We start from the raw sequence: 51,064 nt of genomic DNA, 5'->3' as shown, positions 1-51,064 counted from the left end.
GCAGTCTGAGAGCTGCAATCAATTATAAACCTGAAATTTCTCCATTGGGAGAAACAAAAATCTGGGTATTTTGGTCATTAGGGCTTTTCTTTACAATGACTATAAAGCTGCTGCTCTCCTTCTTTATGTGCCACAGTCTGACTGACCACTCTGCCGAAAAGGTAATAAAAATCCATCATCATCTCTTTCGGGGTTTTTTTGGTTTGTTTTTGGTCAAACATCTCTTTCGGTTCATTCACTCAAATTGAACTCTCCATTTAGTGCTCCTGGGAAACGCTTTGGTGAAACAATTTAATGATCACATGGCCAATAATATATATGTTACGATTCACATTCTAATTATTTTGTGTGAAATATGAATAATCTTATTTTGCTATCTCGACCGGTAACAGAACAAATGATAACATATATCATACCTCGATTGTTTAGAAATAACAAAATAAGGCTATTTTGATTTCACACGATTTGTTTCTCATGAATGACACAAATCATTATAATAATGAATCTGCATCCACCCATCTCAGCATCTCAGCATCTCAGCATCTCAGCATCTCAGCATCTCAGTTGGTTGCTGGAATTGGATTTGAAACTTGACTTTTTGACAAATGGAAGCACACACACTTGTCTATTGGTTGAAATGTCAATATTTATATTAGTTAATCTTGATCATTACATATGGAAGGATCAACTAATAATGAAAATGGGCTGGCAAGGCTGAAGGTTGGCTGGAGGCTGGACTTTTTATTTAGAAGCCGCAGGAGGAGCAGCAGACACGGGTGAATTTCAGATCATCAGCTGGCATTATATTCTCATAACTTCAAAAGGTGTTTTGACCAATTTAAACTTTAGTCGGCAAGCCCTGCCCATTTGTATTTGTGTGCCTCAGTCACATCAAACCTTATTATATATTCCCATTTTTATATATTATTTCCACGTGTGGGTCACGGGGTTCATCCCTAGTATGGCCCCCTCCCTCTGTTGCAGCATATATACCCACTGACAATTTGATTTTACTCAAACCCAATATATATTTTTTTAATTTTATCCAAGCCGATTAATAATTGAAATTTCAATTTAGTTTGTTGCATTAACCATGGGTCTCGCTCACAAAAAATAAAAGTGCATATTAAAATACTATTAGCTCTAAAATTTGACTCATTCAATGGATTAAGATGGTAAATAATTTTGCTCCAAACATTTGAATCATCTCTACCTAAATATTGTAGAATAATCATGAGAAAAGCAACCATAGGACAATATGGCTTAACGACGTTGAGTTTGAATTCTCTATTAAATTAAGAATGAAGTGGTACGAAAGATCCTCGCATATATAGATAAGAACAATGTTAACTAGTGGCTTAGTACACCATTTATTTGTCAAGAAATTAGACAAGATAAGCCTTGTTTTGATGAACTTGGGTTGGGTTGGGTTGGGTTGGGTCAGGTGGAGTGGAGGGGTCCTCCCCGACAATTTCTTCATATATTTGCCCTCCCACTCGAATACATGAACCGGTTGATCCGGATCAGGCGCCGGGTCCCCTACCTCTCTACCCTCAAATTCATGGTTGGGGCCTTTTTGGGGTGGTCCTTTCTGTAATGCCCCATGCAATTCAAGAGTCAAACAATTTATTGTCAACTCCTATTTATATTATATTATTTTAATTTTGGTTTTCTCAGAGGTACCTTCCAATTGCAATTTTCGAACTTCTCAATAATTCTTTGATTATGCAAATCCCAATGAATAATGGAAATAAAATCTCTTTTCATGGCGTTATTTGACCACTTTTTCCCATGATTAGAGTGCCGTCATTCTTGAAATGGATCTTAAGTTTTGTCACTAAGATCTTTGGACGACATATTTAAAATAAGAGATTTAGATTTTAATAACAACATTTAACAATAAACCGTGTTATGAGAGTAAGAGGCTTATATTTTAATAACAAGATTAACAATAAACCATGTTGATTGCTAGCCGACAACACAAAAGGCTTCCCATAACAATATAAATTAAATCTGTGCCGATTTGGAAATCCTACTCCTAAACATATTTATTATGGAAATTGAAAGCAACTTAAAAAGTAATCACAAAAGTCTCTTTAAATTGTGCAATGCATATATTCTCAATACAATTTTTCTTTTTCTGGGGTTGATCCTGTGGGTTGAGAGCTCGAAGCGGGCACGACACGACAGTCGTGAAAATTTACACTCTCATTCTTGCATTTTTTACCGGTTACCAGCCAACCCAATTGATGCTTTTTTCTCTCTTTGGCCAATCACCCAAATAATTTAAAAAAAAAGAAGAAGAAGAAATGGTAAAACCCGCTATAGTGACTGAAGGTTCATCAAATAGTATTAGGGTGTGATGGCCGGACTGTTGCCCTGAACAATTCTAAAACCTAGACGAATGCATGCGTACGTACGTACGTCAATTGATTGTGACTGGACGTACGTATTGGAGGAGGAGGAGGAGGTACCTACAGTTGACAGGTGTCACTGAGAGACGAGGTAGGGGTTAGTTAAGTCATTATGTGACATGCAATATCTTATCTTTAGTTTCTTTCTTTTGCCAATCACCCTCGAAATCCAAGTTTGGCAAAAAAAGGCGACCCATCTATCACCTTGCTTTGCTTGTATGTGTTTTTCCTCTGCAAAGACTAGACATAGACATATTGTGGCAGCCCCTCTTTCATGCCCTCTTTTGCGCTTCCCATGTTGTTTCAACTTTCAACTTTCAACTTTTCATTTCACTTGTCTTCTTCTTGTTGGCTCATACTATGAAGCTCACACCTAACTTTACATACTTGGTTTTGCGTTGTATACTCCAAATTCTATCACGCAATCTTCAAAGTTATACAAATTTGAGTTGAATTCTATCATACACTTGAGTACGTATGAACTTAAACTTGTATAACTTTGAAGATTTAAGGTTTAGAGAAGTATAAGATTTGACCCATTTGGGTGTCATTTCTCACCCCAAGTAAACTTTTTTGGTTGAATTTAAGGTTAAGACTGTGCTTCCTGTGATGGGCAAATTTTTAAGGTTTGAAGTGGAGGGCCAACAGGTAGGTATGCTGCATAATTTGATTTGATAAGAGAAATCCAGGACCACCAAATATACAGTGGATTCTTGATTCCTCCTCACCACATATATATAATATGAGCTATCCAGAGACTATAGTGAACATTTTTTACCTCTCACATCTGCAGCTTTATAATGCTTGTGATTAGATTGGGTAGTGGGTACTTGCATTAGGGTTTTGATCCCCAAGATAATAACGTGACATTCTCACTATTCATTGAAGATATGTGAATCTTTCATTGGTTGGATTTTTCACTTTGAGATGGGATATGTCGGGGGTTGCATCCATTGAATGGATTATGTCTTGTTCCCCACTCAGTTCTAGTGCCAACTTTTTTTATTTATTTTATATATCAGCGATATTGAAGAAGGGAAGATTCAAACACATGATCTCATATGCAAAGATAAGATAATTGTTCTTAACAGCTTGAGCTACAAACCCCTTTGCAATGCCACAATGTCTCTTACGAGTAGTGTCTGGATGCATGTGATGTGAGTAGTGTCTGAGCATGTTGGTCATTTTAAATGGGCTTCTTTTTTGGGTCTGGATTTTAATAGCAAAGCTGAGGATGAAAGAACCTGGTCTGGAAGGACCATTGGCATAGCTTCAATGGACAGCCCATCTTCATGTCCTTACAGTGGTTGCTAGTTGGGTTAAGTCTGGAACACTCTATTGGGCCTAAACCAACTCAACAATTTAAAATTCTACCTGTATCTTCATGTCCTTACAGTGGTTGATAGTATCTAGTGCTTCAGACAGAAAAAAGAAAAAGAAAAAAGAAGACAAAGCACAAGTTGAAAAGAAAAAGCAGAATTTAGAAGAAGAAGATATACCAAATACTTGGCTGAGAGAAAAGGAAAATGGGCTTTTCTTATTTATGCCCATTAAAACCAAATGAGAAAAAAAAGTTATAGCTAGCAAGCAATATGAATGGCCACTGACTCACTGAGTCATTGACATTCCCAAGCAATGGCTTCGCTCTGTCTGAACTCGTTGCCTCTGCCTCCACCTTCCCAACCCCCCAAACTCTCAGAGGCTCCTTCACCTTCTTCTAATTCTCTCAACATTAATAGTTATTATGGCAGCAAAGGAGAAACCTCAAAGCCCATAGTTGTCAGTGGAAACCCACCCACCTATGTTTCTGCTCCTGGTCGCCGAATTGTCGCTGGTTCGTATTCTTTGTATTTCCTTTTCTATGTTTTTTGTATAAACATTTATTAGTTTGTGGAAGAAAAAAAACCATATTTTTGCGTTTTCTCTTCTTCTTTGTTGTTTATTTAACTGTTGCTGTTGCATTTGAATTTAGATTTTAGCAGTTGGGTTGTCACTATTTGTTTAAACTGTTGCATTGAAGTTGAATTCATGTTCAGTTTTGTTATTGGATTTGCAAATTCGAAGTGTAGAATGCATTGAAATTTCCATGATCATTCAGTTTCCATATAAATTTCATGCCATGAGGGAGGTTTTGTCATTCACATATGGTCAATCCTAGCTAATTAAAGTACCAGTTCCTGCCAACGACTCGTAGAAAAGGGCCTTGACTTGCAGACTAGAGGTCTCATGTTTGAATCCCTATGGCATCTTATTTGTGTGTGTGGGAGAAATCCCCTTCCCTGTAGTTTAGACCATGGCTTGTACTTAAAATATATATATATATACCAGTTCCTTGTTCCTGCTGAAAACTTCTCTGTAATGACTGTAATTTTGGTGCATTTCCTTATGAGGTTGTAGGCTTACCAGTATAGCTTTTTTTATTTATCTATAAATGTTTATGCCTTTGTGTGGCATAAATTATACAGTTGGGGATCTGCATGGAGACCTTGACCAAACAAGATGTGCACTTGAGATGGCTGCTGTGCTGAGTCCTGATGGTCAGGACTTATGGACTGGTGGAGAAACGGTATACCTTTAATTGGCTTAGTTCAGAGTAGTTAAGGTTCTTGCAGTTGTCTTCACTAGGCACAAAGTTGGTCTTTCTGTTTGTGAAACTACCAACTTTTGAAGAACATGAGGATAAATCTGTTTCCTTTGTGACATAGGTATTGATTCAGCTTGGAGATATACTTGATCGAGGTGAAGATGAAATAGCTATTTTGTCCTTGCTCCGATCCTTGGATATACAGGCAAAAGATGAAGGTGGAGCAGTTTTTCAGGTTTGCGTGGCAATTGGAAAATCTGCATTGTTGGAAAAAGTTATCAGATGCTTTAATTACTAGATTTTTTGTAGGTGATTTGATGTTTGAGGAATGTGTTTAGGCAATTGTGAGATACTGGTTTCATATAGACTGGTTTGCAAGATGACAATGCACCAAACCGTGCATTAATTATTAGATTATTTTGGTGCAAATTTGAGAATCGTATACGTAGATTGTTTCTGAATCAAGTTTTGTTGATCCTGCTCTTTGTAATGTTGTAGGTCAATGGGAATCATGAGACTATGAATGTGGAAGGGGATTTTAGATACGTGGAAACTGGAGGATTTGATGAGTGTATTGATTTCCTGGAATACTTGGATGACAATAGAGATGACTGGGAAGAAGCTTTTGTTGGCTGGACTGGTGTCTCTAAACAGCTGAAGGAAGACAGGAAAATGCCCCTAAATCATTGGGATCCATGGAATCTAGTGAGGGTACTGAAATCCTCTGTTTCACTTTTTATTCTTCTCCATTTACTATTTTAATGTTGCGTCTGATAAAGTTTTCCAAATATTAGGACAGAGGCAAAAGGGTGTGATTGCCAGATCAATCCTTCTAAGACCAGGTGGTCCATTGGCATGCGAGTTAGCACGGCATGCTGTTGTTCTTAAGGTTAATGACTGGGTCTTCTGTCATGGTGGTCTTATTCCTAACCATGGTAAAAAGAGTGCCTACAATCTGAACAAATTTGGTTTTCTTGTGTCATTGGCTGTTGAAAGTTTTAGAGAAGAAGCTTTATATATTTCTTGTTTGCATCACCTGATAGGAGTCTTGGTCCTTCCGCAGTTGCATATGGCGTAGAGAGGATGAACAGGGAAGTATCTCACTGGATGAGAGGCCTCAGTGACAGTGATGAGTCTGACAACCCTCATTTCCCTTTCATAGCCACCAGGGGCTATGACAGTGTAGTCTGGAACCGCTTATACTCGAGAGATACTTCAGAATTAGATGACTATCAGAACAACCAGGCAAGTAGATAGCAATGGTTTGGATTCCCTTTTTCTTATTCTGTTTCTTTGATACTCGGAGTGAAATAATTTGATTAGAATTCAAAAGAACCGCCAGCAGATTTCATTGCTGTGTTGAATATTTGTTTCCCTTAATATTGGATCCAATTGGACATTGTATTGAAAATGGGACAGTCTAGTTTCAGAATTTATTATTCACTTTCATATAAATCCATCCTCTTCTTCTAATGAGATTGAGAGTCAAGATTGAGCTTTTGAAATTTAAATCATCTGTCAGATACATTCTATTCTTGAAGAGACGCTACACGCCGTTGGTGCTAAGGCAATGGTGGTGGGGCATACTCCTCAAACTACAGGAGCAAATTGGTATGATCCCAAACCTTCTTTTAGGTAAAATGAAAGGGTTATCGTAGTCCTCATCTTTTGTAGATTCAGCTCTGAAGTTGTGGATTCTTCCCTGCAGTAAATACAATTGCAGCATATGGAGGATCGATGTAGGGATGTCCAGTGGAGTTCTTAATTCAAGACCAGAGGTAAACTAAAATTTAGTGGCTAAATCTATTTATACTCTCTTAAAAATCTTAAGTTCAATTGCTTCCATGCGTTAATATCAGATGCCGGTTTCTTGAATGCTTAACAGCAACGAAGGTAATCGAATATGTAATTTGACTATGTTTTGCAGGTTCTTGAAATCAAAGACAATAAAGCAAGAGTTATAAGAAGCAAAAGGGAGACGTCCAGTGAATCTCAGGTTGTCGATTTTATATAGAGACAAGCAAACTTCTTGTTTCAATGGCTCACATTGTTTATACAAAAGAAGATAACTTCAACGACGATAAAGGAGTAACACCATTTTTGACCATCTTAAAAGCAGAAGCAAACAGAGCAGAAAAATAGAGGGAAAAGCAGCCTTTGTATATGATACCCCCACACCAACTTTTTATTCTTGCTTCAAGCGAATTCCTTTTGGTTTTACTGTAAGATTAAAAATGAACGATAGCTGCATATATTGTTACTTTAACCAGAGATTTGGAGATGTAATTTAGTTATTTCCATTGTTGACTTTATATTGTTAATCACAAGAAGATTTAATTTTTTTTTTAGTACAGAAAATTTTGGATTGTAATGAAATAGGAAGAAACTCATGTGCCTGATACTCCCACAATGAGAGAAATTTTTCTGTGCGACCGTGACATTGCCTCGTGGGTTATTAATTCCGGTTTCATACATAATATGAAGGAAAAAGTTTGGCTTTTTAAAATTGAGGAGGAGCTCATCTTTACAATCAATGTGATTTTGACATGTGTAATTTTCTTTTAATATATATTTTTTCTTTTAAAGAAGGAGCTCATCCTTAATTTTAAAGAGTCAATCCAAAAAATGTAAATTTAATATTTATTTATGACCAAAACAAGACGGAAAATCTAAAAAGCAGTTGGCCGGTGTCTCTTTGATTTTGATGTCCAACGTCCACCTTCGTAAACTCCGCTAACCTCAACACACCCCCTGCGCACTATATCACTCAATCTGCCTGCACTTCATTTATATGCACGCCTTCCTCAGGCTTAACCTTCACCACCCTCTTATCCTGCTCAGCTCCCTCCCCACCATGACCGCCTCTCTCGCCCTCCCCTCCATCTCTCTCAACTCCTCCTCCGTTTCGGGGCTCCGAAATGGAAAAGGAGCCCCGCTCGGTATCCGGAGCCTCGGGCGATCTAGGGTTTCCATGACCGCCTCCGTTGGATCGCAGACTCTGCAAAGCGATGCCTTGTTCGCTGATTACAAGCCCAACTTCGCTTTCCTCTTCCCTGGTCAAGTGAGTTCGTTGCTCCCGCCATTTCCTTTCTTTAACTTGAACAATGTCGTTACTTTACTGCTCAGATAGTCATTCTAATTTTGAAATTGCTGTCAAAATTTCATTCTCAGTTTGTTACGAAAAATTTGCAATTTGGGCTGTAATTGGATAGTTGAATTTTGTCTTTTCCTATGCGTTTCTTGTTTGAAATTTCTAAAGATAGAGACTTCTTAGTTCTGAATTGAGCTGAATTTTGTTAATGCTCTGCTGTTTTTTGCAACACAGGGTGCGCAAGCAGTTGGAATGGGAAGGGAAGCTCAAAGCGTGCCTGCTGCTGCGGAGTTATACAAGAAAGCAAACGATATTTTAGGGTAGCATTCATACAGTTATTTCATTATTTTTTTTTTGTTCAGCTCAGATATAATCACTTTCTTTCGGTATATGGAAGATGGTTTTCATGAGTGATTTAATGTGTCTGTTGTGTGCAGGTTTGATCTTTTGGATGTTTGTATCAATGGACCAAAAGAGAAGCTAGATTCAACTGTTATAAGCCAGGTATGAGTATCACCTGAATTAACTGTTTTTAACTTTATAAGCAATGCTACACAGATAGGGTTTTTAACTCCATGATGCGTTTCAGATTTTCACTTGATAGTCATTGATTTTCTGGGTTGGCATGGAGCAATTATGTTTTTCTATGTCAAATGTTCAAGGATGAGATTTTCTTGTGATAGTCATTGATTAGTATCCACTACTACTTTGCAGCCAGCTATTTATGTCACAAGTCTAGCTGCTGTTGAGTTACTTCGTGCACGTGATGGAGGCCAGCAGATCATTGATTCTGTTGATGTCACATGTGGCCTAAGTTTGGGAGAATATACTGCTCTAGCATTTGCTGGGTCATTCAGGTGAGCCATCCAACTGAGCAAGATATGCTATCTTTCCTACTGTATTTTAGGTTTCATATTGAATTAAGGATGTGCCGATGAAATTATGCACAAGTAAAATTTCTCCTTTGATCTGTTAGCTTAGTGATCTCATTTAAGTTTACTGGGCCACAAGGAATTCAACTGTTCAGATGCTGCCCTTCCATGTTTATAATATAGGGGAGATGAACCGCCATTTTCATTGTTTACTTGGTTTAGGATAGCAGATTAATGTATTAGTAGAAGACAGCAGAATTATTGCATTTGTGTGATCTTCTGTAGTGGCTATCTTCTTGTGCTAATCTTCCCTATTTGTTGACTTGATTCAATATGTAAGCTTTGAGGATGGGCTCAACCTGGTCAAACTGAGGGGAGAAGCCATGCAGGTAACTTTATAGTTGTGCACGGTTTTCTATGATTCATGTTCCTGTGGGGAATAAGTGCATAATCTATGACACTTACATGCTTCCTTTTTATGACTTCCTTCAGGAAGCTGCCGATGCTGCCAAAAGTGCCATGGTCAGTGTCATAGGGTTGGACTCAGACAAGGTTCAACAGTTGTGTGATGCAGCCAATCAAGAGGTCGATGATGCTAACAAAGTTCAGATTGCAAATTATCTATGTACTGTAAGGACTTCAAATCCAACTTAGTAAGCCTAACTAGATGATTGGTTCTTAATTCATCTTAACAAAATGTTTGACCATGGCATGGAATGATTCTGTTGTTGTAGGGTAATTACGCTGTATCTGGTGGTGTGAAAGGAGTGGAAGCAGTAGAGGCCAAAGCAAAGTCATTCAAGGCCCGAATGACGGTACCACTCTTCATTTCCTACTTAGATGCAATTCCATTCTTCTTCAATTAATTTTTGATGCAATTCCATTCTTCTTCAATTAATTTTTGATGACGAACCCCCTCCTCCCCCATTCACTTCATGCTCAGGTTCGACTAGCTGTTGCTGGCGCTTTCCACACTAGTTTTATGGAACCTGCTGTATCAAGATTGGAAGCTAAATTGGCAGTAACGCAGATCAGAACACCAAGAATACCAGTTATCTCCAATGTTGACGCACAACCACACTCAGATCCCGAGACGATTAAGAAAATATTGGCTCGTCAGGTAAGCTAGCCAGAATTTTGTCCTCCCCATCACATCTCACGAGCAAGAATATTGATTTGGACCTTAAACTCAAAACCACAGGTGACTTCCCCTGTTCAATGGGAAACGACTGTCAAGACTCTCCTTAGCAAGGGGCTGAAGAAGAGCTACGAATTGGGACCTGGAAAGGTATAAATCATTGTACCAAACGCCTCGATGTACACACACATATCACTTGGCTCTGTAGCCTTTCTTGGATTCTGAGTTTGTTTGAATCATGTATCAGGTTATAGCTGGCATTGTGAAGAGAATGGAGAGAAGTGCAGAGATTGAGAACATTGCCTCGTGAAAAGGCAACCGGAGATGTGGCTTCAATGATATCCAGTTACCATGTGGTGGTACATTTGCCCATGGCGGCAGTTGAGGGAGGACCATGGGAAGAAGCAGCTTTTTCGGCCAAATATTTTCAACAGTTTACTACTCTTTAGAGTTTTTTTAGGTGATTAGAAATCCTATTTTCAGTATAATAAAGTTTGGTTTCTTCTCAATGTAAGCTTCTATCAATCAATGTAGCAGTGCATAAGCTGAAAATTTCGATTTTTGTAGATTGCCTCAGAATTATGTGAATTGCTGAATACTAAGTTGTTGTTGTCACATAGAAATGTGATGAAATGAACATGATTGATAAATTATTTATATTTCATAGATTGTTCTACATTTCATGGACTGGTAACATGCAAATCCAGTGATTTGATAATTTCCAATCCAATTCAAACCGGGCGCCGGAGTTGGCGAATGCGATCTATCAAGTTGCCCTCGGGGACCCGATCAGCCCAAGGGGGAGGCATTCCGGCGAAGGAAATTCCCCGCATCGCCTCCCTAACCCTCGTCGCGTTCTCCGGCGGCAACGGCGCATTTCTGCGATTCTCGTCTTCTCTGAACGCCCTCATTATCGCCGAATCAGAAGCCTCCTCCTCCTCTTCGTCTTCTTCGTCTTCGCTGCTCATGCTCATGCTCATGTTATTAGAACCCTCGACGTTGTCGTTTAGGCGGAGAGACGAAATCCCTCTCTGTACCTGATTCACAGTCACGCCGTTGGAGATCACCTGCTGCTGCTGCGGGTGGATCGAGACGGTGTCGTTTCTGCTCTGATCTTCATCTTCGGAATCGACGGCGGAGACTGGCTGGTAGTACTCGCCGGCCACTTCGTCCTCATCGATGTTCGTGTCCGAATCGCTTCCGTTGAGGTAGTCCGTAACTGAAAACCACAAAACGCATAATTAATTAACAATTAATCACAATGGTTGGAGAGAAAACAAATAAAAAAAGAAACATAAAACTGAAACCTTCGATGAAATCAGGATCAGCTGGAGCTGTAGCGTTCATGCTTTCAGTCTTCTAGAGAACCCAAGAATCTAAGAAGTGAGTGAGAGCGCTTTGGTGAAACCACGAATATAAATAAAACCAGAAATCAGAAAAAATTAAAACACAAAATGTAAAGAAAAAAAATGCACCAGCCGGGAATCGAACCCGGGTCTGTACCGTGGCAGGGTACTATTCTACCACTAGACCACTGGTGCTTGTTGACTTTCTTATGCAAAAGAAGATATATAGTCGTTAATGGATGTTTTCTTGTGGAAGCGCAAACGGAGAAGCTTTGTGGCTGAAGTTTCAACTTGGAACCACACATTTGAGCTCTGCTGAGCTGCTTTGGCTGGGCATTGAGGGAGGGAGTGGAAGCGGGAAAATGAAAGTTCCCATATTCAGGGCCTCAGTTCCTAAGTCTCATCCATTGCTCATTCATTCCCTTTCCTCTGCTCTACCACTCACAGATGAAGCTTCAAAGAAGAAGAGGTTGCTCTCTTGTTGTGCTTCATCAGAACTCAATCCAGTTCGGTGAGCCAATCTTAATTTCTCAGCCCAAGTTCTGGCATCATTCTTTTTTTCTTTTTTGTGTGAGAGTCTTAAGTTTAACTATTGGAGCTTGCAATGAATTTCTCTAGGATTAATATGTGTATAATTTAAACATGTTGGTTGATTGATGTATCTTGGCTTGGTTAATGTAGGCCAGAGCTGACTTTCTGTGTTGGCACTCATCTTATTCCACACCCCAACAAGGTATTTCATACTTGCAAGTTGCAAACCCATGTTTGTCTTCTTCAAGCATGTTCGTTATTTGTGTTGGGCATGATGTTTTTCTAAGAAAGTTCTAGTCTTTATTATCAAACTTCTAACAATTTGAAGTCTTGGTGGTGTTTTGAAAGGTTGAAAAAGGTGGGGAAGATGCTTTCTTTGTGAGCAGCTACAATGGGGGAATTATTGCTGTTGCTGATGGTGTCTCTGGGTATGGAAACTAAGTTGGGTTTCTTTTTTATTAGATTATGAACTTTAAAGCTTTCAACAGCTGCTTTGCGATTTGAAAAAGAAAGAATATAAAGATAGGTTGGATTTTGGTTGATGAATCACAAGAAATCCATTGTCGAGTTGGGTTAATAAACTTATGATTCAATCTATGCTGCAAAGTCATTTTGATTTCAGAATTTGTGATCTTCTCATTTTTGGCTTGCCAGTTGGGCTGAGCAGGATGTGGATCCTTCATTGTTCCCTAAAGAATTGATGGCCAATGTTTCATGTCTTCTGGGAGACGAGGAGGTAGTCTTCTTGAGTAAATATTACCAATGATGTCTTGTTTCTCTCAAAACAATTTATCATTTTCATTATGTTTTCAGAGCCATTATTGTTAAGTAGCTTTTCGAGTTTCTGCATATGTTGTGTGGCTAACAAATCCGATGCATGTTACCTATATAGCAGGGGAACAACAATCCTCAGATTCTGATAGGAAAAGCTCATGCTGCTACCTCTTCTACAGGTTCTGCTACGGTGTAAGTTCATCATTTTGTTCAAGAGATCCTCGCTATAGTTGTCATTTTCGTTAAGAACATCCTCACACACACATCTATTTACTTTTAACTTTCCTTTGTCTGACTCTGAGTAGAATTGTTGCCATGCTGGAGAGGAATGGGATTCTGAAAATTGCCAATGTTGGGGATTGTGGACTAAAGGTTATTCGTGAAGGTAATATATTATTCCCAACGCCATACTTGTGAACAAGTTCTGAGCTCTCCATTGCTCCATTTGGAAATGACATGTCATTGTGACAACTTGCAGGTAAAATTAATTTTTCCACATCTCCACAAGAACACTATTTTGATTGTCCATACCAACTCAGTTCGGAGGCTGTTAGCCAAACATACCTTGATGCGATGGTATTTACACCTATCTAACACTACGTGATTGCTGTCTATATTCTAGTCTCTCTAAACTAACAGTTCAGTGTCCTAATTTGGATCAACGACAGCGCATGCACAAATGTCTTACATGGGTTTCATATCTCCTTTTGGCTGCTTAACCACTGGGAACTGAAAACAAAGCAAAAAAAACTGAATATGACAGGATTTTCTAAGAATTTATAATGGCTGGTTTGACAAAAAAAATTTGTACCATATATTCATGTAGAGCCTGCAACTAGTAAACAGATACCAACCTTTGTGGAATTGCCATTTTTTTAGTGCAAATCAGATTATGATGATTGCCGATGATTATGATTGTGGGATAATCAGTCTCCAATTTCAGGTCAGCAGTATTGAGTTGATGGAAGGAGACACCATAGTAACGGGCTCAGATGGACTTTTTGATAATGTTTTCGACCATGAAATTGTTTCAGCATTGGCCGGATACAGAGATGTTGCCGAGGCTGGTATGTGTTTCCAATATCAACAAATTCTATGGGGATTAGTAATTCAGCACATAATTTATTTTCTTTCTAACTGAAATTGATTTTAATGCTAGCAAAGGCATTAGCTAATTTGGCAAGCAATCATTCATTGGATTCAAACTTTGATTCTCCCTACTCCATGGAGGCTAGATCAAGGGTAATATTAATTATCTGACTTAACCAAATTCTAAATCATGACGCTTTCTCGCAATGAAGACATAATAATTTGTTGCCTTGCTTTTTCTCACCTCTCAGGGTTTTGAGGCTCCTTTATGGAAGAAAATTCTTGGAATGAAGCTAACAGGCATGGTCTTTCTGGTTTAATGGATGACAATTCATATTCTTTGGTTTAATGGCTGACCTGAGTTTTCTGTTTGTGCAGGTGGAAAGCCCGATGATATCACTGTGATTGTTGGTCAGGTTGTAAGCTTATGAACCATTTTGATCTTTTTCCAAGAGATTCAAACTTCAAACACAAACCTTCCCTTTGCAGGGCAGCTGTGCAATAATTTTACTTTGATTTTTTCATCCTTTTTAACAGTCTTATAACTTTCATAGATCCACAAAAGATTACGGCAGCAACTGATTGAAAAATATCCATTCATATTTTGTCTACGAATGTACTGCTTTGGAAAATGTAGGGGTACCTCTCTTGTGCATTAAGCAAGACATTGCTATAAAATTCTGGTTACTGTCTGAATTTCCTATTTCTGGTCACGTCTTCATTCAAATAAAGTCAACAGTCCGCATGAAACTTTTGCACGTTTATTTTGTGCAAGCATCATCGACAAAAGTGAAGTTTCATGATTATTGAAACACCCTTTATAATGAAGATTGTGGGATAGTCGGATTGTTATGTATTTTCCCTTTTAATGATTATAACCAACTTCACAAGCCAATTGGTACACATTTCATTGACAAATGGAATGACGATAAGAGGATGGAAACATAATAACCATACAAATGCCTTGTCGTCAAAATACCCTAAGCAAAATAAATGAATCCAATCAGATTAAAACTACCGAGGAGATCCCAGAAAATTCATGGAGCAATATGGTGACCGATAACTGATGAAGCAGAAATCAATAATATCTACCAACATTAACATTTGTGAGAGCTAAAATATTATTCAAAATTTTATTATTGATAGATTGATCCATACATCATCAAGAAACCCAAACAGATGAAAAATTCTCAAACGGGGTTTCATGTAACGGAGATTCTAATGGAAAAACAACAAGAACACTTATTTCTATGATATCTAGAACAAACACTGGGGGTCAAAAAAGATTGATTGAAACAGACAACAATGTGTACAATACAAAAAATTAACCTACACCAATGAATCTGACTCGCTGACTACGATGCTGCCTATAAAAATAGACTCCAGTCAGGTCTGAAAAATTTGCTCACTCATCCGTCGTGTGAAGCAAACTCTGATTTCTCAATTATACAAAGGTATACCTAATAATCTCCTTTGTCTTTAAAGGCTCTTCAGGTTATAGTGCCACTATTACTACTACTACCATTGAGTTCTTGGAAGAAGGTTTTTGAGGCTTCATATGTGGACCAGCAGATAGCAGCAGCTGGGGCATGGAAGAGCATTCTTGGAGCCCATCCCCTCACAAGACCTTTGTATCCATCCTTTCTCACTATTGTCTGAAAAACATCTCTAATCGAACCACTTTTAAATCTGTCACAACCGCAAATACCCTGTACAACCAATCAATGACAAAAAAAAACCATAAGTATTTCAGACACAGGTTGCAGTTATATAGCCGTCACATATCTTTACTTAAATCATCCAGGGCTTAGTAATTCCACTAAAACTTTAGGTATAGTTGGCAGCATGCAGCAATGCCTACAATTTATCCATCATTTGTTTCAAATCTTAACAAATTCTTTTGATAGGAAAATTGTATTAAAGAAATGAAGATGATTTAGTTCTCCGAATCCAATTGCCACACATAAATGCAGCACCAGATAGCGAGGAGAACAACTTTCTCGGCTTCCACTCGAAATACACACACAAAACTGAATTAAGTGCATGTTAAATAGAAAATGTGAAGTCCTATTCTTAATATGATATCCAAAACATACTGATGAAAATTGAGTAGGACATGGGAGATAATGTTTTTGCTTTTAGTAGAAAACGCTTTTCAAAATATTTCCATTTGAATAAAAGATAACTTCTTTTCTGCTCTCATTACCTTAAACAGTCAAGTACTTGGAAACTAACGGTTATCAATTGCACTAGTATCTATTAATTATCTTCTTTAGCTCTTCAATTTGGTCCAAAATTTTGCGATGCTTAACAGTCAAGTGCCAAATTGAACTAACAAAAAGATTTACCTGACACTGTAATTGAGTTTTGACCACATCCAGCGGCGTAGTGACCACCGAGGCCAAGCCACCAGCTGCAGCACCAGCAGTAGCATGAACAATCAAACGCTCGTCGTTCGCATGCTCGGGTGAAATCTCCATCAAGCCTCTCTTCACCGCCTCATACGTCGCAAAATGCACCGCCGTAAACGGGGCATTCATCAGCACCGTCGTCCTGTACGACGCATAAAACGCCCTCACCCCATCTTCCCTGAACACCTTCCGCATACAATCCCACACTCCCTTGTACGGACTGTGAAGATTGTTCCCCAACTGCAGCCTCTGCTTCACCATGTCCATGGGGGTAAAAACGGCGTCGCTCGCTACCGTAGCAAAAACGCCCGAAATCGCATGGGCACCCGGGTTGTTCGGGTTCCCGCCCGAGAAAAATTTCTTGCTCATCTCATAGACGGAGAAGTAGACGGCGTGTGCCGGGCCGGCTCCGAGCCCCATGGCTCCAATGCCACGGTAGAGGCCGGCGGCCCCCTCGGACTTTAAAATGGATCCGAGGGCCTGCCGGACTCCGACCGACTTAATCGGGCAGGACCCGAGAGCTTGCATATGGGTTTTTATGGTGTCCACTGGGAACATGGCCATGTGTTCGACCATGCCGGCGATGGAGCCGGCGATCATGAACTGCCAGAAGTGGAGGCCGTCGTGGGCCGAAACGGTGGCGTCCTGCCGGTAGTCTTGGGGCTGAGAAATCGGGCGAAAGTCCGGGTTTTTGAACTTGGGCGTGGCGTCGGTGGCCATGGGAAGAGCAAAATCGGTGCTTGGCGAGATGGGTTTGGGAGAAGTCGGGTTTTTTAGATGGGTTTGGGTCCGATTCGTCTGATTTGAGTTTGGGGAGTTGGGTTTTACTGGATTGGGATTTCTCCATAAACAGCTATATCAAAGAAGAGAGCTTGGCTTGCATCATCTTTTGGATTATTGATAAATATGTCTGAGACTTGAGTGAGAGAGAGAGAAGGGGTTTAAGTTTAACGAGTCAACAAGGCAGGCAAATTGGGATAGGAGTTTGGAGAAGATTGATTTTGGCATTAGGGTTCCAAAGATTTCGGATTTAGGGTTTTCCTTTATTTTTTTTATTTTTTATTTTCCTCCCGAATTCAAGGAGATTGATTGATAAATTTTTTTGTTTTTGTTGAAAGATTAATTGAGAATTTATACTTTGGTTTTGACTTTAAAGCCCACACCACAGGAATAGGCAAATGGGCTGCTTTTGTGACAAAAGTTTTGTCATTGTTTCTGTTTTTGGGCCACTCTCAACTACCGGCTGGCTGCCTCTTCCCTTGTCCAAGGATCTTGGAGTTAAAAGGAAGTAAATTTCAGACATGAATGTATCTCCACCATAATCTAAGGAAATTTTCTCTTTCAAGTTTTTACATGTTTTTCCTTCAAACTCCGAGCTTAGGGTTTTTAATTTTTTTTTTTATATTATATATTTATATATTTTTGATATATTTTAAATATTTATTTTATACAAAAGGAAAATACACATTGGAGATTTAGCTCCACCAAACTCAATGTGAATTTTAGGTCTACCAATTTACCAAACACAATGTGAACACAGGGAAGGCCCTCGGCATAAGCAGACAAGGTGGCCGCCTAGGAGCCCTAAATTTGGAGGGCCTCCAATTTGTATAATACTCTATATATACATACTTATATTATTTATATAAAAAAAAACTATATTATATAAATATTATGTTAGGCCTAAACCAATTATTGTAAATATAAAAAAAAAAATTACCTATTCATTCAATTCAAAATTAAAAAGAGGAAAATCAATAAAGGCCCACTCATTGTAAAAAAAATAAAATAAAAAAAGCCCAATTATTCAATTAAAAATTAAAAAAAGGAAACTCAATAAATACCCAATTATTTTTTAAACTTATAGCTTAAATCAATCAACCTAGTTGAATCAATTAGGAAATTGAAAAATATATGGTAGAAAAACTTGATTATGTAAAGTTAATTGATATTTTTGAATTAAAAAAAATGCAAGAGTGATATTTAAGTGATGTTTTGATGCGTTTTATATAATTGTTGTGTAAATTATATATTGATTGTTTTTTTTATGTTACAATTGTGAATTTTAGTTCATATAATATTTTGTTAACTTACCAAAAAAAAAAACACATAAATTTACATATAGAGTAGAAGGCCCCATTTAAGCTGTTCGTCTAAGGCCTCCAAAACATAGGACTGTTGTGTGAACATGTCATGTAAGTTGCGAACAAAATTTGAAATATTATAAGGGAACCTTATTTCAAGCTTTTAAACAGTCTTTTGAGAACCTCTAACAACAAGTAGATTGAGTCTTGGCTTAATGCTCATGGCCTTGAGAAATGCTTCTAATGAAGGCATCGATGTTAGTCTCAGATGACCCACCTTCTGCAATGGCACCATGGCATATCTTTTTAAGCTCTCTAGCTCTTCTCCTCATTTCCTTCCCTTCTTCATCCTCCAAATCCATGAATTTCTTCACCAACCCAGCAATTTCCTCCCTTGTCACCAAATGGTCAATTTTGACCTCAGCCTTCTTCACCCTCAACCCAACTTTCCAATCCTCCACAATCAAGTTACTGACCATGCCTTGACCCATAAGCAAAGGAAATGCAAGAAATGGCACGCCAGCAAAAACGCCTTCTCTAACCGAGTTCCAACCACAATGTGTCAAAAACCCTCCAACACTAGAATGGCACAACACTCTCAATTGGTCACACCATGGCACTACCAAACCCATGTCGCCACAAACCTCTTTCACCCTACCGGTTTCTCCACGAGCCACCCAAATGAACCGAACACCGCTCTCGCACAAACCAGCTGTGATCTCATCCATTTGGGCACTGGAAACTGAAAGAAAACTTCCCATTGAGATGTACAACACAGAGCTACAAGGTTGAGAATCCAGCCACTTTAAATAGTTAAACACACCACTATCACTAGGGTCATTGTTTGAGTTGAAGTAAGGTATTAAGGGGCCAATGGTGTAAACGGGTTGTAAGAATTTTGCTCTTAAAACGTCAAGGACTTGGGTTTCAAGCTCATAGATGGAGGGGAATAAGAGATATTGTGCTTTAGGCACCCAAGAAAAATCTTCATGGATGTGAGTGTGACTCAGAATATTGGAGAAGCTTCCATCCATGAAATGAGGAAGGTCTACTAGTCGCGTCGAAGAAACTCCTGGAATGTAGTCCACACGCTCATTTCCCCTCTCTGTTAATGGATGGCAGTAAAATTTCAAAAAAACAAGAAAAACAATCTGTCAAAAAAATAAAAACAAAAGAAGGCAATAAGATTGAATTGAATTTTGATATATATATATATATTTGGTCTTTATTTAGTAAGTTACTCTCAATACATTAGGTACATTAATATGAAAGAGTTATTATTACGAGATGGGGATCGAACTCAAGTACTAGAAAACTGCCTTAACTAACTAGCCTAATTCTCTCACTAAGAAAGATAAAATGGCCTAATTCAAATTTGCCACCTTCAAACTCTTGTTTGTATAAAAAAGAAATGACTTTATAGAAATACCATGTAGCTACATTTATATTCAGGCAATTTATAATATTCTTACCTAATTGAAGTCATGAAACTGAAATTCAATCAAACAACTAAACTTACAATGAAATATAATAAATAAATAAAATAAAATCTTATGGTAACAAGATAGCAGTATAATTTCCTTTTTCACAAATTTAAAAGAGGAATAGAGAAAAGAATAGTCACAGACACTCACCTAGCAAGTCAACAGGAAAATGCCCATTTTCCGCCAAAAGATGGAAGTGTTGAAACACGGAGAAAACGGACGCCGGCATCGGCCAAAACGACGCCGCCGGGACATTCCTTCGGTTTCCGATACGGATGGCCCAAGGCAAGAAAGTGTCCGCCATAATCAAAACAGGCGGCTGCTCGAGCCGACCCAGAAGACGCTCAAACGGAGCTTCCATATTGGTCATGATTGCTTCAATGAAGCCGTCCATGTCGGCAGCGCGGACCAGCTCCGACGGGATAAAGTTGGGAACTGTGGCGAATCGAATGTTGTCCGGCTTGGCTTCGGAGCCGATGAAGTCGAGCCACTCTTCTGTGAGGACGAAGGTGATGAGAATATCGGCCTTGTGGGAAGCTAGCAACTTGCAAAGGTTCATCATTGGGTTGATGTGGCCCCGACCGGGATAGGGCACAGTAACCACGTGGCAGACGGAGGTTGGTTGGTCTTTGCTGGAATCCATGTCCGAATTTTTGGATGAAACAGGTTAGTAATTAGGTTGAAGAAGACATAACATTAGACATCGTTTTCGTATTCGCTTTTTGAAGTAGAAGGTTGTTCGGTTCGGTGAGTGTCTGTTTCTTAAAGAAGTTCCTACTACCATGTGGGTTAATATCGTCCACAACGTTTGGTAGGTTAGGCAACTTGGTTAAGTTAGTGTGAACATGTAACTCTTGAACTAAAGTTCGAATCACTCTCGAGACCTAAGTTCAAATTACTCCACCTTTTTAATTGTTTGTACAATATCTGGCCAAGCATTTCGAAGCTAATCCAAGCAAAGGGAAGGGAGTCCCACATCGACAAAACACAAGAGAAGGGGAGTCTCCCTTCCCTATAAAAGAAGACCCCTCTCCTTCAAAAGAGAGGAGGGAGAGAGTGGGGCAGGCTGCTTGGGCCTCATGGGCTTACCCATGAGCCCATTTACAAGTCCACGGATCATACCAGATCCTCAGCCTTCAGCCTTCAACTTTCGGCCTCTCGCCTTCGGTCTGCAGCCTTCAGCCTTCGGCCTTCAGCCTACAGCCTTCGACCTTCGGCATCGGCCATCAGCCTTCGGCCTTCGGCATCGGCCATCAGCCTTCGGCCTTTGGCATTGGCCATCAGCCTTCGGCCTTTGGCATCGGCCATCAGCCTTCGGTCTTCGGCCTTCAGCCTTCGGTATTCTTCCTCTTCTCCTTGAGTTTAAACCTATGTGCAATGTATACTCACATTATCGTAATGAGAACATACTTCTCCGTGGACGTAGCCCATTATTCGGGTGAACCACGTACATCTGTCTTCTGTATGCATGCCAATTTACTTACCGAATGGCTCACATACTAAGGGTCCTCACCTTCAACATCCACCTCATCTTTAAGTTGGTCTAATTACTACCCATATAGTTTTAGCACCAACAGATTGGCGCCGTCTGTGGGAAGCGATACAAAATGCTATATCGTTCTCCTTCACGAGTGCTCTCGGCAACCTTTTGAGCCATGCCCTCGACACCTCCTACCATCTGCCTTCGGCCTTCGGCACCTCTTACATCATTCGGCGCATGCGATGTCTTCACATCCCCCCAATGATTCGGCATCTGTCTTCGGCCTTCGGTACCCCTTACATCATTCGGCGCGTGCGATGTCTTCACATCCCCCTAAAGATTCGGCATCGGCCATCAGCCTTCGGCCTTCGGCATCGGTCATCAGTCTACGGCCTTCGGCATCGGCCATCAGCCTTCGGCCTTCAGCCATCGGCCATCAGCCTTCGGCCATCAGCTATCGGCCATCGCCTTCGGCCATCAGCCTTCGGCCTTCAGCATCGGCCATTAGCCTTTGGCCATCAACTTTCGGCCTTCGGCATCGGCCATCAGCCTTCGGCCTTCGGCATCAGCCATCGGCTATCAGCCTACGGCCATCAGCTTACGGCCATCAGCCTTCGGCCTATTCTCAAAGCCATGCCGAACGACACCTGACACTTCTCCCTTTCGGCTCCATCCGACATCGGCCATCAGCCTTCGGCCTTCGGCATCAGTCATCGGCCATCAGCTATCGGCCATCAGCCTTCGGCCTTTGGCATCGGCCATCAGTCTACGGCCTTCGGCATCGGCCATTAGCCTTCGACCATCAGCCTTCAGCCTTCGGCATCGGCCATCAGCCTTTGGCCATCAGCCTTCGGCCTTTGGCATCGGCCATCAGCCTTCGGCCTTCGGCATCAGCCATCAGCCATCGGCCATCAGCCTTCGGCCTATTCTCAAAGCCATGCCGAACGGCACCTTCCAGGAGACACTTCTCCCTTTCGGCGCCATCCGACATCGGCCATCAGCCTTCGGCCTTCAGAATCAGCCATCAGCCTTCGGCCTTCGGCATCGGCCATCAGCCATCAGCCATCAGCCTTCGGCCATCAACTATCGGTCATCAGCCATCGGCCTGTTGAAGAATGAGCAGAAGCATTACTTGGCCAGTACATTGATGACTACAAGTCCCCAAATCAAGAAGTACCTCCTTAATCGGGAACTTGGGGGACTCCTGTTTGTACAATATCTGGCCAAGCATTTCGAAGCTAATCCAAGCAAAGGGAAGGGAGTCCAATGATCGGTGCATATTTACATATCATTTTGTACCCTTCTAGCTTATGATTTGGTTATGTTTTTGAGTTAAACTTGTGCTTTTAATCCTTTTTGTGTTTATCTTTCAGTTCATTGAGCTTTAGGTAATAATGAGGGCTTTGGATAGTAAATGATGCAATCCATGCATGTTAAAGCCTGATTTGGATAAAGGGAAGAAGTGCTTAAAGACAAACTCATTTTGGCTACAGCCCCCTGCCAGTCCAGTTTCGTAGGTCATATTGCAAGCTTTGTTTCAGCAATCTACATAGATCGTATGAGGCCACATTATTCATGAAAGTTGTTCCAATGGGTGTGTAATATAACATATCCAAAATTCAGCCCCATTGGATAAATATGGAGTCTGTTACCTAGCAAACACAGAGCCATACTCAGGATGGATTTTATCAGCGCGCAAAATGAGTTAGCAATTTGTTTTGGCCTTAACTTCCTCCTCCGACCTTGGATTGGCCCAAATGATATATGGCTGGAAAGAAGACATTCTGAACTTCAAGTTTGAGTGCTTAAAGTCTTAATTTGCTTAAGGTAAGCCCAATTCGTAAGCCCTTGAAGTTGCTGGTCATGCTGACCTCAGGATGAGCTATTGTTTCTGGTTGGAAGCTTGGTCATGGTGAGCTAGGCATGAGCTATTGTAGCTGGTTGGAAGCTTGGTCATGGTGACATGAAGATGAGCTAGGGCTTCTGGTGGGATTTATTGGTCAAGTGCATCAACCAATTCATATTTTCTAATACAAGTGTTGTATGCATTAGCCATATCAAATTCAGATTTTCACTTCCCCTAGGCCTATAAATAGAGAAGTTCTCTAAGCTTGTAAACACACCCCAAGGGGGGGAGCTCTCAAACACTTCTCTAGAGCTCCTTTCCCTTCTCTTCCTCAAATTCTCTTAGTTTCTCTTTCTAGTTTTCAATTGTTATAATGAGATCTTTGTGCTGAAATTTTCCTTTAAGTCTTTCCAAGTTCTACTTTAATTTTCATTGTTATGTAAATTCTTTTCTTTAGTTTCAAGTTTGATTAGTTTCCAAGTTTCAATTATGATTTTTGTTCTTATTCATTATGCTTATAAGTTAATATGCTAGTTTGAATGATTGATCACCATTTAGGCTTGCATGTTAGCTATCTTGGTTTGAATTAAGAGTAGACACCATACTTTAATTCGAATTGAACTATGAATAGGAAGAGTATGTATGGACATTCGACAACAGGGATTAGATACATGTTTGGTTGTTTAAATTGTTCTTCTATGCTTAATGGGTTCCTAATGCTTAATTTTAGGTTAGACAACAAATGATCAAATTAGGGAATTAGGAACACAAGGTTATGACCACACACCATGGCTTAATCATACATTAGCTAGAATCAATCCGTTAATCTAATTGAACTTGGGAACTTATCTACTTGAGTTAGTTATTTTCTTTCTTCCTTGTTTTATTTATTTCCTTTCTTTTTCATTTCTGTTTTGTGTAGGAGAAATGAATTGGATCATTCAATCACCAATCCTCGTGGGATCGACCTCGCACTTACATACGCTATACTACCGAACGGCTCGTGCACTTGCGAGTATCACAAGTTGAGGATGCAACTGAATCCATTTTGGTGCAGCTGTATCTACACAACAAGTTTTTGGCGCCGTTGCCGGGGATCGGTAACATTGTTTGATTCTATTTGGTTTTCCTACTTTATTTTTTTTTTCTTAACTGGACAATTTCAAGTTTTAAAGTTAATGACGTTAATGGACAAGTTGTGTTTGTAGTCCAACAGAAAAGGACAATTGCCCAACAAGCAAGAGAACTGGGTTTAAGTCCCAGCTTACACAACCCATTGGTGCTTGTTGCTTTGAAGCATGAAATTAGACGTGTGTTGATTTTCCTTTTCATTTTAGTTTTTATTTCCTAATCCTTTAATTTTGTTTCAAAGTTTTCTGTGCTTGTTTTAGCAATTTATGATAGCTTAATAAAAATGGAAAGAGATGGCAACCTCAATCATAAGAATGGGAAGTGTGGAGTAGTGGGAGAAGTCGCGACCTCCAAATGCATCACGCTCGACCTAATCGCTTCAAGGGGGAGCATTTCAATCCTTTCTCTTCTTTGAATTCTGTTTATTTCTGTAGTTGTTTTTGCCTTTTGGTTCGCGTTGAGTTCTTTGTTTTTCTATGCTGAATCCAACCATATAAAGAACGTAAAATTTGGACTTACGGTTGGAAAGTTATAGCCTAAAAACTGAACAGAGGTCGAAGCTGAAAAACATAGAAACGAATCTGTCCAAATGGTGATAAAAGGGTGATAGAAAGTGCTGTTTGTTTTTTTTCTTTGGTTTCTTGGTTTGTTTCTTTTAGTGCAACAATTTATGTTGTTTGTTTGAATTTGTTTACAGTACTTAGTTCATTTTCGTGTATGGTTTGTTGTTTCATTTTATCTTAATTTGTTTTTGTTTCTTATCTTAAAATTTTAAAAATAAAATAAAATAAAATTTTCATATGAGCCGACTTATGGTAACCCCAGTGAGCACTTCCGTTAATACAGTGTCTAGGAGTTCTTTAGGCGACACCTTCGGTGTCTAAGAAGTTTGGGTTTTAAGCGGGACCATTGTGACCCCTCCAACCTTCCCAGATCCCCTGGCTGTGTTTTCTGAGGCCCTTAACTGGTCATCCGTGAGTTGCTTGTATATTGTGTGTTTTTAAATTAAGTTTTTTTTATTTTATTTTATTTTCTTTGTTTTCTTTTCTGTTGAGTCTTTGTTTTTGTTTTGTTTCTGTTTTTGTGTTGTTATGTTAGTTTATTTATTTATTTACGTGGTATGGTTAGTTAGTTTATTTCTGAGTGTTAAAACACATTTTTATTTCAAACATTGCATAAAAGAAAAAACAAAAAAAAAACAAAAAAAAACAAAAATAAAAACAAAAAAAAAAACATTAAAAAAAAAAAAAAAACATCATCATCATCATCTTCATCATCATCTTCTTCATCATCTTCTTCATCTTCTTCATCTCCATCATCATCATGGCTTGCCTCTATTTTCTCGCACTTGTAGAATCTGCAGCAGCTCCACATGGTCCTCATTTTTTCTCTGCAGTGCTTCCACGTGCTGATTGGCACAGTAGAGCCGCTTCTGCAAGTCCGCCACCATAGCCTTCAAGGAAGCTATTTCCTCGCTCATCGCGGCACACTCCCTTGTCCTCGCCAGTAATCGCATGCCCAAATTGGTAGCGGAGACCGCGTGGAGCACAGTTAAATTGTGGGACTCCTCTACCGCTGCCTTATCAGACCTCTGTGCCACATGCAGATGATCTGTCGGAGTGAGCTTGTTGCTAATCATGCCTCCTAGCAGCACTGCTCTGTTCGACAGTGCCTCAGAAAAGTTCGGTATTGCCTCAGCAAAGTTTGAGGCCGTGCCGTGATGATATGAAGAGTTTGGAAAGACAGTGTTTGGAGGAGCCCTTGTCTGGGCATTCGGTGGTGCAAGTGAGAGCTCAAGGTTGAGATCATCAAGGTGAGTGCATGAGGATGCCATTTGTTTTGCTTCTGAATTTTTTGATGTTTTTCCTTGAATTTGCAGGAAGAAATGCTGGGTATCATCCGCTTGCAGAAGTGTGGTTTAAATAGACATATGCTGATGAGAGAGAGCCAACACCATTTCGGATTTCCCGGGCATGCTCGACCTAATCGCTTCAAGGGGGAGCACCTTTACTTTACTTTTCTTTTTTTCCTCCGTGTTTTCTGGTGTTTAATATTTTTGCCCGTTACTTTCATTTTCTAGAGCTTTGTGTTTTTGCTTTTCCCTTTCGGCTATCATCTTTAGTTTATTTTAGTTAGGGAAATGTGTTTTCTTTTCCGTTTGTCGTCTTTGTTTTATTTTAGTTGGGAAGTGTGTTTTCTTTTTCTTTTTCTTTTTCTTTCTGCAACCTTACTCTTTTATTTCCGAAACAAAATAACGAAAATACAAAAACAACAAAATAAAATAAAAACAACAATAATGCAGTAGGAAATCATTTCTTCTCGGTGCTTGGTGTCTCGACCATTGGAGCTTTGAGTTTGGCCCTCTGGCTGTCCTCTTCCGGGGCTTCACGCACAGCTTCTTGGGGCTCATCACTTGAGCTCCCAAAGATCGCAATCTTAGCTTGAGCGTAACTACTCTCGCGATCTGCTTGTTTGCGTTTACCCGGTCTGTCTAGGTCTTCCAGCTGTTTTCGCATGTCGCGAGAGTACAACTCTACCATCTTTGATAGGTTTCTATTCTCGTCCCGCAATACTTCTAGCTGGTGTCGATTCACCTCCACTATCCTTGACCTTTCCCTTTTCAAGCTTTTTATAGCACTCTGACAATCTTCAACCATACTTCGCTCCGCCGCCAACTGAGCTTTGAGCACCTCCACCTCATGGGACTTCGCAAGTAGGCGATGACCCAAACTTGCGACTGTTGCTGTACTCTGCACGCTCAGTGCCAGGGCATCGCTCACGACCCGGTTGTCATCCCTTGTCCCCAGCACACGTATATCTTTAGGAGTCACTAAATTTCTAGCCACTCAAATGGCAACATCGTTGTCCAGGAGTATTGAGTCAGTTACTGTCACAGGCCCCCGTGCGGAAGCAAAGTAGGGCATCCATACTGGTGCCGCTGCTTGGCCTCGTGTCTGAGTCGGTGGAGCTAGGTTGAGATCCAACGAAAATGGGTAGTTAGAGGCCATTTGATTTCTCACTCTCTTTTCTTCTTTCTTTCTTTTCTCTTTTGTGTGTTTCTGAGTTTGCATTTTTTTTCACCCTTTCTTATAGACTTAGTCTTTGACAAACTCTAGCCATTACAGCATCTGAGCATTTTCTGAATCTCCAGCATTCCTTGAGTCTCACAACCTTCTCGCCTTCCAACCATACCCAACTCATTTATCACGACGTGTCTTTTCTGAACGAACGCGTTCAGTAAAGTCTTCGCGCCTTTCCATGAGCCCGTAATTTTTGCTTGTGGAGTCTGCGGCGCCTTTCCATGACACGTGTCTCGCCCTGTCTGTTGGTCCCTTACACTGAACCGAGACATCATGACCCATGTTAAAATCCCGCTCTTTGTGTTGCTAATCACGGTTCGATAGTTTGTTTTTACAAAACTAAATAATAATAAAAAGCCGGAAATGAAAACAAATTGTGGGTCGGGTTTCACTTTAGTTTGGGTTTCAAAGTGGGTTAAATTCACCGTGGTTTGTGTTTCGAAATTGTGGGCTTTGGGCTTCAAAATTTTTTTTTGGGTTTCAGAATTGTGTGATTAGGGTTTACTGTTTCTTTTTTTTTCTTTTTTTTTTTTGTTTTTTTTTTTTTGTTTGTTTGTGTTGTAATTTTTATTTTATAATTATTTTGTTTTTGTTTTCTTTTGTGATTTTGTGATTTTTTTTATATTTTATTTGCTTTAATACCTTTCATTTGTTGTTATGACATTGTTTGTGGCTAATTTTTAAACATTGAGGACAATGCTCATTTCTAGGTTTGGGGGTATTGGAGTTTAGCAAGTAAACTTGGTTTTTCTTAAAATTTAAAAAAAAAAAAAAATTTAAATTTCTTTCTTGTTTTGAATCTTGTTTTGTTTAGTCACTTTCCGAACACATTTGATGAGATTGTGATAAATGTTGCATGACTTAAATAAAAAATTGAATTTTATTTATTATTTATTTTTGCCTTGTAAATTTTTATTGTAAAAAATATTAATTAATTAATTAATTAATTTGGCATCGTTCTAGCATGACATGTTCGAAACCTTCTTTGCACTTGCCATTTGTTTCATAATTTTCCAATTAAAGGATTTGCATGATCTAAAGAATTGTATGAATCATAAATTAGACTTATTTAACCAACTATATAAAGTGAGCTTTTGAGCCTTGTACTTCAATTCATGAGTGTTATATACATACTCTTATTTTCTTGTCATCAAAGTTGTTGTTTGATCTCATTATTCATTGATTTGGTTGAACACTTAAAAGTCATTCATTCTTATGCAATTTGATTTCATGACATTTAAGAAGTGATATTAAGGCCCTCTTTGGATCGTTTGTGCCTTTCAAGCTAACCTTATGCATGCTTAGGCATGATTTTCCATTGTTAACCATTTTGAGCCTACATGTAAACCTTTTCTTTCATTTTACCAATTATATTTCCTCGCCTTAGCCCGAAAAACAAGAATTTACCTTTCTAAGGAACTCATGAGCTCTAATTCGGATGTGTTTTTCATGCTAAGTTTGGGAAGGGATATTACATAAAAAAAAAAAAAAAAATCACTCAATTGGTGAAAGAAAAGAAAAGAAAAGAGAAAAATTGTGATTAAATGGTGGTTGAATGAAATTTCATTTTTGGGTTTCATTTTTGGGCCTTCTAAATAAATTGGTGTTTGTTCAATTCAAGGAAAGGAGTATGAATAATTGTAAATGAAGGTATAAGGAGTTTTGATCATGTAAAAGAAAAATAAATTCTCATTGTGATGATTCGAAGTCTTGTAAACAATTGTTTTATGCTCTTATATTTTGAGTTCCTTGGACTTTGTTTTATCCATACCTTTCATTTCTTACTCACCTTACACCCTTGGCCCCATTACAACCTATGTTAAAGACCTAAATTGATCTTAAATGTCATGTGGTTGAATTGCATTCATTTTTCTACTTTTAAGTGTTTGGCATCCTTCTTGAGATCATATTAATGCAAGTTCTTCATCTTTCTATTGCGAGTTAAGTCCCTTATGGTTTAACTCTAATCTCATGTTTATAACTGAGTGTTGCATTGTAGCCCTCTTCCGAGTGATTCATTTGTGAGAGGACAATTTTGGTGAGATTTGAAGTTGAATTTGTGCTTTGTATGATTTTTGAAATTGTGTGAAAACTAAGATTGGGGAATTTGTTGCATTTGGCTATCACACTACCACACTTTGAGCATATTATGTTTTGAACTTTGCCGCTTTGTGAATAATGTCCAAAATTGAGCTTTTATTGTTAAAAACTTTTGAGTCATGTGCATGAGTCATTTCTCTTCAGAAAATGTTCGGAAAGATTGTTTTGAGTTCTTTTTATTTTTTTAATTGTTTTTCTTTTTGTTTTATTTTTTTGTTTTTGTTAATGTATTTATGTTTGTTTTTGTTTTTGGTTTTGCTTAAGGACTAACAAATCTTTTAAGTTTTCTAATTACCTTGTTTTACAGAGTCAGTAAAACGTTTGTGGGTATCGTATCTGTTAAACCCTCAGGAGACACAACTCCTCCTACTAGGGATGCCTAGAGGTTTAAAGGCTTGTTGCATATGCTCAATGCAATCGAGTTACCTACGAAAGTGGTCTAGTTAACTTCTTGTTTGTTTTTATCTTTGTTTTCCTTTTGTTTTGCTCGAGGACTAGCAAAATCTAGGTTTGAGGGTATTTGATCGGTGCATATTTACATATCATTTTGTACCCTTCTAGCTTATGATTTGGTTATGTTTTTGAGTTAAACTTGTGCTTTTAATCCTTTTTGTGTTTATCTTTCAGTTCATTGAGCTTTAGGTAATAATGAGGGCTTTGGATAGTAAATGATGCAATCCATGCATGTTAAAGCCTGATTTGGATAAAGGGAAGAAGTGCTTAAAGACAAACTCATTTTGGCTACAGCCCCCTGCCAGTCCAGTTTCGTAGGTCATATTGCAAGCTTTGTTTCAGCAATCTACATAGCTCGTATGAGGCCACATTCTTCATGAAAGTTGTTCCAATGGGTGTGTAATATAACATATCCAAAATTCAGCCCCATTGGATAAATATGGAGTCTGTTACCTAGCAAACACAGAGCCATACTCAGGATGGATTTTATCAGCGCGCAAAATGAGTTAGCAATTTGTTTTGGCCTTAACTTCCTCCTCCGACCTTGGATTGGCCCAAATGATATATGGCTGGAAAGAAGACATTCTGAACTTCAAGTTTGAGTGCTTAAAGTCTTAATTTGCTTAAGGGAAGCCCAATTCGTAAGCCCTTGAAGTTTCTGGTCATGCTGACCTCAGGATGAGCTATTGTTTCTGGTTGGAAGCTTGGTCATGGTGAGCTAGGCATGAGCTATTGTAGCTGGTTGGAAGCTTGGTCATGGTGACATGAAGATGAGCTAGGGCTGCTGGTGGGATTTATTGGTCAAGTGCATCAACCAATTCATATTTTCTAATACAAGTGTTGTATGCATTAGCCATATCAAATTCAGATTTTCACTTCCCCTAGGCCTATAAATAGAGAAGTTCTCTAAGCTTGTAAACACACCCCAAGGGGGGGAGCTCTCAAACACTTCTCTAGAGCTCCCTTCCCTTCTCTTCCTCAAATTCTCTTAGTTTCTCTTTCTAGTTTTCAATTGTTATAATGAGATCTTTGTGCTGAAATTTTCCTTTAAGTCTTTCCAAGTTCTACTTTAATTTTCATTGTTATGTAAATTCTTTTCTTTAGTTTCAAGTTTGATTAGTTTCCAAGTTTCAATTATGATTTTTGTTCTTATTCATTATGCTTATAAGTTAATATGCTAGTTTGAATGATTGATCACCATTTAGGCTTGCATGTTAGCTATCTTGGTTTGAATTAAGAGTAGACACCATACTTTAATTCGAATTGAACTATGAATAGGAAGAGTATGTATGGACATTCGACAACAGGGATTAGATACATGCTTGGTTGTTTAAATTGTTCTTCTATGCTTAATGGGTTCCTAATGCTTAATTTTAGGTTAGACAACAAATGATCAAATTAGGGAATTAGGAACACAAGGTTATGACCACACACCATGGCTTAATCATACATTAGCTAGAATCAATCCGTTAATCTAATTGAACTTGGGAACTTATCTACTTGAGTTAGTTATTTTCTTTCTTCCTTGTTTTATTTATTTCCTTTCTTTTTCATTTCTGTTTTGTGTAGGAGAAATGAATTGGATCATTCAATCACCAATCCTCGTGGGATCGACCTCGCACTTACATACGCTATACTACCGAACGGCTCGTGCACTTGCGAGTATCACAAGTTGAGGATGCAACTGAATCCATTTTGGTGCAGCTGTATCTACACAACATCCAACATCGACAAAACACAAGAGAAGGGGAGTCTCCCTTCCCTATAAAAGAAGACCCCTCTCTTTCAAAAGAGAGGAGGGAGAGAGTAGGGCAGGCTACTTGGGCCTCATAGGCTTACCCATGAGCCCATTTACAAGTCCACAGATCATACTAGATCCTCAGCCTTCAGCCTTCAGCTTTCGGCCTCTCGCCTTCGGTCTGCAGCCTTCAGCCTACAGCCTTCGACCTTCGGCATCGGCCATCAGCCTTCGGCGTTCAGCATCGGCCATCAGCCTTCGGCCTTCGGCCTTCGGTATTCTTCCTCTTCTCCTTGAGTTTAAACCTATGTGCAATGTATACTCACATTATCGTAATGAGAACATACTTCTCCGTGGACGTAGCCCATTATTCGGGTGAACCACGTACATTTGTCTTCTGTATGCATGCCAATTTACTTACCGAATGGCTCACATACTAAGGGTCCTCACCTTCAACATCCACCTCATCTTTAAGTTGGTCTAATTACTACCCATCTAGTTTTAGCACCAACATTAATAAATTAGATTAGTTTAGGGCCCGTTTGATAACCACTTCAATTTTCATTTTTATTTTTCATTTTTGTGCTAAAATATAGAGGAAAATGAGAATGAGAATGGAAGTGAGGATGAGATTGAGAGAGAGGATCAGAGGTAATAGTAACAAAAATGAAAACAAAATCTCGAAAGTGAGAACAATTAAAATAGATTTCAGTTTTTAGTTTTTGTTTTCACTTTTATTACTCCTCCCTCCCATCTCCCTCTCATCTTCCCTCTCAATTCCATCTCTACTCTCATTCTCACTTCCATTCTATCTTTTTTTCACTCTTTACTCTAGTACAAAAATTGAAAACTAAAAACTAAAATTGAAATAGTTATCAAACGGCCCTTAAATTAAAGAAAAACTTTCCTAGCACGGGGTGCAAGGTCAGTTTTCCAACTCATTATCCCAAGCCAATAGGATACTGCCACCTGCCAATCTTCTTTACAAACTTTTAGAAACATATTTTAATAAAAAAATCAACCAAAAAGTAAAGTTTCTCTCTCATCCAATCTCTACATCCATGCTAGCCCTTTTACTTCCCAATTAAATTTTTTTTTTCTCAAACTCAATTAATGTTTTACATTCTATTTTTTTTGATCAGCCTTCTTATGCCTCCTATGCAAAAACCTTCCAGCATTTTTTTTTCATCTCAAACTCAATTAATGTTTTACATTCTACTTTCTTGCACATTACCCTCCCATTCCCACCTCTTTCCTCTTCTATGAAAAAACTCTTCTTCAAAGTCGTCTCTTTCTCTTCAGTGACATCTTCATACATACACACCAAGTATCGATTTATCTATTTTTCTTTTTCGTTTTAATTTTTTTACTGTAATCTATTGGTTTTCATTGTTGTCCATGTCCTATTTGTGGGTAAACTACTGATTTTGCAGTCTGGGATATTTATTTTTGCTTCCCCTGTTATCCTTTGTTTTTTTTCTCAGTTTAATCTTTAAAATAACTTTTGAAATTTTATATTACCTAGAAGGATGTGATCAGTAATTTATTTTTGCTATTATTGTAAAAATTCTTACTCTTCACATGAATTTTGATTTCCTGTAAGTGTAAAGCTAATTTACATGCTATGTATATAAAATTTACTTTTAATTGTGTTAATCTCCATATTGATTCATGGATTAAGTTGTGATGCAGAATGTGTATTTCAATGGTTTGAACCCATTGCGTCGGTGGTAAGACTGATAAGGGTTGGTTGATGTCTTTTTATGGATTTGAAATCTATCTCAAGGTTATGACAATAGGTATGTAGAGATTGTCCTTACAAATTTTTATTCCTAATATGAACGTCTGAAGGATATGCTATGCTTTGTATTAGTTTTCTAATTTTTGGTTGGACATCTTATTTAAACTGGTGTAATGTGCTCATTTTGATGTATAAAGGCCAACATATTTTGCGAAGGAGAACAATATAATTTTTAGTTTGGCAAAATTACATTTTTGTAGATGTGATGTAGTGTTTTTCTTTTCTTTTTGTTATGTTATTTGGCCAATGTTACACTTTTGTACAAGGGAAAAATTTCACACTCCCTTTCCTTTTTGTTGTACTGTTTGGCCAAAAGATTACTTTTGTACATGAGATTAAGTTTGTGCTCTTCCTTGATATGTTATTTGAAGAAGGATTAGTCAATTATGAATCCATTCATGCTAGTTACCCATGTTACACTTGATCAAAGAAAAAAACATATTTCTTCTTTGAGTTATTGATATCAGGGGAAAAGAAAAAAAAACAAACTTCTTCTTTGAGTTATTAATATCATAAACAAAATTGTACAGCAAACCAAATTTTATTAGCATCACTTCATTATAAATAAATAAAAATGTCATTATTTGTAGCAATAAAATACATCACTTCATTAAAAAAAGTGAAATATAAAAACATTCTATGGATAGAAGAGAGGAAGGAGAAGGGATTAAACAAAGACAAGAACGACTTTGAACAGATGAAGGTTTTTGCATAGGAGACGCAAGAGGGCTGACAGAAAAACAGAATGTAAAACATTAATGGAGTATGAGAAAAAAAATATGTAATTGGGAAGTAAAAGGGCTGGCACGGATGTAGAGACTGGATGAGAGAGAAACTTTACTTTTTGGTTGATTTTTTTTAATTAAAATATGTTTCAAAAAGTTTGCAAAGAAGATTGACAGGTGGTAGTATCCTATTGGTTTGGGATAATGAGTTGGAAAATTGACCTGGCATCCCGTGCCAGGAAAGTTTTTCTCCTTAGATTATCGCTTGTACAAAAATAAGATGTGACATGTTGTAGACTAAAGTAATTTAGACAATATTCATTCAGGACATTAATTTATGAAACCAATTCCTTATTAAGAACCAAAGTCAAAATTAAAATCATCCCCAAGAAGAAAATTAAATGTAAGTTGCTTTAAAGCAATCAGTCATGCATTAAGAAGTAGAACGTCATGAACTAGTTAATGGTCTTGTGAAATACATCCTTAATAAAAGCATCAAGATTGGTGTCTGATGAGCCACCTTTAGCAATTGCTCCTTGACAAGTCTCTTGAAGTTGTTTGGCTCTTTCCCTCATCTCCTTTCCCTCCTTGCTTTCGAGATCCATAAACCTCTGCACAAGTTGTACAATTTCCTCTCTGGTCACCAAATCTTCTTCTTCAAACCCTTTCTTCTTCTTCTTCTTCAGTACCCTGCATCCTATCTTCCAATCTTCCATAATTTTCTTAGCGTTGGGGATTTGATCCCCAAATATAGGGCAAGTGAGAATTGGAACACCAGCATAAACAGCTTCTAGGGTTGAATTCCAACCACAATGTGACCAAAACCCACCAATAGAATCATGGCACAACACCCTCAATTGGTCACACCAAGACACCACCAAACCCTTATCACCAACACCATCTTTCAACTTAGAGGCATCCCCACGAACCACCCACAAGAACCTAGCACCACTGTTTTGCACCCCAGCAACGATTTCATCCATTTGGGCTTTTGAAACTGAGAGGAAGCTTCCCAGAGAGATGTACAAGACTGAGTGTTTAGGTTGAGAATCTAGCCAATTATAGAGGTGATTGTGATTAGTGGGAGGACTTTTTGAAAGCTCAAAGTAAGGTATGCTTGGGCCAAAAGGGTAGATAGGCAAAGCAAATTTGGCTTTTAGATTGTCAAACACTTGAGGCTCAAGTTCGTAGACTGAAGAAAACACAAGATATTGTGCTTTATATATGCTACGCACAACTTCCAGGTTCATCTTCAAGATTTGAAGACCGTCTCCATTCAACACTGTGGGAAGATCTAGATCTGCTATTACCTCATCATCTCCCCACTCTTTTCAACACAAAACAAATATTAATGCATAAGAAAAGGTTTGGAATATTAATATTACAGTTCTTATGTGCCCTTGTGAATTAAATAACGAATTGTCAATAACATGTCAAAAACAAAACGTATTAAAAAGAGAGAATTGTTGTAGAATATAACATTCAAATTTGGGTTGTAATATAATAATTATGTAACGATGCACGCACCTGAGACATTATTAAGAGGGAAATAGCCCTTTTGTTCGAGTGTCTCAATGTGAAGTAACACTGAGAACACCGACGCCGACATGGGCCAAAGTGAAGCCACCGGAATATTCCTCCGGCTCGCGACCCTCGTAGCCCAAACAACGAAGGGATCAGCAACTATCGCACTCACCGGCTGCTCAAGCCGGTCCAGTAGCTGCTCAACCGGAGCTTCCAACTTGGTGTTCACAGCTTCCATGAATCCAAGAAAGTCGTTTGCGCGAACAAGCTCGGAGGGTATGAGGTTTGGTACAGTGGCAAACCGGATGTTGTGGGGTTTATGGTCGGAGCCCATGAAGCTGTGCCACTCTTCGGTGACGATGAAGGTGATGAGGATATCGGGTTTCTTTGAAGTTAGTAGTTTGCAGAGGTTCATCATGGGGTTGATATGGCCTCTGCCAGGATAGGGCAGAGCCACGACGTGGCATACACTGGTTGGTGGTGATTCTAATTCTCTGGTAGAGTCCATGTCCGATTTCATGATTCGATGAAATCAGTAATTAGTAATCAAGTTGAAGTTGGTCGCAGCATATATGCACGCTCAAGGGAGGGGCTTATGAAGAAGATTTAAATGGACCAAAGTCTTTTCTTTTTGTTTTTTTATGGGTGTGATATGACTGGAGCAGGTGTTTCTTTTTTACTACTTTTTCATTAAAATAATTGTTTGAATAAACATGGTTGAAGTCCAGGTTCAACGTCTATCAAATATTATCCGAAGAGAGAGATAGGAAGAATGAGGCAATGCAACGACTAGAGAAGTATTTCCCGGAAAATAGAGAGGGTTTGTAGCCCCCGAAAAAAGACTTGACTCAAACCCAAGAAATCTAAAAGCTTCAAATGGGGCTTGCCCTTGTGGTAGAGATCAAAAGGCTCGAATCAAGTAGATAATGAGACGACATAACAAATAGGACATGTGTAAAAAAGTACCCGTATGCGTCAAAACCAAAAAGAGCAACGAAACTTACTTAGATCCTGTAGTATTTATTCTACATACAACGTTGTACACATGGATGAGGGCTAATTTGCATATTGAGAAGTAAGTTGTGTCTTACTAAAAGGAAGGAGCATCAGTCCGCTAGAAGGTTGCAGCTTTGCCGATATCCCTGATAAAATTATCAAGGTTTGTATCAGATGAACCCCCTTTTGCAATTGCTCGATGACATAAATCGCTGTGTTCTTTTGCCCTTTTCCGCATTTCTTTCCCATCACTGCTTTCAAGATCCATAAATCTCTTCACAAGCTCAGCAATTTCTTCCCTTGTCATCAATTTCTCATCTTGTACCTCTGTCTTAACCCTCCTTCCAATCTTCCACTCTTCAACAATTTGCCTGTTGTTGGGCAGTTGATCAAGGAACAGAGGGAAAGTAAGCATTGGAACACCAGCGAAAACAGCTTCCAGAGTGGAGTTCCACCCACAATGAGTCCAAAAACCACCAACAGAAGAATGGCACAACACTTTCAGTTGCTCACACCATGGCACCACCAACCCCATTTCACCATTGCAACTCTCTTTCAACCGAGAAGCCTCCCCCCTAGCAACCCACAAGTACCGAATCCCGCTATTCCTCAGCCCGGCTGCAATTTCGTCCATTTGGGTGCTCGAAACTGAAAGAAAACTGCCCAACGAGATGTACAAGACAGAGCCTTTCGGCTGAGAATCAAGCCATTTTAAATAGTCAATGTCATTGTCAGCAGCTGATGCAGAGAAATTGTGCTCAAGCTCTAAATAAGGTATGGCGGGACCAATTGGGTACACAGGGAATGGGAATTCCGCTTGTAAAGAGTCGAAGATTTGAGGTTCAAGCTCATAAACAGAAGTAAACAGAAGATACTGTGCTTTTGGAACCCATGAAATGCATTCCAGAGCAAGCTTCATGACTTTTGGGTCGTTTCCTTTGAACACTATTCCAAGATCTGCTAAATCAGTAGAAGAAATCCCTGGTATTTGATCTCCACAATCTATCACACAGAAACAGATAAAGCCCAATTTCCACATCAATTTTCAATTTGGGTTATCAAAAAAATATGCAGATAGCAATTACTTACCAAAAAATTCAAGTGGGATGTTCTTGTTTTGGGAGAAAACATTAAAACGATGCAGCATGGACAAGAAGGTGGCTGACATAGTCCAAAACAAAGACACCGAAATATTCCTCCGAATCCCAAACCCAACACCCCACCGAACCTCAATATCAGCTATGACAGCTGATACCCGGGGCTCGAGCCGATCGAGCAGCCGCTCAAACGGAGCTTCCATCTTGGTCATGACAGCTTCGTAGAAGCCCGGAAAGTCGGCTGCTTTGAGACGCTCGGGAGGGATGACGTTTGGGATGTAGGCAAACCGGATGTTGTCGGGTTTCGGGTCGGAGCTGATAAACCCGAGCCACTCTTCGGTGACAGTGACGTGTTAATAAAAAAAGGTCTCACTATTTTGTTCAAAAGTGCGCTCTGGAGGTGGTGAATGGGACAACACCAACTTTTATGTTGAATAGGTATACATATTTGATTCCATAAATAAAAATAATGAAAACGATAATTCATTACATAGTAATCATCATGATTCTATTTTTCAACCAAACTATATAGAAATTAGAAATGATATCCCTTCAATGATTATATTATTCCCACAAAACCCAACACAAATCATGAACTTATAATTAGTGGTGATGGCGTCGTGAAATATCCTCAATAAAAGCATCAAGGTTCTTGTCAGATGAGCCACCTTTAGCAATTGCTCCGTGACAAGTCTCCTGAAGTTGTTTCGCTCTTTTCCTCATCTCTTTCCCCTCCTTGCTTTCAAGATCCATAAACCTCTGCACAAGTTCTGCAATCTCCTCTCTGCTCACCAAATGTTCATGTTCAGAAGCCCCCACCTTCTTCTTCAGAACCCTGTATCCAATCTTCCAATCTTCCACAATTTGCTTCGAAATAGGCATTTGATCCCAAAATATAGGGCAAGTGAGAACTGGAACACCAGCATAAACAGCTTCCAAAGTTGAATTCCAACCACAATGTGACCAAAACCCACCAATAGAATCGTGACACAACACCCTCAATTGGTCACACCAAGGCACCACCAAACCCTTATCACCAACGCCCTCCTTCAACTTAGAGGCATCCCCACGAGCCACCCACAAGAACCTAACACCGCTATTCCGCACCCCAGCGACAATTTCATCCATTTGGGATTTCGAAACTGAGAGGAAGCTTCCCAGAGAGATGTACAAGACTGACTGTTTAGGTTGAGAATCAAGCCAATTGTTGAGGTCATTGTGATCAGTGGGAGGACTTTTTGAAAGCTCAAGGTGAGGTATGCTTGGGCCAATTGGGTAGACAGGGAAAGCAAATTTGGCTTTCAAAGTGTCAAAGACTTGAGGCTCAAGCTCGTAGACTGAAGTGGACAAAAGATATTGTGCTTTATCTGCTACTCCAGAAACAGCTTCAATGGCTCTGTCCAGGGTCTTTAGACCGTCTGCAGAGAATATTGTGGGAAGGTCTGCAATGGACGTGGTGCCGAGTCCAGGGATATAGTCTACTATCTCATCTCCACGCTCTACGCATTATACAATTAGCACAGAGAAATTGAGAAAGAACTTCAATAAATTTTTGCATTGAGATAACATTATTTTTGTTACATGTAAAAGGCTTTGAGATTTTCATTCAACAGTTACATACAAAACCAAGTTTCTAAAATGTGTTAAGTTTCAAGTTATGGGGTTCTCAATATTGAAGAAAAAGGCTTATACTAGATTATATAGAGACAGAAGATCATGGCGTATCAAATTTATACAAGTAAAGTTATGGTCAAATACATAATAAACTTTGGGTCAAATTCTACATTTGACATGCACAATTTAACTTTTTTATTTTTATTTTTTTGAAAAAAGTGCTAGAAAAATCGTATCAATTAAATGGCTTTAAAAAATTAAAAAAATACAGTCAATCGTCTACCTAACATGCTCCTTTATGGCCAAAGTAGCAAGAAACTTGATTGCAAAACAATGTTATTCCCGTCTCATGCAAATGTTTCTCGAAAATGGCAACTAGAAGTCACGCACTGTTTTATTCCTTGGCATTTAGCAAGTGGCAAAGTTCAACTTGCAAAGCTCCATTGTCGTCTTGCCACAAGCTAAGTGATTGCAAATTCTTTTTCACTTTAGAAATTAAAAATAATCAAAGATTTTAAGCAACTCTTTTTCTGGTGAAAATTTGAAGCAACTAAACAGTAAAGTAAGTGGCGTAGATGTGGACGCACCTGACACATCAAGAGGGAAGTGTCCGTTCTGTTTGAGGAGCTCAAAGTGATGGAAAAATGAGAACACCGACGCCGGCATAGGCCAAAGCGCAGCCACCGGAATATTCCTCCGGTTCCCGACCCTCACAGCCCAAACAACGTACGGATCAGCAACTATGGCGCTCACCGACGGCTCGAGCCGGTCCACAAGCTGCTCAAATGGAGCTTCCAACTTGGTGCTCACGGCTTCCACGAAGCCAGGAAAGTCGTTTGCTCGGACGAGCTCAGAGGGGATGGTATTTGGTAGCGTGGCGAATCGGATGTTGTCAGGTTTCGGGTCGGATCCGATGAAGCCGTGCCACTCCTCGGTGACGACGATGGTGATGAGGAGGGTATTGTCGGGTTTCTTTGAGGATAGAAGTTTGCAGAGGTTCAACATGGGGTTGATGTGGCCTCTGCCGGGATAGGGCAGCGCCACCACGTGGCAGACTGAGATGTGGTTGTCTTTTACTGTTCCCATTTTCTCTCTTTTTATGGAGATTGAAGAAGCTTTCAAGTTTGAATAAAATGAAGATTGAAGATATTATCATGAAACTCCTCGAAAGACGAAATTACCCCTCGGCGAAACAGTGTTATCCATTACAAGTACCAATCCAATGGCTCCAAATATACATATGTAAAATATGTAAATTTGGTTCATGCTTTTTCCATGAATTATACATTATATTAATAGCGCACACCCCACTTTGATTCCAAATATACATTAATAGACAACCTCACTTTAAGGTTTTCTACGTATTATTGCGTTATTGGTCGGAATAGCAAAAAGTGATATTCTTATTGTATGAGAGTAGTTTCTCTTTCAAATAGTAATCAAAACAAAACAATATAGTTATCTTTCTCAACCAAACTACAAATCATGAACATAATTAATGGTGACCTCCTTGTGAAATATCCTTGATAAAAGCATCAAGGTTGGTGTCAGATGAGCCACCTTCAGCAATTGCTCTATGACAAGTCTCTTGAAGTTGTCTTGCTCTTTCCCTCATCTCCTTCCCCTCCTTGCTTTCAAGATCCATAAACCTCTGCACAAGTTCAGCAATTTCCTCTTTGGTCACCAAATGTTCATGTTCAGCCCCCACCTTCTTCTTCAATACCCTGTATCCAATCCTCCAATCTTCCAATCTTCGACAATTTGCTTAGCATTGGGAACTTGGTCCCAAAATATAGGACAAGTGAGAATTGGAAGACCAGCATAAACAGCTTCCAAAATTGAATTCCATTTGAACCTAGCACCACTGTTGTGCACCCCAGTAACAATTTCATCCATTTGGGCTGAGAATCTAGCCAATTTAGATAACTGAGGCCATCATTGTGATTTATGGGTAGACTTTTAGAAAGTTCAAAGTGAGGTATGGTTGGGCCAATAGGGTAGACAGGCAGAACAAATTTGGTTTTGAAAGTGTCAAAGACTTGAGGTTCAAGCTCATGGACTGAAGTGAACAAAAGATATTGTGCTTTTTCTACTACTTGAGCAACAGTTTCAATAGCTCTGTGGAGGACTTTTTGATGATTGTCTCCAAAGAATACCGTGGGAAGATCTGCAACGCTTGTGGTGTTGATTCCAGGGATGTAGTCTATTATCTCATCTCCACGCTCTTTCATTTACACATTTGGCAAATAGACACAGAGAAACATATATAAAGAGAATAAATAAAATTGCATTATTGAGAAAACATTATTTGATAAAGTTAGAAGAAAAAAGAAGAAGGTTTTTGATTGCATTCAAACTTTGCAATTCAAAATTGAGTAACCATTCATCCTCAAAACAAATGGAGTTTGGACGCTTGTTAAATTTCTTTAACTTTTTCTTTTTTCGGAATTTAACAAGTGTTAAAGTTCCATTTGTTGTGAAGAGGAACTCCTTCTCAATTTTAAGGAGTCAAGCCATGCTAATAAAAAATGGTGGTAATACGAAATGCATTCCTACAAATCGCATATCGTGATATGAATGCATAAACTTTTCCGTTTTTGAGTTAGTTTTGCATATAAATGCGATTTGTGTAGACTGTATGAAGAATGACTTCTTACATGCAAGCAGTCAAGCAGTGTAACTTTGTAAGGTGAAAATAGGGTTGGCATAATGAGAGTCGACTTTCAACAATTAACGCACGTGGGGTCCCAAAGGTGACGTACACCCACATGCTCACATGCATGTAGCGTACGAGCATATGCCATAATAAGTAATAACAATCAATTGTCATGTCCCGACATACCTGACACGTCAGCAGGGAAGTGACCTTGCTGTTTGAGCAGCTCAAAGCTACGGAACACCGTAAACACCGACGCCGACATTGTCCACAGTGATGTTGGAATTATAAAAAGGTTTTAAAATTTTAATCATTTTTATTTATTTATTATTTTGTCTATTTTATTTTATTTATTGTGGGGGGTTATAAATATTTAATATTCATGTTTTATTTCTGGTTGGTGAATGCCTTAATTTTTTGGTTGGTGAACTTTTATGGTTGGTGAAGGTTACATGTTTTTGGATGCCTATAAAAGGCCACTCCTCATTCACATTTGATACACACACAATACGCCATCAGAATATCACATACCACATTCTGATTCTCTCCTTTTCTACTTTTATATATATATATATATATTCTCTACTTTAGATTATTATTATTTTAGGCAATGGTTCTGTGACTTGGATACCTATATCTGTCTATGAACGTGCTCATAGCGGATCTTGAGTTTGTGTATAAGGGGTCCTATCTTGGAGTCTTGTAGACCGTCAGTACCTACACGTAGGGAGGCTACAAAGGCTTTAGGACAGCGTCTTTGACGTGCTTCACCGTACCAAACTCACATTCTTACTCATTATTTATTTTCCTTTTACTTACCTATTATTTTGTTTTCTGCAATTTCATTATACCTTAAAAGCTTTCCTATTTATTTATTTATATGTTATTTATAATATAATGTTTTTGTGTTTGGCTTTACGGAAAAGGAAAACTATATTTTGTATATTTTTTATAACAAGTGAAGCCATCAGAATATTCCTCCTGTTCCCGACCCGCACGGCCCAATCAACAAAAGAGTCAGCAACTATGGCGCTCACTGGAGGCGCCTTAGCCTCGAGCCCATCCAGAAGCCGCTCGAAGGGAGCTTCCAGTGCGGTGTTCGCGGCCTCAACGAACGCCGAAAAGTCGTTAGCTCGGACGGGATGACGTTTGGTAGCGTCGCAAACCGGATGTTGTAGGGTTTTGGGTCGGATCCGATGAAGCCGTGCCACTCTTCGGTGACGACGAAGGTGATGACAAGGGTGTTGTCGGTTTTCTTTGAAGACAGTGATTTGCAGAGGTTCATCATGGGGTTGATGTGTCCTCTGCCGGGATAAGGCAGGGCCACCACGTGGCAGACGGGGATTGGCTCAAGTTTTGCTGTGGCCATTTCTCTTGTGTGAAGATTGAAGCTTTATTGCTATATTGTTGGTGTTTGTTGTTTCAGACAATCAGTCTATTATATATACATCGAAGATTGAAGCAGATGACTGATCACTTAGAGCATCCAAAGTGGGGAGATGTGTAAATTTGGAGATGTAAAGCCATTTTTACATATCTTTTACACTTTCAGGAGATGTAAATGTTATTTTTGCTCCAATGAGATTAGTGATTAGTGTAATATGTAATATATATGGGCCATATGAAAACATTCTCAAATACATATACGACATAAAAATAAAATATTTCTACGCTAGAAAATACATGTGTTAGTGGACATAAAAATCAATGTGATACATGCGCAGTAACGTAATGAGTAAACATGTTAAGGACAAAGTCTTTGGTTGCAAAATACATGTGTTAGTGGATCAATAAAACCACATGATTCACACTAGAAAATATCTCACTATGCATTCGTTTACGTACCACCTCAAAATATAGTGTTTTTTCATTAACAAAAGGCTTGTTATATTATTGATAAATAAGTATGCATGTGTAGTACACACATAGGTGCATATTTTTCAATAATACTTTCATTTTCCTTTTCACTTCTCAAATATACAACAAAAGAAAGGCTTTTTTTATTTATTTATCTTATTTTATTTTTTTCTAACATACGTAAACCTTCACATCTCTCCAATTCTTCTTTTGAACAAATTTATTTTCATAAATCCTACATCATAGTTTGTCAAACTCCATACATAATTGTGGTAGGGCATGAAACCAATTCAAAACAGCAATTGTCATTAGCAATCTTTCTTGCATCTTGATATGTCACTTACAAATGCCTCAATATTGGCATAAGTCGAGCCACCCTTTCGAATTGCTTGCCGACAAATGTCCCTAAGCTCCCTCGCTTTGCTCCTCATTTCCTTACCCTCCTCACTTCCCAAATCCATAAACCTCCTCACAATCCCGGCAATTTCTTCTCTACCCACCAAACTTTCTTCTTTTGCCACCCCCTTCTTCTTCACCCTCCACCCAATCTTCCAATCCTCAACAATCATCTTGCTATTGGGGACCTGGTCCCAATATATAGGAAAAGTCAGCATTGGAAGCCCAGCAAAAATAGCTTCGGAGGTCGAATTCCAACCGCAGTGGGACCAAAACCCACCAATAGAATCATGACATAACACCCTCAATTGGTCACACCAGGGCACCGCAATCCCCATCTCCCCACACCTCTCTTTCAACTCAGAAGCTGCTTCACGCGCCACCCAGAAGAATCGAACCCTACTCTCCCTCAACCCATCAGCGATTTCATCCATTTGGGCTTTGGGAGCTGAATGCAAGCTACCTTGCGACACGTACAAAACTGACCCAGTAGTCTGTTTGTCCAGCCAATCAAAATAGTGGGCCTCACTGGGCCTTGATTCGGCCTCCACCTTGGAATGGGGTATGGTGGGCCCAATGTGATAAACTGGGATCGATGCGTTTGCCCTCAGAGCGTCGATCACTTGGGCTTCAAGCTCATACACCGAAGGCAACAAAAGCCATTGGGCTTTGGACACCGATGCAACGGATTCTAGTGCTCGATCCAATACATTAAGCCCTTTCCCATAGAAACACGTGGGAAGGTCCGCCACACGTGTGGAAGGAAGTCCCGGGATGTAGTCCACATGCTCTTCTCCTCGTTCTATAAAGAAAACACACATTTTGGTATTTGTTTATAGTGTTCAAAGGGTGGAATTATGAATTTTTCAACGGGTAGGCTAGCTAAAAATCTACGATCTCTTTTTATTTTTTATGTACTTACAGTTTCTATAGTTATTTTAGAAATAAAATAGTATACATTAAATCATATAAACCACGCTAGTTCATAGTTCTATTGACTAATTCCCAAGTCTTAACTATTTGAGCTACAAACCCCTTACAATTTCCAATAAGCTTTAGCATAAAACAAATACATATTAAATGTAATCGGAAACCACATATTATCAAAATGAAAATATATTCAACGACAGAATTGAAAAAGTTCCTATTTTAATGTGTTTTTTTATATTGTTGTCATGCAACTAAATTCATAAAGAATTGAACTTTTGAAAATACACACATTTGGTTGTATTTAAAACAAGGCAAATATATAAGTTTGATTTTTTTTTTTTCCCAAAAATCTCCCTAGGCTACAGCCCATTGCAGTGGTTCCGCCAGTGGTAGTGTCAAGAACAGTTTTCTGAAACAAATTCTGATTTTGATTCATTTTATTTTCTGTAATATCAGTTGTTATTATTTTGTACAATGACTTAATTCTGTCAATATTTTTGAAAAACTTAGCACATGATACCTCTAAAAAGTCCAATACATTACTTAGTAAATTATAAGGATTATATTTCGAAACAATTATAATTACTAGAATTAAAGTCGAACCAAGAGAAGTATTTAAGTTACTGAGTTCGTTATGTACCGTCCAAATTAGCGGGAAAATGACTGTGTTGGACGAGGAGATCGAAGAAATGGAAGACGGAATAGACAGAAGCGGACATGGTCCATAGAGAAGCTACAGGAATATTCCTCACATTCCCGATCTCGACGGACCAGACCAAGTACGTGTCGGCGATCAAGGCGGTGACTGGCGGCTCGAGTCGGTCGAGGAGGTCTTCGACCGGGGTTTTGATTTTTCTCAAAACGGTCTCATAGAATCCCGGAGAGTCAGCGCCGCGACCGATCTCGGAGGGGATGACGTTGGGAATAGTAGCGAAGCTCACGTTGTCGGGCTTCGGCTCCGAGCAGAGGAAGCCGAGCCACTCCTCCGTCACGATAAAGGTGACGATGATGTCGGTGTTGTCGGCGGCCGGCTTTAGCGAAGCGAGGGAGTTGCAGAGGCACATCATGGGGTTGATGTGGCCGCGGCCGGGGAATGGCAGCGCCACCACATGGCGTGTGGTGATTGATGAGGTGTTTGAGAGGGCCATTGGATTGGATTGGTTTGGGTTTGGGGAGACGTCGGAAGGAGGCTCGAGAGTCCTAAGCTCCAAGAGCATGAAGATAAAAAGAAGAGCGGCAAGAAAACGACAAAACAACACGTCACTCGTTTGTAAGAGCAGTTGTTTTGTGTATGAGTATTCAAGTGTGGGATCATATCTCAAAAAGTAAAGAAATATTTCATATTTAAAAAAATAAAGAAAAGGCACAATTACACAAACAGTAGACATTTTGTCTGTAAACCAAAACAAAAATTGGTATATTTTTGCTCACCACTTTAATTTAAGATGTATCCTCATCATCCTTCTCAACACTTGACACGTATTTCTTGGCATGACCATAATTAACTCTTTATTTTGTATTTATGCAATCATAGTTATGTTAATAAATACGTGTTCTTCAATTAAAGTGGTGAATAAAGTTACCAAAAAAAAAAAGTGGTGAGTAAAAATGCTCCCAAACAAAAATAGCCATTTTTTCTGCCCCAAACGACAAAATAAATCAAACGCATCTGCAGAGACACACAAATAATAGAACACAACATGTAAGTAAAATAATAATATGTATATATATTTAATATAGCCAATCCAGTTTGGGTTGGTCTGATTTTTTAAATGTAAGAATTGGAATTGGAACCGGACCATTGATTCCATTTGGATTTTGGTCAACTCGGACTGATTTTTTCAGTTTTTTTAGCCCAATTCAGCTCGATTTTCTTATTTCCCAATTTGAATGCCCATCCTTTGTTGTCTTGCGTTTTGGATGGACCGAATTAAAAAAGTGGACCGGGTCATGAAAAGTAGAAGCCCGCTTCTAAATTTACTAAAATAATTTTTTTACTGCACGGTTAGCGACAGTGAAATTATTATGGGTCCTACAAAACAAAGTATATAAAGACCATACGGGAGAACCATTGTCCACTGTGATTTGTCCCATACGGGAGGACCACATAGAATTAGAAAGCCCAAAGGAAAAGGTAACTCGAAAAATATCCATTGACCATCACCAAAGTAACGTAGGAATTGGTTTGTCCAAAAATTCTTTCGTATGGGACTCGTTCAAGTATTTTTTGATTTAAATCATAATCTTAACAATTTTTATACCTAAGACTATACTGCAATATGATAAAAAGGTCTAGTCTAGTGACATCTAATTTCTGGTATATTTTGGACTTGTTAGAAAATATTTACCGCGTATAACATAAGGCTAATTTCTGATGAAAAGAAAAACGAAAGAGAGAATGAATATGCATATCATTTTCCATGGGCACATATATATATATATATATTGTTTGATCAAAAGAAGCAAACATCGTAAGCAACAATATATTAGTTGTTTTTGTGTGTGTGGAAAATGAACAGTTTATTTAAGTACCCACCTAATTAAGAAATTCCATAAGATATATAATAATGCACACATTTCTCAACATCAGTCACCTACCATGAAAAGCTTTAACGCTTTCAAAATTTGCTCTAGGGACCACAAATACACATATCTTCATGAATCATTGCAAGACTTCAAATTCGTATTAAATTAAAGTGGAATATTTTATTGCAACAACTAGCAAATGGATTAGTGAATGATTGGCATCCATTCCACATGCATTTAGATTATCAATAATCCATTTCGACAATTTGTTCTAATGACACTTAAATCTTCACCTTGTATTAGAAGGTATTCTAAATTTAAATTTTATAAACGACAATTGTTGAACAAGAAAGAAAAAAAAGAATTCCACACCACTCTATTGAAAAGTTTGAAAACATTTGGATATACTCATGTCACTTGACTTCTCTCTATGATCAATTTACCCTACAATGTCTATTATAAATAGGAAAATACTTTCTTTTTTATCATGTAAGTAGGAGTTTCTACATTCATATTAATAGTAGTATGATATGTGGGCATAAGTTTTTCTTTCTGTGTTTTTAATGAATTATTTTTATATATGTGTCAAACTGTGATTCACAAAAAAGAAGAGTATTTCTTTACGAAAAAAAAGAGGCAAGCAATATCCTTATAAATACATCCCTAGAGCATCTCCAATGGGGGGTTGTATAATGAGATGTATGTTAAATATACACCATTTGTGATCGGAATCACTCGCAATGGGGATGTGTAAATAATTGTAAATTTGGATCATAATTGTGAGATGCAAATTTAGATGCACATGTGCATCCTTTTTTACATCCATTGCAAGTGGGGCCTACATGAGAAAATGTGATAAAAGGTGGACAAAAATGAACAAAATAAATTATACATTTTTAGATTTACATATTCCTTATTGGAGTAAAAACCACATTTACAACATTTGAAAGTGTAAAAAGGATATAAAAGTGACTTTACACCCCCGAAAATACACCCCGCGCCACTGAAGTAAAGATGAGTTGAGCTTGGTGATGCTGCAGTCCAATTCCCATCACTATAATTACAAGATGGTCAAGCGTGTAAAAGGAGATAGGCATTTTCTGCAAGATGGGCCGCACCACATATCATTTCAATTTTCATGATAAGTAGGCCCCAGAAACAGAGAATGTTTTGGAGTTAACCAAAACTGGTCCTGCTAAAAAAAATAGATATTTTCAATTGCTTTTAGTTAAATTAGAGATATTTTCATGCGACAAACACAAACACATGCAAGCGAAAAGTCCACGGATATTGGAGTGAGATATTTGTTGAGATCTTTCGAGCTATCTTTTTAGTCATCACGTCACGAATCACACCCTCTTCACAAATCGACCCTGCAACACCAGAAAATAAGGTATTATCAAACAAACAATAATTTCAAAATTCAAAATATATCAATTTGGGAGAGAGAGAGAGAGAGGTAGGGAGAAGACAAAAACCTTGAGTCTAGGTCTTTTATCTGCGTTGAGTTTGCGGACTTGGTACCTTATCTTCTTGGAGAAAAGTCTAGACTGGCGCTTCTCTTTGTACCTTAGAACACTTGCCTCCCTTCTGGTTCTCTCTTCTTCCATGATTGGCACCTCTCCCATCTAAGTAAAGGATAATTAGACACAAAATTAAACATTAACACAACATTCTATACCTAAGAGGAGCCTCCTCATATAGGCACATGACACTCAATTTACAATTTGCATGCAGTTTTACTACTTAATCCTATTTGATAATGTCATCATGGACAAAAATAAATAAATAAATGTAAAATTTACATGTTTGGATTGCAACAGTACCATAAAGTACACCATTTAAAAGTGTTTTTTCCGTACCTTGAACATATTGAAAGTAAAACAACATGTGTTCTTGTCAGAGTATATGAGAGTTATTCGTACTTTCTCATAAAAGAAGCATGAGAATACAACATGAGTGCGAATAGCGTTTCTCTTTTGAAACGAGGAAGAAACATGATAGTAGAAATGCATGCTATATATATTAATGACATCCTATTTCTTCAAAATTGGCACCAAATGAAAAATACGAAACAAGGTAAAAAAAAAAAAAAAAGAGAGTAAAGGAAGATATGAAATAAAGTTAATCAAGTACTAACATAATTGCCATTGCTAGCCATGGAAGAACGTGAACAATCATCTGCCCAAAGAGGACCACGATCAGACCAAGCATCCAACACCTCTTGATAATTCAAATTCAAATTCAACTGCACCCTCTTCTCATCATCCTCATCCCAAAACGCAACACTCTCACGTTTTACAACCTTTCTTTCATAGTAGCTTTCATCTTCAAAAAAGCACCTATCTGCGTTTTGAAACACTTTCTGCTCAATCTCCTCCCCTTCTTCTCCTTTAGGAAAATCATCCCAATCCATAAAATCCCAATCAAGCTTGTGACCGCCGTACATGTTTTCGCTCGGTAATTTTCCATCTTCCTCTTCTTCAATGCCCAAAATGCGCTCCCAGTCATCCATGATATCAACCACATGATCATATCCATTGGTGTTAAAAGCATCATCTAATTTGGTGGTGGTAGTAGTAGTAGTGGTAGTGTCAGAGAATTCTTCACCAGAATTATTGATGCTGTCTGGCACCTGTTGCTCTTCCTTCTTTGGGCTTCTTAATAAGAATGAATGGTACCTCATCTTATCTTTGGTCTCTCTTTTTCTTTCTTTCTTTGTACACAATTTGAATATAACAGATGATGATATGAGAAGGGAATGGAAGATGTAGTGGGAAATTTGTATGGTGTTTTTATCCTGCGTGGCACCTTATCTTCTAGCTATTGGTTGGTTCAAGGCCTCAGTATGAGTTGAAAGTCTACAGCTTGAAAAGGGTAAGAAGGGCCCTACAACCACAATCCATTCTCACTCCATGGAAAGGGGAGTTGGGGACCAATTACAAGACAGACTTTTTGAATTGCTGCATCGAGAAGAACGTGACCAAAAAAGTGCTGATAAGCAATAAATTAGATATTTTATCAATTTCAAAGGGTTTGATCTAATTTGTTTCTGTATGTGTTCCAGGTATGTGCTCAGTTATAGTAGCTTCAAGAGAAAGAGAGAACGTATTAAAGAAGCCCCGTGTAGTGTGTAGGTATATAATTGGAAAACGCCACCCAAAATGGTTGTTGGTATTCGACAGTTTTTGGGGTTTCGTTGGTTACCAAGATATTATCCCATGCGGCCCATTGTGTGCAGAAGACTAGCAGTCTGCAGAACATGTAAGTTTTTCTAGAATATATTAGGGCATTTT

The 51,064-nt window shown here is 38.8% G+C and overlaps 11 protein-coding genes, 2 non-coding genes and 1 pseudogene across 16 annotated transcripts; 3 read left to right on the top strand and 11 right to left on the bottom strand.

The window, feature by feature from the left end:
* Window positions 1-3,878: 3,878 nt before the first annotated feature.
* On the top strand, window positions 3,879-7,346 carry SLP1 (Calcineurin-like metallo-phosphoesterase superfamily protein). The gene is made up of 9 exons (XM_021954820.2): window positions 3,879-4,248; window positions 4,880-4,980; window positions 5,120-5,233; window positions 5,497-5,709; window positions 5,798-5,933; window positions 6,062-6,243; window positions 6,521-6,609; window positions 6,707-6,776; window positions 6,926-7,346. The coding sequence occupies exons 1-9, from the start codon at window positions 4,050-4,052 to the stop codon at window positions 7,010-7,012; spliced, it is 1,191 nt and encodes a 396-aa protein (XP_021810512.2). The 5' UTR covers window positions 3,879-4,049; the 3' UTR covers window positions 7,013-7,346.
* A 301-nt stretch (window positions 7,347-7,647) lies between these two features.
* On the top strand, window positions 7,648-10,763 carry EMB3147 (Acyl-carrier-protein S-malonyltransferase). Its single transcript, XM_021954865.2, has 10 exons — window positions 7,648-8,059; window positions 8,324-8,409; window positions 8,527-8,593; window positions 8,804-8,946; window positions 9,302-9,350; window positions 9,454-9,591; window positions 9,696-9,776; window positions 9,905-10,081; window positions 10,163-10,249; window positions 10,347-10,763. Exons 1-10 carry the CDS (start codon window positions 7,790-7,792, stop codon window positions 10,407-10,409), a joined length of 1,161 nt encoding a protein of 386 aa, XP_021810557.1. The 5' UTR covers window positions 7,648-7,789; the 3' UTR covers window positions 10,410-10,763.
* LOC110753884 (uncharacterized) lies at window positions 10,725-11,562 on the bottom strand. The gene is made up of 2 exons (XM_021954866.2): window positions 11,407-11,562; window positions 10,725-11,318 (listed from the first exon to the last, which is right to left on the bottom strand). The coding sequence occupies exons 1-2, from the start codon at window positions 11,444-11,446 to the stop codon at window positions 10,831-10,833; spliced, it is 528 nt and encodes a 175-aa protein (XP_021810558.1). The 5' UTR covers window positions 11,447-11,562; the 3' UTR covers window positions 10,725-10,830.
* A 7-nt stretch (window positions 11,563-11,569) lies between these two features.
* TRNAG-GCC (transfer RNA glycine (anticodon GCC)) lies at window positions 11,570-11,640 on the bottom strand. The gene has a single exon. It is a non-coding gene; the product is annotated as a tRNA-Gly (tRNA).
* A 74-nt stretch (window positions 11,641-11,714) lies between these two features.
* On the top strand, window positions 11,715-14,531 carry PBCP (Protein phosphatase 2C family protein). Of its 3 annotated transcripts, none has more exons than XR_002526209.2 (11): window positions 11,715-11,956; window positions 12,127-12,178; window positions 12,325-12,404; window positions 12,631-12,712; window positions 12,869-12,942; window positions 13,056-13,135; window positions 13,229-13,326; window positions 13,694-13,817; window positions 13,915-13,992; window positions 14,091-14,139; window positions 14,218-14,239. XR_002526209.2 is itself a non-coding variant. In XM_021954830.2 (11 exons), the coding sequence occupies exons 1-11, from the start codon at window positions 11,808-11,810 to the stop codon at window positions 14,268-14,270; spliced, it is 921 nt and encodes a 306-aa protein (XP_021810522.2). In that variant the 5' UTR covers window positions 11,715-11,807; the 3' UTR covers window positions 14,271-14,531. The 3 variants fall into 3 exon arrangements, 2 of the variants coding, with proteins under 2 accessions (XP_021810522.2, XP_021810521.2); XM_021954830.2 differs by having other exon boundaries at window positions 12,872-12,942; window positions 13,910-13,992; window positions 14,218-14,531; XM_021954829.2 differs by having other exon boundaries at window positions 13,910-13,992; window positions 14,218-14,531.
* Window positions 14,532-14,942: 411 nt separating this feature from the next.
* LOC110753917 (uncharacterized) lies at window positions 14,943-17,352 on the bottom strand. The gene is made up of 2 exons (XM_021954902.2): window positions 16,188-17,352; window positions 14,943-15,548 (listed from the first exon to the last, which is right to left on the bottom strand). The coding sequence occupies exons 1-2, from the start codon at window positions 16,968-16,970 to the stop codon at window positions 15,330-15,332; spliced, it is 1,002 nt and encodes a 333-aa protein (XP_021810594.2). The 5' UTR covers window positions 16,971-17,352; the 3' UTR covers window positions 14,943-15,329.
* Window positions 15,772-15,909, bottom strand: LOC148294118 (small nucleolar RNA snoR136). The gene has a single exon (XR_015836937.1). It is a non-coding gene; the product is annotated as a small nucleolar RNA snoR136 (small nucleolar RNA).
* A 988-nt stretch (window positions 17,353-18,340) lies between the features above and the next one.
* LOC110753873 (UDP-glycosyltransferase 87A1-like) lies at window positions 18,341-20,593 on the bottom strand. The gene is made up of 2 exons (XM_088253996.1): window positions 19,969-20,593; window positions 18,341-19,439 (listed from the first exon to the last, which is right to left on the bottom strand). Exons 1-2 carry the CDS (start codon window positions 20,459-20,461, stop codon window positions 18,547-18,549), a joined length of 1,386 nt encoding a protein of 461 aa, XP_088110122.1. The 5' UTR covers window positions 20,462-20,593; the 3' UTR covers window positions 18,341-18,546.
* Window positions 20,594-34,493: 13,900 nt separating this feature from the next.
* LOC110753880 (UDP-glycosyltransferase 87A1-like) lies at window positions 34,494-36,489 on the bottom strand. 2 transcript variants are annotated; one of them, XM_021954862.2, is made up of 2 exons: window positions 35,700-36,489; window positions 34,494-35,499 (listed from the first exon to the last, which is right to left on the bottom strand). In XM_021954862.2, exons 1-2 carry the CDS (start codon window positions 36,214-36,216, stop codon window positions 34,628-34,630), a joined length of 1,389 nt encoding a protein of 462 aa, XP_021810554.2. In that variant the 5' UTR covers window positions 36,217-36,489; the 3' UTR covers window positions 34,494-34,627. The 2 variants fall into 2 exon arrangements, with proteins under 2 accessions (XP_021810554.2, XP_021810555.2); XM_021954863.2 differs by having other exon boundaries at window positions 34,494-35,223.
* A 178-nt stretch (window positions 36,490-36,667) lies between these two features.
* Window positions 36,668-38,148, bottom strand: LOC110753874 (UDP-glycosyltransferase 87A1-like). Its single transcript, XM_021954856.2, has 2 exons — window positions 37,782-38,148; window positions 36,668-37,694 (listed from the first exon to the last, which is right to left on the bottom strand). Exons 1-2 carry the CDS (start codon window positions 37,999-38,001, stop codon window positions 36,811-36,813), a joined length of 1,104 nt encoding a protein of 367 aa, XP_021810548.2. The 5' UTR covers window positions 38,002-38,148; the 3' UTR covers window positions 36,668-36,810.
* Window positions 38,149-38,212: 64 nt separating this feature from the next.
* On the bottom strand, window positions 38,213-40,578 carry LOC110753879 (UDP-glycosyltransferase 87A1-like). Its single transcript, XM_021954861.2, has 2 exons — window positions 39,991-40,578; window positions 38,213-39,288 (listed from the first exon to the last, which is right to left on the bottom strand). Exons 1-2 carry the CDS (start codon window positions 40,487-40,489, stop codon window positions 38,393-38,395), a joined length of 1,395 nt encoding a protein of 464 aa, XP_021810553.2. The 5' UTR covers window positions 40,490-40,578; the 3' UTR covers window positions 38,213-38,392.
* Window positions 40,579-40,662: 84 nt separating this feature from the next.
* LOC110753875 (UDP-glycosyltransferase 87A1-like) lies at window positions 40,663-43,428 on the bottom strand (annotated as a pseudogene).
* Window positions 43,429-44,037: 609 nt separating this feature from the next.
* Window positions 44,038-46,525, bottom strand: LOC110753838 (UDP-glycosyltransferase 87A1-like). Its single transcript, XM_021954819.2, has 2 exons — window positions 45,883-46,525; window positions 44,038-45,114 (listed from the first exon to the last, which is right to left on the bottom strand). The coding sequence occupies exons 1-2, from the start codon at window positions 46,457-46,459 to the stop codon at window positions 44,225-44,227; spliced, it is 1,467 nt and encodes a 488-aa protein (XP_021810511.2). The 5' UTR covers window positions 46,460-46,525; the 3' UTR covers window positions 44,038-44,224.
* Window positions 46,526-48,631: 2,106 nt separating this feature from the next.
* LOC110753906 (CCT motif family protein) lies at window positions 48,632-50,534 on the bottom strand. The gene is made up of 3 exons (XM_021954889.2): window positions 49,909-50,534; window positions 49,247-49,396; window positions 48,632-49,141 (listed from the first exon to the last, which is right to left on the bottom strand). Exons 1-3 carry the CDS (start codon window positions 50,452-50,454, stop codon window positions 49,118-49,120), a joined length of 720 nt encoding a protein of 239 aa, XP_021810581.1. The 5' UTR covers window positions 50,455-50,534; the 3' UTR covers window positions 48,632-49,117.
* Window positions 50,535-51,064: the final 530 nt, after the last annotated feature.

Source organism: Prunus avium, chromosome 6 (genome assembly GCF_965620075.1).
Source record: "Prunus avium chromosome 6, drPruAviu1.hap1.1, whole genome shotgun sequence".
NCBI lineage: Eukaryota > Viridiplantae > Streptophyta > Magnoliopsida > Rosales > Rosaceae > Prunus > Prunus avium.
This window is presented reverse-complemented; position numbering and strand designations above follow the sequence as displayed.

Bases quoted from the DNA above. Each gene is read 5' to 3' on its own strand.
- SLP1 (XM_021954820.2), top strand. From the start codon at position 4,050: ATGGCTTCGCTCTGTCTGAACTCGTTGCCTCTGCCTCCACCTTCCCAA. The intron at 4,981-5,119 runs GTATACCTTTAA...TTTGTGACATAG, and splicing joins TATGGACTGGTGGAGAAACG to GTATTGATTCAGCTTGGAGA. The intron at 6,610-6,706 runs GTATGATCCCAA...TCTTCCCTGCAG, and splicing joins CAAACTACAGGAGCAAATTG to TAAATACAATTGCAGCATAT.
- EMB3147 (XM_021954865.2), top strand. From the start codon at position 7,790: ATGCACGCCTTCCTCAGGCTTAACCTTCACCACCCTCTTATCCTGCTC. The intron at 9,351-9,453 runs GTAACTTTATAG...GACTTCCTTCAG, and splicing joins TGAGGGGAGAAGCCATGCAG to GAAGCTGCCGATGCTGCCAA. The intron at 10,250-10,346 runs GTATAAATCATT...ATCATGTATCAG, and splicing joins ACGAATTGGGACCTGGAAAG to GTTATAGCTGGCATTGTGAA.
- LOC110753884 (XM_021954866.2), bottom strand. From the start codon at position 11,446: ATGAACGCTACAGCTCCAGCTGATCCTGATTTCATCGAAG. The intron at 11,319-11,406 runs GTTTCAGTTTTA...TGTGGTTTTCAG, and splicing joins TGATCCTGATTTCATCGAAG to TTACGGACTACCTCAACGGA.
- PBCP (XM_021954829.2), top strand. From the start codon at position 11,808: ATGAAAGTTCCCATATTCAGGGCCTCAGTTCCTAAGTCTCATCCATTG. The intron at 12,179-12,324 runs GTATTTCATACT...GTGTTTTGAAAG, and splicing joins TTATTCCACACCCCAACAAG to GTTGAAAAAGGTGGGGAAGA. The intron at 13,993-14,090 runs GTAATATTAATT...CTCACCTCTCAG, and splicing joins CCATGGAGGCTAGATCAAGG to GGTTTTGAGGCTCCTTTATG.
- LOC110753917 (XM_021954902.2), bottom strand. From the start codon at position 16,970: ATGGCCACCGACGCCACGCCCAAGTTCAAAAACCCGGACTTTCGCCCG. The intron at 15,549-16,187 runs GTAAATCTTTTT...TTGGTTGTACAG, and splicing joins AAACTCAATTACAGTGTCAG to GGTATTTGCGGTTGTGACAG.
- LOC110753873 (XM_088253996.1), bottom strand. From the start codon at position 20,461: ATGGATTCCAGCAAAGACCAACCAACCTCCGTCTGCCACGTGGTTACT. The intron at 19,440-19,968 runs GTGAGTGTCTGT...ATCCATTAACAG, and splicing joins TTTTCCTGTTGACTTGCTAG to AGAGGGGAAATGAGCGTGTG.
- LOC110753880 (XM_021954862.2), bottom strand. From the start codon at position 36,216: ATGAAATCGGACATGGACTCTACCAGAGAATTAGAATCACCACCAACC. The intron at 35,500-35,699 runs GTGCGTGCATCG...TGTGTTGAAAAG, and splicing joins CCCTCTTAATAATGTCTCAG to AGTGGGGAGATGATGAGGTA.
- LOC110753874 (XM_021954856.2), bottom strand. From the start codon at position 38,001: ATGACCAAGATGGAAGCTCCGTTTGAGCGGCTGCTCGATCGGCTCGAG. The intron at 37,695-37,781 runs GTAAGTAATTGC...TCTGTGTGATAG, and splicing joins CATCCCACTTGAATTTTTTG to ATTGTGGAGATCAAATACCA.
- LOC110753879 (XM_021954861.2), bottom strand. From the start codon at position 40,489: ATGGGAACAGTAAAAGACAACCACATCTCAGTCTGCCACGTGGTGGCG. The intron at 39,289-39,990 runs GTGCGTCCACAT...TATAATGCGTAG, and splicing joins CTTCCCTCTTGATGTGTCAG to AGCGTGGAGATGAGATAGTA.
- LOC110753838 (XM_021954819.2), bottom strand. From the start codon at position 46,459: ATGCTCTTGGAGCTTAGGACTCTCGAGCCTCCTTCCGACGTCTCCCCA. The intron at 45,115-45,882 runs GTACATAACGAA...TTTTCTTTATAG, and splicing joins TTTTCCCGCTAATTTGGACG to AACGAGGAGAAGAGCATGTG.
- LOC110753906 (XM_021954889.2), bottom strand. From the start codon at position 50,454: ATGAGGTACCATTCATTCTTATTAAGAAGCCCAAAGAAGGAAGAGCAA. The intron at 49,397-49,908 runs GTTAGTACTTGA...TCCTTTACTTAG, and splicing joins TGGCTAGCAATGGCAATTAT to ATGGGAGAGGTGCCAATCAT. The intron at 49,142-49,246 runs GTTTTTGTCTTC...CTGGTGTTGCAG, and splicing joins ATAAAAGACCTAGACTCAAG to GGTCGATTTGTGAAGAGGGT.